Below are 72,089 nucleotides of genomic sequence, written 5' to 3' on the forward strand. Positions count from 1 at the left end.
TCGTTACCGGCAAGTCTCTTTACTCGTTCCGTAATACATCATCCCGCAACTAACTCATTAGTTACAATGCTTGCAAGGCTTATAGTGATGTGCATTACCGAGAGGGCCCAGAGATACCTCTCCGACAATCGGAGTGACAAATACTAATCTCGATCTATGCCAACTCAACAAGTACCATCGGAGACACCTGTAGAGCACCTTTATAATCTCCCAGTGTTCCTACGTTGTGACGTTTGGTAGCACACAAAGTGTTCCTTCGGTATTCAGGAGTTGCATAATCTCATAGTCATAGGAACATGTATAAGTCATGAAGAAAGCAATAGCAATATACTAAACGATCAAACGCTAAGCTAACTGAATGGGTCAAGTCAATCACATCATTCTCTAATGATGTGATCCCGTTAATCAAATGACAACTCATGTCTATGGCTAGGATACTTAACCATCTTTGATTCAACGAGCTAGTCAAGTAGAGGCATAATAGTGACACTCTCTTTGTCTATGTATTCACACATGTACTAAGTTTCCGGTTAATACAATTCTAGCATGAATAATAAACATTTATCATGAAATAAGGAAATAAATAATAACTTTATTATTGCCTCTAGGGCATATTTCCTTCACGAAGGTCTGTGGTAAACTACTCACAAATCATCGGAGAGGCTATGGTGTTGATGTAGAAGCCCTCCATGATCAAATCCCCCTCCGGCAGATCACCGGAAAAGGCCCCAAGATGGGATCTCACGGGTACAAAAGGTTGTGGCGGTGGAAAAGTGGTTTCGTGGCTCCCCTGGATGTTTTTGGGGTATAAGAGTATATATATATGCGAAAGAAGTAGGTCGGTGGAGCTACGAGGGGCCCACGAGGGTGGGGGCGCGCCTACCCCCCCCCCCGGCGCGCCCTCCTGCCTCATGGCCGCCTCGTTGCTTCCTTGACTTCCACTCCAAGTCTCCTGGATTGCATTTTTTCCAAGAAAGATCCTCGCGAAGGTTTCGTTCCGTTTGGATTCCGTTTGATATTCCTTTTTTGCGAAACACTAAAATAGGCAAAAAAACAGCAATTTGCACTGGGCCTTCGGTTAATAGGTTAGTCCCAAAAATAATATAAAAGAGCATATTATAGCCCATTAAACATCCAAAACAGATAATATAATAGCATGGAACAATCAAAAATTATAGATACGTTGGAGACGTATCACCGGCGGGTCTCTTCCTCCGGTGTGCGTGAGTCCCTGTGGCCTCGAACATCGATTAGGTAGTATGACCCGTTGTTCAGATTTTTACTGACCACAAAAGGCCCTTGCCATGGTGGGGATAGTTTATGCATATCAGTCTGATCCTGGATAAGCTGGAGCACCAAGTCGCCTTCTTGAAAGGTTCTGGTTTTAAGCCGGCGGCTGTGATAACGACGCAAATCTTGCTGGTAAATCGCCGAACGAGCCGCCGCAAGGTCACGCTCCTCATCCAACAGGTCAAGTGCATCCTGGCATGCTTTTTCATTATCAGCTTCAATATAAGCCGCCACACGGGGTGAATCGTGATGCATGTCAATAGGGAGAACCGCCTCAACTCCGTAAACCATGAAGAAGGGCGTGTAACCCCTAGATCTATTGGGGGTAGTGTTGATACTCCATAACACTAAGGGTAACTCCTCCACCCAACAACCCGGCGTCCTTTGCAAAGGGACCATAAGCCGGGGCTTGATGCCTCGCAAAATCTCGCTCAGCTTGACCATTGGACTGGGGTGAGCCACTGAGGATACATCAAGTCGAATATGCTCTCGTTGACAAAATTCTTTCATAGCACCCTTGGACAGATTAGTACCATTATCAGTTATAATGCTGTGGGGAAAGCCAAAACGGAAAATCACCTTTTTGATGAATTGAACCGCCGTCGCCGCGTCACACTTACTAACCGGCATTGGTACGATCTGATGAGTGCGGGATGGCTGAGACCCGGCGCACCCAATGGGTTGTTGACTCGCCCTCTTCTTGGACACAGGAGCCCAAATCCACAATTGACATAGGCTGCTTGCACGTGTCTTTAAAATTCTGGATAAATCGGGCTTTTAATTCGGCCCATGATCCAATGGACTTGGCTGGCAACCCTTTCAACCAAGTACGAGCCGTTCCATCCAACATCATAGTGAAATATTTAGCACATGCAGCATCGCCAACATCCAACAGCTCCATTGCCATCTCATAACCTTCAACCCAAGCTTCAGGGGGCTGATCTGCTGTGTAGTTAGGCACCTTATGAGGGCCCTTGAAATCCTTGGGAAAGCGTGCGTTACGTAGAGCCGACACTAAACATGGTACACCCAAGGTTCTGGAGGTCACGCCTGTCTCCACCGAAGTTGTCAGATAACCCGGAGAATGTTGATAAGCCACTTGCTGAGCCGCCAGCTCAGCCTCCCAACGTGCTCTGCGCTGATCCACCAAAGCCTGAGCATTAGCACCATTACGCGCCGGGTCATGTCCACGAGGCTGGTTACGGCGCCTGTCACTGCTTGAGATTGCTGGTGAATCGATGTGCCTGCTATAACTCCGACTCGGGCGAGGGGTTGAGTGAATCCTCTCATGACTGTAAGAATATGCCTCCTGTTGGACCAATGCTGTCTGAAGAAGTTCTCTAGCCCTCCGCGTTTCAATCGCAGCTGGAGACTCACCTTCAACTGGGAGAGCCGCCAATCGTGTCGCCGCAGCGATCATATTATCCAACGGGTTAGAATAATGACCCAGCGGCGTCGGCACATACTGCGGCAGGGTAGTATTCAAACGAGGTGGATCTGTCGTGCGCGGCTAAGCCAGTGCTCCAGCCCCAAGCGTTGCCACCACCCGGTTTACCTCCGGCAGGTTACTGGTCCCCGCTCCAGGCGTATTGAAGAGGTTTCTCGCATCATAAACCGGGGGCAAATGACTCTGGTGCCTCCTCCTCATGATCTCGTTTGAAGTGTTCTGATCCAATGTGAGCCGGAAGGAATCCGCTTGAATCCGCTGTGCCTGGGCGTCCAAAACAGCCCGCTCCGCAGTCATCCTAGCGTCCTCAGCTGCCAGCTCTTCCTTGGCTTGAGCTATCTCCTCTCACAGCTTAGCCACATCTACCTTAATTATGTTGTTCCGGGTTGTCCGTGGTTACCTCTATCCCCATCAAAGTCGCCAGAGCCTCCAACAGCTCTGTTAAAACTTGAGCCGGCGGGCGCGTTGAGCCGCCAGCACCAGCCGCTGCCGCAGTCGCTGAATCAGAGGTTATAGCCGCGGCAACCATTGAACCAAGCACCGACTGTGTACCGGCCATGAAGATTGCCACCCTATTCGGTGGCTCATAGGGGTCCAGAATACTGTCACCATCGGAACAGCCCCCGAGCCGGCCGTCTTGCAGCTGATACATTGAATTAGTCTCGCCTGTGGATGATTCACCATCGGAATAGATGGTCGTCTCACCGCCGGACACAGATCCGTCTTCAGGTTCCGCCCCATGGATGAAACCAACAAAGGCACGCTTCATGGCGGGTTGAATCCGGGCGGGTCGTGCACGCTGAGCCGTCTCGATGATGTCGGTGCAGATGTCTGGCTCAGGGCCCGGTTCACCGATCTTGCCGATGAAGACGTGGATTCCGCCAAAAGGGACCCGACACTCGTACTCGATTGAGCCGGCGTCGGGGGCCCAGCCTGCATCATCGATGTAGAGCTTGCCGCAGTGACTCTTGGTCATCCGGCCCACAGCGTATCCCTTGATCCCTTCAAAGCTGCCCTTTAAGAACTTGAAACCACTGTGCGCTGGCCCCACGGTGGGCGCCAATTGTCGTGGAATTGTCACGGTAGATGTCATAGCAGAAGCACTTAGTCGTGGAGCCATCGCAACTAGGTTAGCTTAGAGTGGTTAAACGGGACAAAGGACACAAGGAGTTTATACTGGTTCGGCCCCTTGCGGTGAAGGTAAAGGCCTAATCCAGTTTGAGGTGGTATTGCTTATGTTTCGATTACCAGGGAGCGAATACGCTTGACCTAGCTTTCGATCTGTTGTCTCTTGTCCTAAACCGCCGCCGGGTCGCCCCTTTATATACACAGGTTGATGCCCAGCGGCTCACGGAGTCCCGGCCGACTCATACACAACGTGTCCGGCTCGGTGACTAACTATACATGCCTTATAATATAAGTCATACATATATGACAGTTTACACCTGTTGGGCCTTAAGTCGCCTTTGGGTTTTGGGCCTTCAATAAGCCTGCTTCGTGAACCGCCATCTTCAACATCTTTATGGGCTTTGTCATAACAAACCACCAGCGGTATAACCCGGCCCCTCCTGGGCGGGTCATACCCAATAGTTATATCCCCAACACCTAGAAAATTCAATTAATGAATAAAAAAGGTCAAACGAGCCCTGAATAATTTCAAAGTTTAGCGTGAATCTCTCGTTGTTCCGTGTCATGTGTAGAAGAAAATACGAGGCTATAAGAGGGAGTGATTATCGTTTGGCCCACAAGGGGACACGTTTCCCTATCAAAACCATGAGGGTTCTTGTGACAGGCTCCGGTTTGTAAGAGGTTTGTAATAAAGCTTGGCCCAAATTGGCAATGTTTTTACCACGGCATATATGTGCCATGACGTGACACCATGCCACCTTTGATGACTTTCTGGTGAGTTTAGGATTTATGGGGACTTAAAAACTAAGATTCGAAATGTTTGAGGACGAGCCAGGACACCGGTACGGTTGTAATTCGTTCCCATTCCTGGCATGGGACCTAAACATGCACCCAAGGACACATGTATAATTTTCTAGCCATTTTGGTGAACTGGAGCATGTATTTGTAGTTCAGATTTGAATTATGGACATTAAATGCCTTGGAAACTCAATTAGTGTATAAAAAGGCCAAACGAACCCTGAATAAGTTTAAATTTCGGCACGGATATCATGTCGTTCCATGTTGCCCATGGAAGAAAATACAAGGTGAAAAGAGGCAGTGATTACATTTCGCCCACAAGGGGAACACGTTTCCCTATCGGAACCACGAGGCTTCTTTGAGAGAAGCTCTGCTTTTTGTAAGAGGTTTGTAATAAAGCTTGGCCCAAACTGGACAATGTTTTTACCACGACATATATGTGCCATGACGTGACACCATGCCACCTTTGATGACTTTCTGGTGAGTTTAGGATTTCGGGGATTTAAAAACCGAGATTCCAAATGTTTGAGGATGAGCCAGGATGCGGGTACGGTTGTAATTTGTTCCCATTCCTGGCATGGGACCTAAACATGCACCCAAGGACACATGTATAAATTTTCTAGCCATTTTAGTGAACTGGAGCATGTATTTGAGGTTCAGATTTGAATTATGGACATTAAATGCCTAGGAAACTCAATTAGTATATAAAAAGGCCAAACGAACCCTGAATAAGTTTAAATTTCAGCATGGATATCCTGTCGTTCCATGTTGTCCGTAGAAGAAAATACAAGGCGAAAAGAGGCAGTGATTATGTTTCGCCCACAAGGGGGACACGTTTCCCTATCGGAACCACGAGGCTTCTTTGAGAGAAGCTCCGGTTTGTAAGAGGCTTGTAATAAAACTTGCGCCACAATGGACAAAAAAAATCCTCGACATATAATTGCCATGTCGTGACACCAGGCCAGGTTTCACGATTTTCGGCTTAGTTTTGGATTTATGGGGATTTAAAAACCGAGATTCTTCTCACGAAATGTTTTCAAATAGCACATGGTTCACTCACGAAAGGCAATATTCAATGAAAACTTCGTGGAAACCATATTTTAAAGTTTCATAAAAATATGAAAAAAAAATGTGGGATGTTAAGAAGGTGATGTTTTATTGCGACACAAAATTTCAAGTTGAAAAACATTACGAGATGTGAGCTATGAAAAAGATAAATTCAGCCCTGAAGAGTGACATTACTATTCGGCACTATTCAATGCTGATTTTGTCTTTTTCATAGCTCACATCTCGTAATGTGTTTCAACTTGAAATTTTGTGTGGCAATAAAACATCATCCTCTTAACATCCCACATTTTTTTCAAAAAAAAATTAAACTTCAACACATTTTTTCTCGTGGTTTTCACCGGTTTCCACCGAATGTTGGTTTCCGTATGATATTCTTCCCCCCTGCTGTGTGCACGGTCTAAGTCGTGCGTTCTGATTGGCCAGAACCCAAACCCCACGGTTCATACGTGTGCACCGTTGGATGCTCCCATATCGAACGGCAACCCTGAGCCCTTTTGACAACACATGCAGTACATGGGTAAGCACTGTGTGCATGCGTCGTGCTAGCTCACGCTTCCTTCTCTACTAGGTTTTCAAAACAGGCTACCGTTTCTCGCCACTCCTCTCATCGGTTTCCCGCCTCTTCTCCCATCATTTTCCCGCTACCAGTGTCAGTGCTCATTGAAGGCTAGCGGCGACACACCGGCCATGTAAAATATCCCACACAGTTTCTAAAAGCACAAATGTGTGTGATAGGAGGGAGTAGGTCCCATAGGGTGACCAGTGTGAAACGCCTTAATGGCAAGGAGGCAATTCTTATCAGCAAGAGCCGACTTCCCATCCGCTAGCCTAGTCGAATAGAACGCAGAAGTTAAGCATGCTCGGGCTGGAGTAGTCCAAGGATGGGTGACCCGGTGGGAAGTTGCATATCTCAAGCTTCATTTAAATGCCATCACACGGTCATTATAGAGATATATTATATCTCTGTAGTGACCTATCATGGCAATTATATAAACCTTGGGATCCTTGTTTTGCTAATTTGTAGACTATGTTTTTATGGGTTATTTTTTGCTCTAAAAAATTAAAGAATGATTGACTGGAGTTGTCTATTTTAAGATTCATGGAATTGTGCATTGTAAAGGTAAAAACAAAAAGTGACAATTCATTTAGAAAAAAAAGTTTGGGCAATTAAGATATGGAAGATTCTAGAGAACAAAGGAGAAGTGCTTGTGTTTTGAGGTTTGTGCATTATGCTTAAGTTCAACCATGGAGTCTTCTAGATTGTACATGTGGCAGAATCTGGTGGAATGTAGATGATATCCAACGGCCAGTAGTGCTCGGATTTTCCATCTCTGTACCGTCGGATTGGCTTCATCCAACGACCAACTTTCAAAGTTATTCGCACACTATATAGCTGTATAGATGTGTGTGTGTGTGTGTGTATATATATATATGTTGGAGATATGCCCTAGAGGCAATCATGTATGATGATATTTCCTATGTGTTTATAAATAAAGATAGCCCTTGGACATTATCAATGATGTGTATCAGCAAGTACATGACTTGTTTGTGGGACTATGCATTGTATGATGACTGTCCTAAAAGGTCCCTAGTCGAAAGGGCTGTGTGGACGCGCAACCAACTAGACTAGCATATGACACGGTCGATGGCTTGGTCTCACTAGCCATGGAGCATTGGATGCTAACCGGATAATATGGACTTGGAAGGATCTGGTCGGTTTCGACGTAGTCGGATCCGAGTCGAGATAAGGTTCGAGTCGGACAGACCCAACTATGAGACACAGCGATATGTCATCTGTGAGTCTCTAGTACAACATACGTTCTATGTCCTAAGACCTGAGCTGGCACATGTACTCGGGATGGTGAGAGACTTGCTTTGGGCCGACCAAACGCTACTCCATGACTGGGTAGTTACAAAGGTAGGTTTCGGGCTTGTCCAGACCCATGCTGCGAGACATGGTCAAGCAAGATGGGATTTGCCCCTCCGATCAGGAGAGATGTACTCTGGGCCCCTCGTGTGATTCGACCAGGATAAGCATGGCCATGCGACAAGGATTATGAGATAATCCAGTTTATGGTCGGCATCACTAGAACGAGAAAGATGTCGGGCTAGCACAAGGATGACAGACTCGCCTTGAGCCCGACAACATATATCATGTGGCAAAAGGAATGGAAGTATGATGTACACGTTCACCTAACCAGCTTCATAGTTTGCTTGGTGTTTGGCATGTCTTGCTAGAGGCCGCTACCAACTGTGCAGTTCCACTACAAGACATATGTCAACTTGCGACCATCACTATTGGTCGCTGAATGGTCATTGTTTTTCATTTGCGACATATTTGCGACCAAAAACAGAAGGTCAAAAGCTGGCCGTCGTAAACTGAAATTAACGACCTTCTTTGTGATATGTAAAAGGTCGTTGGTTCCACGACCAAAATTTTGGTCACTGGTAGCCTCCCCAGGCCACGTAGGATCCAGCGTGGCAAGCTGACGTGGATAAGAATCAGCCCGGTCCAATTGGGTGTCTATATGGGCCGAGCCCATTAATTTAGCCATTTATTATTTGGCCGAGCCCAATAATACATCCCATTTATTATTTTGTTTTCCTGATAATTTAGGTCAACCACATGGGCCAAGCCCAACAATTGGGCCTTCAATTTGGCTTTGACGTTGCCTTTTGGGCTAGAGTTTCATATTTTACTTTTTTCAAGAGAAGGGTCCACTAGTCTGATGGGTCCCAATTGTCAGGTTCTAATAAGTGGTGATACGTCTCCAACGTATCTATAATTTTTGATTGCTCCATGCAATATTATCTTCTGTTTTGGACATTATTGGGCTTTATTATTCACTTTTATATTATTTTTGGGACTAACCTATTAACCGGAGGCCCAGCCCAGAATTGTTGTTTTTGCCTATTTCAGAGTTTTGCAGAAAAAGAATATCAAACGGAGTCCAAACGGAATGAAACCTTCGGGAACGTGATTTTCGGAATGAACATGATCCAGGAGACTTGGACTCTACGTCAAGGAAGCTTCCAGGAAGCCACGAGGTAGGGGCCGCGCCTACCCCCCCCCCCCCCAGGCGCGCCCTCCACCCTCGTGGGGCCCACGTTGCTCCACCGACGTACTCCTTCCTCCTATATATACCCACGTACCCCCAAACGATCAGAGACGGAGCCAAAAACCTAATTCCACCGCCGCAACCTTCTGTACCCACGAGATCCCATCTTGGGGCCTGTTCCGGAGCTCCGCCGGAAGGGGCATCAATCACGGAGGGCTTCTACATCAACACCATAGCCTCTCCGATGAAGTGTGAGTAGTTTACCTCAGACCTTCGGGTCCATAGTTATTAGCTAGATGGCTTCTTCTCTCATTTTGGATCTCAATACAATGTTCTCCCCCTCTCTCGTGGAGATCTATTCGATGTAATCTTCTTTTGCGGTGTGTTTGTTGAGACCGATGAATTGTGGGTTTATGATCAAGTTTATCTATGAACAATATTTGAATCTTCTGAATTCTTTTATGTATGATTGGTTATCTTTGCAAGTCTCTTCGAATTATCAGTTTGGTTTGGCCTACTAGATTGATCTTTCTTGCAATGGGAGAAGTGCTTAGCTTTGGGTTCAATCTTGCGGTGTCCTTTCCCAGTGACAGTAGGGGCAGCAAGGCACGTATTGTATTGTTGCTATCGAGGATAACAAGATGGGGTTTTTATCATATTGCATGAATTTATCCCTCTACATCATGTCATCTTTCTTAAGGCGTTACTCTGTTCTTATGAACTTAATACTCTAGATGCATGCTGGATAGCGGTCAATGTGTGGAGTAATAGTAGTAGATGCAGGCAGGAGTCGGTCTACTTGTCTCGGACGTGATGCCTATATACATGATCATACCTAGATATTCTCATAACTATGCTCAATTCTGTCAATTGCTCAACAGTAATTTGTTCACCCACCGTAAAATACTTATGCTCTTGAGAGAAGCCACTAGTGAAACCTATGGCCCCCGGGTCTATCTTCCATCATATTAATCTTCCAACACTTAGTTATTTCCGTTGCTTTTTATTTTGCTTTTATTTTACTTTGCATCTTTATCATAAAAATAACAAAAATATTATCTTATCATATCTATCAGATCTCACTCTCGTAAGTGATCGTGTAGGGATTGACAACCCCTTATCGCGTTGGTTGTGAGGATTTATTTGTTTGTGTAGGTGCGAGGGACTCGCGCATAGCCTCCTACTGGATTGATACCTTGGTTCTCCAAAACTGAGGGAAATACTTACGCTACTTTGCTGCATCACCCTTTCCTCTTCAAGGGAAAACCAACGCAGTGCTCAAGAGGTAGCAAGAAGGATTTCTGGCACCGTTGTCGGGGAGGTCTACGCAAAAGTCAACATACCAAGTACCCATCACAAACCCTTATCTCCCGCATTACATTATTTGCCATTTGCCTCTCGTTTTCCTCTCCCCCACTTCACCCTTGTCGTTTTATTCGCCCTCTCTTTTTTGTTCGCCTCTTTTCCGTTTGCTTGTCGTTATGGCTAGTCCTTTATCTTCTCCGTTGTCTCCCGAAAATGAGGTTCTCAATTTTAAACAAAGGGAGGGAGAAAATTTCAAAGACGCTTGGTATAGAATTTGCAATGCTCAAAATAGATCTACCAGGAAGCAATCTACTTCCGTTCTTCTCCACAATTTTTATGTAGGCGCTAATCCTTGGTATAGATATATTCTTGATACCATTACCGGAGGGAATTTCTTGGGTAGCCATACTTTTGATTCTTATAATGCTATGATAGATTTATTTGGCTCACCGCCTCTTTTGGTTAATGGAACTATGTTAACTTTGGAGCATGTAATGGAAAGACTTGAAATTATTGAAAAATAAAGTTGAGACTGTAGAGTTAATCGAAAATTTGGATACAAAGATCCACAACCAAATTACCCAATATGGATCCAAAGTAGGAGTCACTTTGAAAAATATTAAGGAGAAGGAACCCATAGTTAATGAAAGAATAAACCAGGATTCCACTAGAATCGATAAACTTGAGGGTATCATTACCAACTTGCGAACCGCTTTTTCTTCCGTAAAGAATACTCCAAGTCCTCCAGCTAAAATTTCCAAGATTATGTATGTTCCTAAAAATAAGGGTGAATCCTCTAGTAAGGAAACTGCGGATCTCAAATCTATAAGTATTCATCCCAATCTTTTCGCTATCATTAAGGAACCATTTGCTACAAATGAATTTTTCGATCTTGTGCCTAAAAGTTTGATAGTTAATAAAAAGAAAGAAATTCCAAAGGATGATAGATGTCTCATTGAAGAATTGCCTACCAAAGATGGCAATACCTAGATCTATCCTTGCTTTTATGCCTAGCTAGGGGCTTTAAACGATAGCGCTTGTTGGGAGGCAACCCAATTTTATTTTTATTTTTTGCCTTTTGCTTCTGTTTAGGAATAAATATTTGTTCTAGCCTCTGGTTAGATGTGTTTTTATGTTTTAATTAGTGTTTTTTCCAAGTTAAACCTATAGGATCTTCTTGGATGATAGTTATTTGATCTTGCTGTAATTTTCAGAAAATTCTGTTCATGAAAATAATTGTTAAAAATCACCAGAACTTGATAAAATATTGATTCCAATTGCTGCTGACCAATAAACAAATTTTCTAGGTCGTCCTATTTTTGCTTATGTTTTGGAGTTCCAGAAGTTTGCGTTAGTTACAGATTACTACAGACTGTTCTGTTTTTGACAGATTCTGTTTTTCGTGTGTTGTTTGCTTATTTTGATGAATCTATGGCTAATAAAATAGTTTATAAACCATAGAGAATTTGGAATACAGTAGGTTTAACACCAATATAAATAAAGAATGAGTTCATTATAGTACCTTGAAGTGGTCTTTTGTTTTCTTTCGCTAACGGAGCTCACGAGATTTTCTGCTGAGTTTTGTGTTGTGAAGTTTTCAAGTTTTGGGTGAAAGATTTGATGGATTATGGAACAAGGAGTGGCAAGAGCCTAAGCTTGGGGATGCCCATGGCACCCTCAAGATAATCTAAGGACACCAAAAAGCCAAAGCTTGGGGATGCCCCGGAAGGCATCCCCTCTTTCGTCTACTTCTATCGGTAACTTTATTTGGAGCTATATTTTTATTCACCACATGATATGTGTTTTGCTTGGAGCGTCTTGCATGATTTGAGTCTTTGCTTTTTAGTTTACCATAATCATCCTTGCTGTACACACCTTTTGAGAGAGACACACATGATTCAGAAATTATTAGAATACTCTATGTGCTTCACTTATATCTTTTGAGTTATATAGTTTTTGCTCTAGTACTTCACTTATATCTTTTAGAGCACGGTGGTGGATTTGTTTTATAGAAACTTTTGATCTCTCATGCTTCACTTAGATTATTTTGAGAGTCTTAAATAGCATGGTAATTTGCTTAAATAATCCTAATATGCTAGGTATTCAAGATTAGTAAAAACTTTCTTATGAGTGTTTTGAATACTAAGAGAAGTTTGATGCTTGATGATTGTTTTGAGACATGGAGGTAGTGATATTAAAGTTGTGCTAGTTGAGTAGTTGTGAATTTGAGAAATACTTGTGTTGAAGTTTGCAAGTCCCGTAGCATGCACGTATTGTAAACGTTATGTAACAAATTTGAAACATGAGGTGTTCTTTGATTGTCCTCCTTATGAGTGGCGGTCGGGGACGAGCAATGGTCTTCTCCTAGCAATCTATCCCCCTAGGAGCATGCGCGTAGTGCTTTGTTTTTGATGACTTGTAGATTTTTGTAATAAGTATGTGAGTTCTTTATGACTAATGTTGAGTCCATGGATTATACGCACTCTCACCTTTTCATCATTGCTAGCCTTTTTGAATACTAAGAGAAGTTTGATGCTTGATGATTGTTTTGAGACATGGAGGTAGTGATATTAAAGTTGTGCTAGTTGAGTAGTTGTGAATTTGAGAAATATTTGTGTTGAAGTTTGCAAGTCCCGTAGCATGCATTTATTGTAAATGTTATGTAACAAATTTGAAACATGAGGTGTTCTTTGATTGTCCTCCTTATGAGTGGCGGTCGGGGACGAGCGATGGTCTTTTCCTACCAATCTATCTGTAACACCCTGAGGATCATGCTACAGTAACTCTCTGTGATTAAGCTAATCATGTTGCTAAACAGGGCATGATCACATTTGGAATCACATTTCTTTTCAAACTCCTAATTCAAACTTCAATTAAAATTAAAGTGGAAAATAAAAGTTTTCAAAAATTTAAACAAAAATGTTCGGTGGGTGCCAAATAATACACTGGTAATTATGGTGGAGAAAACACATTTTTATAAAATACCTAAATACTTTTAAATGAAATAAAACAGAAAAGAAAATAAATAAATAAAAAGAAAATACAACAGAAAACAGAACAGGCAAAGAAAAAAGAAAAAAAGGAGAAGGCCCTCCCCCCCACTGGACCCCTGGCCCGACTGGGCCGACCCCCGGCCCAGCCCACCTCTCCCACTCGCCCCCTTCCCTGTTCCCCCGACCGGGGTCGGAACAGGGGCAGTCCCCGCCGCACCCCCTCGCCGGCGACGGGGAGGATAAGGGCGCCAGCACCCCCCCGCCTCCTCGGGCCTCTCTCCCACTCACCCCCGCTCACCTCTCGGCCCCTGCGCCTCTCTCTTCCCCCCCCCAGATCCGCGCCGCTCTCTCCTTCCCCACGCCCGACGCGGTCGCCGCCGTTCCCGTCGTTCACACGGCCACCGTGCCCACCTCGCCGCCCCACGTTGTCTCCAAGGACCGCCGTCGTCCGCTGCTTCGTCTGGTGCAGCCCGTTGGAGATCGGAGCCCCTACAACGAGCACACCGAGCTCGTCTTCAACTTCGGACGCCGGCGACCCCCTTCTTCCCCGGCGCCGACCTGCTGCTCCTAAGCCTCTCACCGGCCTCCGTGTGCCGCGCGGTGAGCCTCTCCCCCCTCCTCCCCTGTCCTTTCTCTCTCGCGCGCCCCCTAGCTTCTTCCCCACGCGCGCCCGAACGCCGCGCCGCGGAGCTCGCCGCCGGCGGGTCTCCGGTGACCATTTGGTCATGGGCGTAGGCCCGTTAGCTCGACCGCATCGTGCCGCACCCGCCTAGCTAGTTAGTTCGGCCGCTCGCGCGCTCTAACGCCGCACCCGCCCCAGCCCGAAGCACCTCGCCGCCGGCGAGCTCGTAGCGCTCGCCCCCGCCCGTTCCAGCCACTCCGGCCACCACCGTTGGACGCGCGGCGCCGAGCCGCGTCGAACGCGCCCAGCCACGACCCCGCAGACCCCCTGTGCGCGAAACCCGCGCCCCTCCCGAGCCGCGCCGCCGCGTTTGGCTCGTCGGAGTTGCTCCGGCGCCGGCCGCCGACGTGGCTGGCCTGGGGCCACCCCAGTGCCACTGCCAGTGGGCCCCGTGGGCCCCGTTGACTGGGTCAACCCAGTCAACGTGCTGACTGGGCAGGCCCAGCCACTGACATGCGGGCCCCGCCGCAAAATTAAAAAAAAGAGAAAAGAAAAATGTTTTTATAATTAAAACTAATTAATTAATCTAATCACTCACTGACAGGTGGGCCCAGTAGTTAATTAACTAAAAATTAATTAGTTTAATCTTCTGATTAGCCCACTGTCTATGACAGATGGGGCCCACTGGTCAGTTTGACCTGGTCAGCCGCTCTGTTGACCTGCTGACGTCAGCATTGCCTCATGCTGACGTCATAATTCATTTTTGCTTAATTCAAATAATTCCAGAAATTCAAATAAACTTTGAAAATTCATATCTTTTAAACCGTAACTCGGATGAAAATGTTTTCTATATGAAAGTTGCTCAGAACGACGAGACGAATCCGAATACGCAGTCCGTTCGTCCACCACACCTCCCTAACCTATCGAACTAGCAACTTTCCCCCTCCGGTCCGTTTGTCCGAAAACGCGAAACATCGGGAATACTTCCCGGATGTTCCCCCCCTTCGCCGGTACCACCTACTGTCGCGTTAGGACACACCTAGCACCGCTCATTTTCATGTCACGCATCGTCATGCTTATGTTTGCATTGTATTTACTGTTTCTTCCCCCCTCTTCTCTCCGGTAGACTACGAGACCGACACTGCTGCTGCCCAGTTCGACTACGGAGTCGACGACCCCTCCTACTTGCCAGAGCAACCAGGCAAGCCCCCCCTTGATCACCAGATATCGCCTACTCTTCTCTATTCTGCTTGCATTAGAGTAGTGTAGCATGTTACTGCTTTCGATATCCTATCCTGATGCATAGCCTATCCTTGCTACTACTGTTGTTACCTTTACCTGCAATCCTACATGCTTAGTATAGGATGCTAGATTTCCATCAGTGGCCCTACATTCTTGTCCGTCTGCTGTGCTATACTATCGGGCCGTGATCACCTGGGCGTGATCACGGGTTTATACTTATATACTATATACATGACACATGAGATGACTAAAGTCGGGTCGGCTCGTAGGAGTACCCGCGAGTGGATCTTTGTGGCGGAGCGACAGGGCAGGTTGAGACTGCCTAGGTGAGAGGTGGGCCTGGCCCTGGTCGGCGTTCGCGGTTACTTAACACGCTTAACGAGATCTTGGTATTTGATCTGAGTCTGGCCATTTGGTCTATACGCACTAACCATCTACGTGGGAGTAGTTATGGGTATCCCGACGTCGTGGTATCAGCCGAAGCTCTTTTGACGTCAGCAACTGAGTGGCGCGCGCCGCATTGGACCGTAAGCTCGCGCTTGTATTAAGGGGCTAGGTCTGCTTCCGGCCGCGTACGCAACGTGCAGGTGTGCATAGGGCGATGGGCCCAGACCCCTGCGCGCATAGGTTTAGACCGGCGTGCTGACCTCTCTGTTGAGCCTAGGTGGGGCTGCGACGTGTTGATCTTACGAGGCCGGGCATGACCCAGAAAAGTGTGTCCGGCCAAATGGGATCGAGCGTGTTGGGTTATGTGGTGCACCCCTGCAGGGAAGTTTATCTATTCGAATAGCCGTGTCCCTCGGTAAAAGGACGACCCGGAGTTGTACCTTGACCTTATGACAACTAGAACTGGATACTGAATAAAATACACCCTTCCAAGTGCCAGATACAACCCGGTGATCGCTCTCTAACAGGGCGACGAGGAGGGGATCGCCGGGTAGGATTATGCTATGCGATGCTACTTGGAGGACTTCAATCTACTCTCTTCTACCTGCTGCAAGATGGAGATGGCCAGAAGCGTAGTCTTCGACAGGACTAGCTATCCCCCTTTTATTCTGGCATTCTGCAGTTCAGTCCACTGATATGCCCCTTTACACATATACCCATGCATATGTAGTATAGCTCCTTGCTTGCGAGTACTTTGGATGAGTACTCACGGTTGCTTCTCTCCCTCTTTCCCCCTTTCCTATCTATCTGGTTGTCGCAACCAGATGTTGGAGTCCAGGAGCCAGACGCCACCGTCGACGACGACACCTACGACACTGGAGGTGCCTACTACTACGTGCAGGCCGCTGACGACGACCAGGAGTAGTTAGGAGGATCCCAGGCAGGAGGCCTGCGCCTCGTTCGATCTGTACCCCAGCTTGTGCTAGCCTTCTTAAGGCAAACTTGTTTAACTTATGTCTGTACTCAGATATTGTTGCTTCCGCTGACTCGTCTGTGATCGAGCACTTGTATTCGAGCCCTCGAGGCCCCTGGCTTGTATTATGATGCTTGTATGACTTATTTATGTTTTAGAGTTGTGTTGTGATATCTTCCCGTGAGTCCCTGATCTTGATCGTACACATTTGCGTGCATGATTAGTGTACGGTCAAATCGGGGGCGTCACAAGTTGGTATCAGAGCCGACTGCCTGTAGGAATCCCCCTTCCACACTCCTTGGCCGAAGTCGAGTCTAGACATTACAAAACTTTTACTAACATGGCTGTGTGTCTTACGGGCCCACGTCGCCATTGGGTGGTACTAGGATCTTTTACTCCTCGACCTTTACTCTGGGACTCTGAACTCTCTTCTACTTGGGTTAAACGAATTTACTAACTTTAACACTAGGATCCCGTGACCGCGTTCACCCCAAAGTTTGATAAGCCATAGATGTTTCTTAGAATAGTATTTTGAACAATTCACACACTGTCATTTGACTCCTTTGAAACGTCTTTGCTTTCAGATGGAACCCACGAGGCAGGTCGTGCGCCACACGACGGCCATTGGTGCCTCGGGATCACCTGCGGTGCTAGCTGAGATGATGACCTATCTGGGTTATCGCTGGCACCCTGAGTACACCGTCTACGAGGAGTACCAGGACTTTAACCAGGAGCAGTACCGTGCCATCGTCCACCTCTACTCTCGGGAGTACGACTCCACTACTGTGCTGCACACCGCACATGGTGTTGGTGTGACCATCGATATGGCTGTCCACGATGCTGCCTATGCTGCTCTGACACGTCTTCGTGGAGAGTATCAGGAGTTGGACACCTCCCCTTTCAGGCACATTGCTATCGCATCTGATGTTGGTGCGGAGGGATACTATACTGCTGCCTACTCCACTGTCACCCGAGAGCCCTTCTACCATCAGCACCTGGTTCTGCATGCTGATGGGCTGGATCGAGCTAACCGAGCTCTTCGCCACGAGATGTACACCACCCGTCAGCACCTTTACCGTGCTCTGACGCTGCTGCACCCCTTTGTCCGATCTGGACAGGTACCGCGTACTGCGATCTACCCAGCCAGGACCGTGATGCCCCACGGTGTCGGTTGGCCAGAGGTGGGAGGCTACTCTCCCGCACTTGGTCCTCTTCTGCCACCTGAGCGTCGGGCTCTACACCTGAGTATCCGCGGCCCCCAGTCTGCTGACGTCGAGGGCTATCCGTTGCCTCACTACCAGCTGTCGGGCTACGATTACCTCCACAGTACCTCTTGGGACTGATGTAGGCTTGCTTGTAGTATTAGTTGCAGTCGCCGCGAGCCTGTGTGCCGCCTATGATGTTTTAGTCTATGTACTGAACTCTATGCATGACCCCTTTTGTAAGTTATGCCGACTACTATGTAGTAGCTATCGTGCTCCTTTCGTTATGCATGTTTCATCATGAATGATTCTTGTCTTGCAAATATTCTCAATGCTGAACTACCCCTGTTATATATTAGCAGGATGGTTAGACCAGGTGGTCGTGGTCGTGGTGGCGATGCCCCACCACCACCTGAGTACATGGCTGGTATGATCCAACAGTTTGAACTGAACCGCCAGTTCATGGAAAATATGATGGCTCAGTTTCCTCGCCCCAATATGAACCAGCAGCCAGCCCAAGTGACTCTTCAAGATTTCATACGCCTCAACCCAACCATCTACCGCAGCTCAACTCAGCCTCTGGATGCTGATGACTGGCTCCGTGACATCACCTATGAGATGGAGTCTGCTGATGTAGCCCCTGCCAGCTATGTCACCTTTGCTTCCTTCTTCTTGAAGGGACCCGCAGCTCAATGGTGGGACAGCCACAGGCGTACTCTGCCAGCTGGAACAATCATCACATGGCCAGACTTCCAAGCTGCTTTCCGTGCCCGCTTCATTCCTCAAGGAGTCATGGACCGGAAGAAGCGTGAGTTCCGCAACCTCACCCAAGGCAACAAAACTGTCGAAGCTTATCAGCGGGAGTTTCTGGACTTGTCCCGCTATGCTGAAGAAGACATTGCAACTGATGCACGCAGACAGGAGAAGTTCCGTGATGGCCTTCAAGCTGACATCAAGCTCGCACTTCTAGTGCATGACTTTGCTGATTTCGCCACCTTGGTGAACAAGGCCATCAATGTCGAAACTGGTCTGCAGGAATACCAGAGCTCTCACAGACGCAACCGTGACACGGGCTCATCTTCGGGCTCGCCCGCACAGAAGCGTAAGATATGGATCCCGAACAGCATGTACCGTCCAAATGCATCTGCCCCAAGGCAGACCTATGCTGCACCTCGTCTGCCTCCACCACCCTCTAGGCAGTCAAGACTTCCAGCTCCACCATCCCAAGCTCCTGTTCCCACTCCCAATAATGGTCTGTGCTACAAGTGTGGACAACCAGGTCACCGTGCCAGGGACTGCCATCAGAATCAGAATCAACTTGCCCTCCCAGCAACTGGCCGTGGTAACAATCAGCCCCGCAACAACAATGCTAAGTCTTATGGTCGTGCTCATGCCAACCACGTTGATCTCAACGAAGCTCAAGACCAGCCTGCTACTGTGATGGGTACACTCCTCGTAAATTCAGTACCAGCATCCGTTTTATTTGATACAGGTGCATCGCATTCATTCATGTCAGAAGATTTTGCATACAAGCACGACGTTAAATGTGAGGAGATGAACACCTCTGTATTGGTCAAAACCCCCGTGGGACAGTGTCAAACCTCCTTGGTTGGCATCGATGTCCCCGTGGAAATCGAAGGGCTGGAATTCTATGCCTCTCCCATTATCCTGAAGTCGTCTAACATCGACCTCATTTTGGGTATGGATTGGTTGAAAGCGCATACTGCTTCTATAGTTTGCGCCACTAAGACCGTCCATCTGCTACACCCTTCAGATGAAATAGTTGCTTACCAAGCTCATCTGGTGCAAAATGCCGAGGCAAGGCTCTATGCATTGAATGCATTGAACGCTGCACCACTCGAGGGCATTGAAAACATTCCCGTCGTGCGTGAATTCCTCGACGTCTTCCCTGAAGAACTTCCAGGGATTCCCCCTGCTAGAGCTGTCGAATTCATCATCGACTTGAAACCAGGCACCACTCCTATAGCCAAGCGACCCTACAAAATGCCGCCGCATGAACTCCTTGAGCTTAAGGAGGAAATCGACAAATCTCTTCGCAAAGGATTCATTCGCCCAAGTTGCTCTCCTTGGGGAGCACCTTCTCTCTTTGTCAAGAAGAAGGATGGGACTAACCGATTGGTTCAAGACTACCGTCCTATAAACCAAGCTACCATTCAGAATAAATACCCTCTTCCTCGGATCAATGATCTGTATGATCAACTGGCGGGTTCGTCAGTGTTCTCTAAGCTCGACTTGAGGTTGGGCTACCACCAGATCCGTGTTCGCGAAGAGGATATCCCAAAGACCGCCTTCGTGACTCGCTATGGTTCATACGAGTACACCGTCATGTCTTTCGGTTTAACCAATGCTCCAGCCACCTTCTCTCGTCTGATGAACTATATATTCATGGATTACCTCGACAAGTTCGTCGTGGTTTATCTGGATGATATCCTGGTATTTTCCAAGAACGAAGAAGAACATGCTGAACATCTTCGACTTGTGCTGGAAAAGCTACGAGAACATCAACTATATGCCAAGTTCTCCAAATGTGAATTCTGGCTACCGGAAGTAACCTATCTTGGGCATGTCATCTCTAAGGATGGTATTGCCGTCAACCCCGAGCGAGTTCAGGCTATTCTTGATTGGACTCCTCCCAAGAACGTTAAGCAAGTCAGAAGTTTTCTCGGTCTCGCCAGCTATTGCCGTCGATTCGTCGAGAACTTCTCCAAGATCGCCAGGCCTCTGACTAACCTGTTGCATAAGGGTGTCAAGTTCCAATGGACAGACAAATGTCAGGAAAGTTTCCAGGCACTCAAAGACAAGTTGACTTCTGCTCCAGTTCTAGCTCCACCTGATACTAAGAAGGACTTTGTCATTTACTGCGACGCTTCCCGTCAAGGATTAGGCTGTGTCCTAATGCAAGACCGCAAAGTGATTGCTTATGCCTCTCGGCAATTGCGCCCTCACGAAGAGAACTACCCAGTTCACGACCTCGAACTTGCTGCTGTCATTCATGCGCTGAAGCAGTGGCGACATTACCTTCTCGGTAATCGTTGCGAGATCTTCACTGACCACCAAAGTCTGAAGTATCTGTTTACTCAGCCAGATCTGAACCTCCGTCAGCAGAGATGGATGGAGCTTGTTGCAGACTTTGACTTGGGTATTTCCTATACGCCAGGCAAGGCTAATGTAATGGCTGATGCCTTGAGCCGCAAGTCTTACTGCAACCACCTCCAGGTTCACAAAGTTCAGCCCTCGCTTGTTGAAGAATTCAGGAAGCTGAACCTCCATATTGTTCCTCCGGGTGCACTCGCTCCCCCTCCTAAGGAGTTTGGCAAGGTGAACCTCCACGTTGTTACCCAGGGTTCCCTCAATACCCTAGTTGCTAAACCAGATCTCGTGGATAGCATCAAAAGGCTACAGAAGTATGACTCTGAAGCCCACAAGATTAAGCGCTACCTCGCAGAAGGAAAGCCCTCATTCTTCACCATTGCTGAAGATGGCACCTTATACTTCAAGGGCCGCCTAGTGGTGCCATGTGCAGAGAAAAACCTGGATATGACACAGGAAGTTATGAAAGAAGCTCATGATACGCCTCTATGTATCCACCCTGGTAGTACAAAGATGTACCAAGACATCCGTCAGAGATTCTGGTGGTCTAATATGAAGCAAGCCATTGCTCGTTATGTTGCTGAGTGTGACGTTTGCCGTCGTATCAAAGCAGAACATCAAAGGCCTGCTGGAACTCTGCAACCTATCTCTATTCCTGAATGGAAATGGGACCATGTTGAGATGGACTTCGTCACTGGATTTCCCAAATCACAGAAAGGTAATGATGCTATTCTTGTCGTCATTGACCGACTTTCCAAAGTTGCACATTTCTGGCAGTCAAAGAAACGATCACTGCTAGCCAGTTGGCAACGCTCTATATGTCCAGGATTGTTTCACTCCACGGTATTCCATTGGTTATCAGCTCAGACCGTGGCAGCTTATTCACTTCAAGATTCTGGGCAAGTTTCCAAGAAGCTATGGGAACTCATCTGTCATTCAGTACTGCGTTTCATCCTCAATCGCAAGGACAAGTTGAACGCGTCAACCAAGTTCTCGAAGACATGCTTCGAGCTTGCGTTATTTCCTTCGGCAAGAAATGGGAGGAATCTCTCCCGTATGCTGAGTTCTCTTATAATAATAGCTATCAAGCTAGTCTGAAGATGGCCCCCTTCGAAGTGTTATATGGACGAAAGTGCCGAACCCCTCTGAACTGGTCAGAAACTGGGGAACGTCCACTCTTCGGTCCGGATATTATCCAAGATGCCGAAGAACAAGTCCGCATTATTCGTGAGAATCTCAAGACTGCTCAGTCACGTCAGAAGAGTCAGTATGACCGTCATCATAAAGACATGGTCTATCAACCTGGCGAAAAGGCTTATCTTCGAGTCACACCTATGAAGGGTGCTCACCGCTTCGGGATCAAGGGCAAACTAGCTCCTCGCTATATTGGCCCATTCACTATTCTCGAAAGGCGTGGAAAAGTGGCATACCAACTGGAGCTACCGCCGAACCTTTCTCAGGTTCACGATGTGTTCCATGTGTTACAGCTCCGCCGTTGCTTCAAGGATCCAATCCGAGCTGTGGATCATGAAATGCTCGAATTGCAGCAAGACCTCTCCTATAAGGAGCATCCGGTCCGCATTCTCGACCAAGCTGAACGCCGCACACGTCAGAAGGCGATCAAGTTTCTCAAAGTCCAGTGGTCGCACCATTCTGAAGATGAGGCCACTTGGGAACGAGAGGATCGTCTGCGCGAAGAATACCCCGCACTGTTTCCTTCTACCTCCTAAATCTCGGGACGAGATTTCTTGTAGTGGAGGAGATTTGTAACACCCTGAGGATCATGCTACAGTAACTCCCTGTGATTAAGCTAATCATGTTGCTAAACAGGGCATGATCACATTTGGAATCACATTTCTTTTCAAACTCCTAATTCAAACTTCAATTAAAATTAAAGTGGAAAATAAAAGTTTTCAAAAATTTAAACAAAAATGTTCGGTGGGTGCCAAATAATACACTGGTAATTATGGTGGAGAAAACACATTTTTATAAAATACCTAAATACTTTTAAATGAAATAAAACAGAAAAGAAAATAAATAAATAAAAAGAAAATACAACAGAAAACAGAACAGGCAAAGAAAAAAGAAAAAAAAGGAGAAGGCCCTCCCCCCCACTGGACCCCTGGCCCGACTGGGCCGACCCCCGGCCCAGCCCACCTCTCCCACTCGCCCCCTTCCCTGTTCCCCCGACCGGGGTCGGAACAGGGGCAGTCCCCGCCGCACCCCCTCGCCGGCGACGGGGAGGATAAGGGCGCCAGCACCCCCCGCCTCCTCGGGCCTCTCTCCCACTCACCCCCGCTCACCTCTCGGCCCCTGCGCCTCTCTCTTCCCCCCCCAGATCCGCGCCGCTCTCTCCTTCCCCACGCCCGACGCGGTCGCCGCCGTTCCCATCGTTCACACGGCCACCGTGCCCACCTCGCCGCCCCACGTTGTCTCCAAGGACCGCCGTCGTCCGCTGCTTCGTCTGGTGCAGCCCGTTGGAGATCGGAGCCCCTACAACGAGCACACCGAGCTCGTCTTCAACTTCGGACGCCGGCGACCCCCTTCTTCCCCGGCGCCGACCTGCTGCTCCTAAGCCTCTCACCGGCCTCCGTGTGCCGCGCGGTGAGCCTCTCCCCCCTCCTCCCCTGTCCTTTCTCTCTCGCGCGCCCCCTAGCTTCTTCCCCACGCGCGCCCGAACGCCGCGCCGCGGAGCTCGCCGCCGGCGGGTCTCCGGTGACCATTTGGTCATGGGCGTAGGCCCGTTAGCTCGACCGCATCGTGCCGCACCCGCCTAGCTAGTTAGTTCGGCCGCTCGCGCGCTCTAACGCCGCACCCGCCCCAGCCCGAAGCACCTCGCCGCCGGCGAGCTCGTAGCGCTCGCCCCCGCCCGTTCCAGCCACTCCGGCCACCACCGTTGGACGCGCGGCGCCGAGCCGCGTCGAACGCGCCCAGCCACGACCCCGCAGACCCCCTGTGCGCGAAACCCGCGCCCCTCCCGAGCCGCGCCGCCGCGTTTGGCTCGTCGGAGTTGCTCCGGCGCCGGCCGCCGACGTGGCTGGCCTGGGGCCACCCCAGTGCCACTGCCAGTGGGCCCCGTGGGCCCCGTTGACTGGGTCAACCCAGTCAACGTGCTGACTGGGCAGGCCCAGCCACTGACATGCGGGCCCCGCCGCAAAATTAAAAAAAAGAGAAAAGAAAAATGTTTTTATAATTAAAACTAATTAATTAATCTAATCACTCACTGACAGGTGGGCCCAGTAGTTAATTAACTAAAAATTAATTAGTTTAATCTTCTGATTAGCCCACTGTCTATGACAGATGGGGCCCACTGGTCAGTTTGACCTGGTCAGCCGCTCTGTTGACCTGCTGACGTCAGCATTGCCTCATGCTGACGTCATAATTCATTTTTGCTTAATTCAAATAATTCCAGAAATTCAAATAAACTTTGAAAATTCATATCTTTTAAACCGTAACTCGGATGAAAATGTTTTCTATATGAAAGTTGCTCAGAACGACGAGACGAATCCGAATACGCAGTCCGTTCGTCCACCACAACCCCCTAACCTATCGAACTAGCAACTTTCCCCCTCCGGTCCGTCTGTCCGAAAACGCGAAACATCGGGAATACCTCCCGGATGTTCCCCCCTTCGCCGGTACCACCTACTGTCGCGTTAGGACACACCTAGCACCGCTCATTTTCATGTCACGCATCGTCATGCTTATGTTTGCATTGTATTTACTGTTTCTTCCCCCTCTTCTCTCCGGTAGACTACGAGACCGACACTGCTGCTGCCCAGTTCGACTACGGAGTTGACGACCCCTCCTACTTGCCAGAGCAACCAGGCAAGCCCCCCCCTTGATCACCAGATATCGCCTACTCTTCTCTATTCTGCTTGCATTAGAGTAGTGTAGCATGTTACTGCTTTCGATATCCTATCCTGATGCATAGCCTATCCTTGCTACTACTGTTGTTACCTTTACCTGCAATCCTACATGCTTAGTATAGGATGCTAGATTTCCATCAGTGGCCCTACATTCTTGTCCGTCTGCTGTGCTATACTATCGGGCCGTGATCACCTGGGCGTGATCACGGGTATATACTTATATACTATATACATGACACATGAGATGACTAAAGTCGGGTCGGCTCGTAGGAGTACCCGCGAGTGGATCTTTGTGGCGGAGCGACAGGGCAGGTTGAGACTGCCTAGGTGAGAGGTGGGCCTGGCCCTGGTCGGCGTTCGCGGTTACTTAACACGCTTAACGAGATCTTGGTATTTGATCTGAGTCTGGCCATTTGGTCTATACGCACTAACCATCTACGTGGGAGTAGTTATGGGTATCCCGACGTCGTGGTATCAGCCGAAGCTCTTTTGACGTCAGCAACTGAGTGGCGCGCGCCGCATTGGACCGTAAGCTCGCGCTTGTATTAAGGGGGCTAGGTCTGCTTCCGGCCGCGTACGCAACGTGCAGGTGTGCATAGGGCGATGGGCCCAGACCCCTGCGCGCATAGGTTTAGACCGGCGTGCTGACCTCTCTGTTGAGCCTAGGTGGGGCTGCGACGTGTTGATCTTACGAGGCCGGGCATGACCCAGAAAAGTGTGTCCGGCCAACTGGGATCGAGCGTGTTGGGTTATGTGGTGCACCCCTGCAGGGAAGTTTATCTATTCGAATAGCCGTGTCCCTCGGTAAAAGGACGACCCGGAGTTGTACCTTGACCTTATGACAACTAGAACTGGATACTGAATAAAATACACCCTTCCAAGTGCCAGATACAACCCGGTGATCGCTCTCTAACAGGGCGACGAGGAGGGGATCGCCGGGTAGGATTATGCTATGCGATGCTACTTGGAGGACTTCAATCTACTCTCTTCTACCTGCTGCAAGATGGAGATGGCCAGAAGCGTAGTCTTCGACAGGACTAGCTATCCCCCTTTTATTCTGGCATTCTGCAGTTCAGTCCACTGATATGCCCCTTTACACATATACCCATGCATATGTAGTATAGCTCCTTGCTTGCGAGTACTTTGGATGAGTACTCACGGTTGCTTCTCTCCCTCTTTCCCCCTTTCCTATCTATCTGGTTGTCGCAACCAGATGTTGGAGTCCAGGAGCCAGACGCCACCGTCGACGACGACACCTACGACACTGGAGGTGCCTACTACTACGTGCAGGCCGCTGACGACGATCAGGAGTAGTTAGGAGGATCCCAGGCAGGAGGCCTGCGCCTCGTTCGATCTGTACCCCAGTTTGTGCTAGCCTTCTTAAGGCAAACTTGTTTAACTTATGTCTGTACTCAGATATTGTTGCTTCCGCCGACTCGTCTGTGATCGAGCACTTGTATTCGAGCCCTCGAGGCCCCTGGCTTGTATTATGATGCTTGTATGACTTTTTTATGTTTTAGAGTTGTGTTGTGATATCTTCCCGTGAGTCACTGATCTTGGTCGTACACATTTGCGTGCATGATTAGTGTACGGTCAAATCGGGGGCGTCACACTATCCCCCTAGGAGCATGCGCGTAGTGCTTGGTTCTTGATGACTTGTAGATTTTTGCAATAAGTATGTGAGTTCTTTATGACTAATGTTGAGTCCATGGATTATACGCACTCTCACCTTTTCATCATTGCTAGCCTTTTTGAATACTAAGAGAAGTTTGATGCTTGATGATTGTTTTGAGACATGGAGGTAGTGATATTAAAGTTGTGCTAGTTGAGTAGTTGTGAATTTGAGAAATACTTGTGTTGAAGTTTGCAAGTCCCGTAGCATGCATGTATTGTAAATGTTATGTAACAAATTTGAAACATGAGGTGTTCTTTGATTGTCCTCCTTATGAGTGGCGGTCGGGGAAGAGCGATGGTCTTTTCCTATCAATCTATCCCCCTAGGAGCATGCGCGTAGTGCTTTGTTTTTGATGACTTGTAGATTTTTGCAATAAGTATGTGAGTTCTTTATGACTAATGTTGAGTCCATGGATTATACACACTCTCACCTTTTCATCATTGCTAGCCTCTTCGGTACCGTGCATTGCCCTTTCTCACATTGAGAGTTGGTGCAAACTTCGCCGGTGCATCCAAACCCCGTGATATGATACGCTCTTTCACACATAAACCTCATTATATATTCCTCAAAACAGCCACCATACCTACCTATTATGGCATTTCCATAGCCATTCCGAGATATATTGCCATGCAACTTTCCACCATTCCGTTTATCATGACACGTTCATCATTGTCATATTGCTTAGCATGATCATGTAGTTGACATAGTATTTGTGGCAAAACCACCGCTCATAATTCTTTCATACATGTCACTCTTGGTTCATTGCATATCCCGGTACACCGCCGGAGGCATTCATATAGAGTCATACCTTGTTCTAGTATCGAGTTGTAATCTTTGAGTTGTAAATAAATAGAAGTGTGATGATCATCATTTAATAGATAATTGTCCAAAAAAAGAAAGGCCAAATAAAAAAAGCCCAAAAAAGAGAAATAAAAGGGACAATGCTATTATCCTTTTACCACACTTGTGCTTCAAAGTAGCACCATAATCTTCATAATAGAGAGTCTCTCGTTTTGTCACTTTCATATACTAGTGGGAATTTTTCATTATAGAACTTGGCTTGTATATTCCAACAATGGGCCTCCTCAAGTGCCCTAGGTCTTCGTGAGCAAGTAAGTTGGATGCACACCCACTTAATTTCTTTTGTTGAGCTTTCATATATTTATAGCTCTAGTGCATCCGTTGCATGGCAATCCCTATTCCTTGCATTAACATCAATCGATGGGCATCTCCATAGCTCATTGATTAGCCTCGTTGATGTGAGACTTTCTTCTTTTTTGTCTTCTCCACATAACCCCCATCATTATACTCTATTCCACTCATAGTGCTATATCCATGGCTCACGCTCATGTATTATGCGAAGGTTTATAAAGTTTGAAATTACTAAAGTATGAAACAATTGCTTGGCTTGTCATCGGGGTTGTGCATGATGAGAGCATTCTTGTGTGACGAAAATGGAGCATGACCAAACTATATGATTTTGTAGGGATGAACTTTCTTTGGCCATATTTGAGGACATAATTGCTTAGTTAGTATGCTTGAAGTATTATTATTTTTATGTCAATATTGAACTTTTATCTTGAATCTTTCGGATCTGAATATTCATACCACAATTAAGAAGAATTACATTGAAATTATGCCAAGTAGCATTCCACATCAAAAATTCTGTTTTTATCATTTACCTACTCGAGGACGAGCAGGAATTAAGTTTGGGGATGCTTGATACGTCTCCAACGTATCTATAATTTTTTATTGCTCCATGCTATATTATCTTCTGTTTTGGACATTATTGGGCTTTATTATACACTTTTATATTATTTTTGGGACTAACCTATTAACCGGAGGCCCAGCCCAGAATTGTTGTTTTTTGCCTATTTCAGAGTTTCGCAGAAAAAGAATATCAAACGGAGTCCAAACGGAATGAAACCTTCGGGAACGTGATTTTTGGAACGAACATGATCCAGGGGACTTGGACCCTACGTCAAGGAAGCTTCCAGGAAGCCACGAGGTAGGGGCATGCCTACCCCCCAGGCGCGCCCTCCACCCTCGTGGGCCCCATGTTGTTCCACTGACGTACTCCTTCCTCCTATATATACCTACGTACCCCCAAACGATCAGAGACGGAGCCAAAAACCTAATTCCACCGCCGCAACCTTCTGTACCCACGAGATCCCATCTTGGGGCCTGTTCCGGAGCTCCGTCGGAAGGGGCATCGATCACGGAGGGCTTCTACATCAACACCATAGCCTCTCCGATAAAGTGTGAGTAGTTTCCCTCAGACCTTCGGGTCCATAGTTATTAGCTAGATGGCTTCTTCTCTCATTTTGGATCTCAATACAATGTTCTCCCCCTCTCTTGTGGAGATCTATTCGATGTAATCTTCTATTGCGGTGTGTTTGTTGAGACCGATGAATTGTGGGTTTATGATCAAGTTTATCTATGAACAATATTTGAATCTTCTGAATTCTTTTATGTATGATTGGTTATCTTTGCAAGTCTCTTCAAATTATCAGTTTGGTTTGGCCTACTAGATTGATCTTTCTTGCAATGGGAGAAGTGCTTAGCTTTGGGTTTAATCTTGCGGTGTCTTTTCCCAGTGACAGTAGGGGCAGCAAGGCACGTATTGTATTGTTGGCATCGAGGATAACAAGATGGGGTTTTTATCATATTGCATGAATTTATCCCTCTACATCATGTCATCTTGCTTAAGGCGTTACTCTGTTCTTATCAACTTAATACTCTAGATGCATGCTGAATAGCGGTCAATGTCTGGAGTAATAGTAGTAGATGCAGGCAGGAGTCGGTCTACTTGTCTCGAACGTGATGCCTATATACATGATCATATCTAGATATTCTATAACTATGCTTAATTCTGTCAATTGCTCAACAGTAATTTGTTCACCCACCGTAAAATACTTATGCTCTTAAGAGAAGCCACTAGTGAAACCTATGGCCCCCGGGTCTATCTTCCATCATATTAATCTTCCAACACTTAGTTATTTCCGTTGCTTTTTATTTTACTTTTATTTTACTTTGCATCTTTATCATAAAATACCAAAAATATTATCTTATCATATCTATCAGATCTCACTCTCGTAAGTGACCGTGTAGGGATTGACAACCCCTTATCACGTTGGTTGCAAGGATTTATTTGTTTGTGTAGGTGCAAGAGACTCGCACGTAGCCCCCTACTGGATTGATACCTTGGTTCTCAAAAACCAAGGAAAATATTTACGCTACTTTGCTACATCACCCTTTCCTCTTCAAGGGAAAACCAAGGCAATGCTCAAGAGGTAGCAAATGGTTCCTCAGATTTCAATGATCCAATAAATAAATAACCAATATTTATACAATGCTTCAAACAAAGCATAACTAAATATCATGAAAACATGGTTCAAATCATGAATACAATCAAAAAGAGCCAAACCTGGCACATTGCGATCAAACATGGTTCACATCAGGTTTACAATCAGAAATAGTTCGCATCAGGTAACACAAATATAGAATAAAAAAATAACAAGCTATCGACGTATAACTAGCTCCAATAAGCTAGAAGTCTATGATCCAATGAGCTAGAAGTCTATGATTCTCCCGACTTCTTCGTCTTGGAGCCCACGATGAAACATGAATGAAGTACAACATCTGCAAGTTATCAAACAATATGGTTAGGAGCAAAATAAAGGCAAATCTAAAAGCACATTAACTTGTAGGCAGTCTGTGTGCATAAATAAAGTAAAACAAGCAAAATGAGGCATAGAAATCAGTGGATACAAGTAGTAAATATCAGCAACAAGTAAATACTACTCCAATCACATCAGGTTTACAATCCTATAAATGCGACATTTTTATCATTTAAGCATATAAGGACAAAGTAAACAGCATTTCGATGTTTGAAACAAAGAACCAGAATTTAAATGTTTGAACAGCAAAAAAAATCATTCCAGTAGATAATATCCGGTTTAAATTAACCCCTTTGACACTAATATTATGCAAGCAACATCAAAGAAGTATACATACTGATCAGGTTTAATTAGCACATAGAAGCCAAATACTAGTAAATGATGCTTAGTACACAAAGACATGATTCAGATAAGTAGACAAGAAAATGGCTATCAGTGCATAAATAGCACATGATTTGTATGCATAACTCCTGTGTTCAAGAACTTGATTAGCAAGCAGTACCCTAAAGAAGGTAGCAAGCAAACATTTTACTTCTGAAGATAGGAAACCCATATCAGCACCTTCATCGTGACCGCAAGCTTGACTTGGGTATGCATACTGCAAAGACAAAGGGCATTTGATTAGGCGAAGGAAAACAGCAGTTTAAATCAGCTAATTATATTCTGTAGCACATAATTCAAGATCATGCAAATGCACTATAGACACTGAAAACAGAAAAGATACCCACATTGTCATATATAGTTGTGCTAGGGAATTTTAAAAACATAATCAAATGCAAGTAGGAAGAACACCAAGATTGGTTTCTGTACGAAGATAAACTACAACCAAAGGAAGGGTAATAGATGAAGAAAAAATCCTGACATACAAAGGTAAGCTCAGGACACAGAATAAAATGAGTGGAACTTCAGTACAGCCTATAAATTGTCATGTTCACAATATTAAAAGTAAGCTCAGCAATAAGCATAAAAGTTTTGTTTGGCACCACCACATCAGAAGACACCTTTATTCTTCACTATTATCAGAACACGCCTAAATAATGATGTACTTATTTCCTACAGAGCACGAAGCTGAGCTTGTAGCTAGTAAAACGTGGGGCATAAAACAGAAACTAGACACCATGATTGTTCTAGGCATAAAACTGGTTGTAATAAAATTTGAAGTGATAGGCCTATAGAAGTATCAACATCTCTCTCCACAGACATCCCCAAATAATCAGCAGGCAATATGGAGGAGGGGGGTTTCCCCTGCTTCAATCCTGAATTAGCCATGAATAATCCTGAATTTAAAGTGATCCAGGTATCACAATGCATATGCATCATTTCGTGTCTGGTATTCTCACATTGAAAAGACAAGAAGTAGAAAATGTGGCTCAAGATACAAATCAAAAGGTTGTCAAAAATGACAAGAAAGACCTGGCATCCAACAAACCAGCTAAACCTATAGCTCATGATGAGCTAACTTAAATAAAGACACATAAATCAAAAGAAAAGATCAGCATTACGATTCAGGAAAAGGATGGAAGGCAACAATCAATATAATTTTGCCTTTTCATTTTATTGAAGTTTCATCTTCTGAAATTGTATCCACCCACATTAGTACAGTGTATATAAGCTAGGATTTTGACATTTTGTCGTCCATGATTGAGATGCACCATAAGCCAGGTGAACATGTAGATCTAGACATACCAGCTGAACCATACGTGCAGAAATCGATGGCGAGAAAAGATACTCATTATGATTCAGGACAAAGATGTGAAGCTGCAGTTCCATGTATACATCATGTGAATATCCACTGATTCCAACCAACACGCTAGTGGATCTGAGGGGAGGAGGGAACGAGCATTCGGACGTAACCTGGAGGGCAGTGGAGTCATGGACAAGCTTGGAGCCTTTGTAGATGAAGTAGCCGCCGACGACGGCCGGGGATGCCGCCCTAGTAGACCCGACTCTGCTTTCCCGAGCGTATTCTTACAGCCACTGCACCACCCGAGCCCTGAACCATCAGTAAGACACACAAAATGTCAGATCTGAGCCGTCTCTACTGTGGACAAACACGAGAAGAAGATGGAGGAGTGGAGCAATTTCAACAGAGCAAACGACTGGGAGCTCACCCTAGCCCTCTCCCTCAGCTTGGCAAAGGGCAAGAAAGTTGAGACCAGGCGGTGCAGCGGGCGTTCCGTCGAGCATCTGGGGCGCGCTCTGGTTGACGCTGGACACCTGAACCGGCACTGCGCTCGTCCCGGACCGGCGGCTGCAGGTTGCGGAGCCGTTGTACTCGAAGATCTGCGCGGGGGCGAGGGGAGCGGGCCGTCAGGCGGGCTGGGAAATCAATATCTTCCCCACCATGTTTGCATCAGTGGTTGTGGAGAGGAAGAACACCAGAGGTAGGTAGAAGAAGAAGAAGGTGAGGGGTCTGACCTGCTGCTGCACATCTTGTAGGCTCACCATGGCCATGGCCATGGGAGGAAGAGATGGGCCGCCTAGGGTTCAGGGCGCCGTCGAGGAGGTTGGACGCGGCGGACCTCCACGGTGACCGGAGAGGAGAAGAGGCGGGGCTCCAGCCGACGGCTACCTCGACCGCGGTGGCTCCTCCGCACTCACCGGAGAGGAGACGAGCAGCGGCATCTGGGGCGAGGAAGAAGGCCGGCGCGGGAGCAGCCATCTCTGTCGCCGGATTGGGGATCGCCGGAAGTGTAGGTGGTGGACCTGTCGATCTGGATCGAGGAGAGGGAGGCCGCGTGCTGGATCTTGCCGGGGGGGAGGGAGGAGTGCGAGGGGAGGGGTGGGTGGCGGCGAGGGGAGGGGAGGTGGGAGGGATCGGGGAGCGCTAGGGTTCGCTAGGGTGTGCGAGGGACGAGGGAGGAGTGCGGGCTGTGGCCTGCCTGTGGGTTGTTGGGCTAGGTGGGGTGAGAAGGTGAGGGGGAGCGCTGCCGTTGGATCCGGGTGGATCAGACGGTGCTCGATCCATGATCCGCGTGACATGCTTGTGAACCAATCGAAACAGAGTACATGTGTGCGACGTCCATGACCATATAAGTAGGCCGTAATCGGCTAAAAATAAAGTGCGGATCTCTTTGTCTAAGAGAACCAACTCTTTTGGCGTCGTCTTTCGGCAGTTCCCCTCCGCTGGTGACTTCTTGGTCGTCGGTGATGAGGAGGGTCATCGGATCCCGTCTGTGTGCATCATTTTAGCTTTAGGTTTTAGGGTCCTAGTAGCTTAGGTTTTTGGATCATTCGATGTCCCGACTTCGGGGGCGGGGGCGGCGATACTGAATAAAGAAGCTCTGGATTTTTATCCGGTAAGGCCACCAGCAAGGACCTCGGCACATAGAAGAGCAGGGCATCAAGGAGGTGGTCGTCATCGTCACCTTCCCGGTGACCGAAGACCCGTAGTCATACCCGCCGTTTTGACAACATTTTGAAAGAAATTCAAAAAAAATAAAAAATTGGAAAACCTTCGCATTGTGTCATTATATGTGACCAAGTTACCAGGAAAAATAATAAACTTGTAATATGGCAATTATTTTAAAAAAGTGTTCTCGGAAATGAGCTATCATGCGTGAAGATTCATGGCTTTCAAGCCAGATGATCAATCTTATGGTCACATTCATGGCATAGTTTGTTCAAATGATCTCATATTGTGCACAATGGTGCATCTTGGAATTCCAAACAATGTTGCCTAAGGGAGTTTTCATTTTCTTTGCACGGAAATTTCATTTTCCATTTTTTGAGTGCCTGAATTAGTTTTTTATTCTGAAGGACCTACCATATATTTGTTGCAAAATTGGACCAAATCAATTTTCTAAAATATTAGGCCATATTTAATGCACAATTGACCAAATTGTTGGGTGTCAAAAGCCTTGATCCACCTCTGGTAAAAAGACAAATTTCCATTGATTCAATAGGAAGCGGGTCAAATTTGAACTACAGCTGCCTCATAGTTTGCTCTTTATTTTTTCCAAAAATCATTTATAGGTACATAAGTATCTATTTAATCAGAGAAACATCAAAAGTTTTCCAAGATTCAACCACTAGCTAGGAACGGTGAAGCCCGCCGTTTTGAGCGCATTTTGAAACGGGCATAAAAAATTCAAAAGAAAATAAAAAATTGGAAAACCTTCGCATTGTGTCATTATATGCGACCAAGTTGCCAAGAAAAATAATAAACTTGTAATACGGCAATTATTTTAAAAAAGTGTTCTCAGAAATGAGCTATCATGCGTGAAGATTCATGGCTTTCAAGCCAAATGATCAATCTTATGGCCACATTCATGGCATAGTTTGTTCAAACTATCTCATATTGTTCACAAGGGTGCATCTTGGAATTCCAAAAATGTTGCATAAGGGAGTTTTCATTTTTTTGCACGGAAATTTCATTTTCCATTTTTTGAGTGCCTGAAATGAGTTTTTTTATGAAGGACCTACCATACATTTGTGGCAAAATTTGACCAAATCAATTTTCTAAAATACTAGGACATATTTAATGCACAATTGACCAAATGGTTGGGTGTCAAAAGGCTTGATCCACCTCTTGTGAAAAAGACAAATTTCCGCCGATTTAGTAGGAAGCGGGTCAAATTTGAACTACAGTTGCCTCATAGTTTGCTCTTTATTTTCCAAAAATCATTTATAGGTGCATAAGTATCTATTTAATCAAAAAAACATCAAAAGTTTTCCAAGATTCAGCCACTAGCTAGGAATAGTCAAGCCCGCCGTTTTGACCGCATTTTGAAACGGGCATAAAAAATTCAAAAGAAAATAAAAAATTGGATAACCTTCGCATTGTGTCATTATATGTGACCGAGTTGCCAGGAAAAATAATAAACTTGTAATACGACAATTATTTTAAAAAAGTGTTCTCAGAAACGAGCTATCATGCGTGAAGATCAGAGGGCCACATTCATGGCATAGTTTGTTCAAATGATCTCATATTGTGCACAAGGGTGCATCTTGGAATTCCAAACAATGTTGCCTAAGGGAGTTTTTATTTTCTTTGCACGGAAATTTCATTTTCCATTTTTGAGTGCATGAAATGAGTTTTTTTGTGAATGACCTACCATATATTTGTTGCAAAATTGGACCAAATCAATTTTCTAAAATACTAGACCATATTTAATGCACAATTGACCAAATGGTTGGGTGTCAAAAGCCTTGATCCACCTCTGGTAAAAAGACAAATTTTCAACGATTCAGTAGGAAGCGGGTCAAATTTGAACTAAGCTGCCTCATAGTTTGCTCTTTATTTTTTCCAAAAATCATTTATAGGTACATAAATATCTATTTGATCAGAGAAATAACAAAAGTTTTCCAAGATTCAACCACTAGCTAGGAACGGTCAAGCCGCCGTTTTGACCGCATTTTGAAGCGGGCATAAAAAATTAAAAAAATTAAAAATTGGAAAACCTTCGCATTGTGTCATTATATGTGACCAAGTTGCGAGGAAAAATAAATAACTTGTAATACGGCAATTACTTTAAAAAAGTGTTCTCAGAAATGAGCTATCATGCGTGATGATTCATGGCTTTCAAGCCAAATGATCAATCTTATGGCCACATTCATGGCATAGTTTGTTCAAATGATCTCATATTGTGCACAAGGGTGCATCTTGGAACCCAAACAATGTGTCCTAGGGAAGTTTTCATTTTCTTTGCACGGAAATTTCATTTTCCATTTTTTGAGTGTGTGAAATGAGTTTTTCTTTATGAAGGACCTACCATATATTTGTTGCAAAATTGGACCGAACCAATTTTCTAAAATACTAGGCCATAATTAATGCACAATTGACCAAATTGTTGGGTGTCAAAAGCCTTGATCCACCTCTGGTGAAAAAGGCAAATTTTCGCCGATTCAATAGGAAGCGAGTCAAATTTGAACTACAGTTGCCTCATAGTTTGCTCTTTATTTTTTCCAAAAATCATTTATAGGTACATAAGAATCTATTTAATTAGAGAAACAACAAAAGTTTTCCAAGATTCAACCACTAGCTAGGAACGGTCAAGCCCGCCATTTTGACCGCATTTTGAAACGGGCATAAAAAATTCAAAAGAAAATAAAAATTGGAAACCTTCGCATTGTGTAATTATATGTGACCAAGTTGCCAGGAAAAATAATAAACTTGTAATACGGCAATTATTTCAAAAAAGTGTTCTCAGAAATGAGCTATCATGCGTGAAGATTCATGGCTTTCAAGCCAAATGATCAATCTTATGGCCACATTCATGGCATAGTTTGTTCAAATGATCTCATATTGTGCACAAGGGTGCATCTTGGAATTCCAAACAATGTTGCCTAAGGGAGTTTTCATTTTCTTTGCACAGAAATTTCATTTTTCATTTTCTGAGTGCCTGAAATGAGTTTTTTTTTGTGAAGGACCTACCATATATTTGTTGCAAAATTGGACCAAATCAATTTTATAAAATACTATGCCATATTTAATGCACAATTGACCAAATGGTTGGGTGTCAAAATCCTTGATCCACCTCTGGTAAAAAGACAAATTCCCGCCGATTTAGTAGGAAGCGGGTCAAATTTGAACTGCAGCTGCCTCATAGTTTGCTCTTTATTTTCTCCAAAAATCATTTATAGGTACATAAGTATCTATTTAATCAGAGAAACATCAAAAGTTTTCCAAGTTTCAACCACTAGCTAGGAACGGTCAAGCCCGCCGTTTTGACCGCATTTTGAAACGGGCATAAAAATTCATGGCATAGTTTGTTAAAATGATCTCATATAGAGCACAAGGGTGCATCTTGCAATGGCTAACAATGTTTCCTAAGGGAGTTTTTATTTTCTTTGGACAAAAAATCAATTTTCCATTTTTTAGTGCCCAAAATGAGGTTTTTTTTGTGAAGAACCTACCATATATTTGTTGCAAAATTGGACCAAATCAAATTTCTAAAATACTAGGCCATATTTAATGTACAATTAACAAATTGGTTGGGTGTAAAAAGTTTTTTATCCACCTCTCGTGAAAAACACAAATTTCCGCATATTCATTTTCCATTTTTCGAGTTTCCACAATGAGTTTTTTTTGTGAAAACCTAACAAATACTTTTTATAAAAAAACCTTCTCCATTTTCAAGAATATTAGACCACATTTTATGAACAAATTTGTGTACACTAGAAAAAAATTATAGATATTAAACGGTTTTTAGTTACATCATTAACATTTTTAATAAATATTTTGATGTCTAATATTTTGAACACATGTCTAAATGTTTTAAGACACATTGTACATATTGTTTATATATGTTTAACTTTTTTCAAATACATGATTAACATATTTTCATATATGCGCAACAAAAAACATCTTTTCATACATACGTTTTAATGTCTATATTTGTTTTTACACATTTTACATTTTTGTATACATATAAAACATTGTTTATAGGGATAATTAGATTTATGCCCCTAGTTGTGTCCCACTCGTCTGTTTTACCCCTAATTCACAAAATTCACCGGTTCTGTCCAAGTCACTTTGCTCCTCTTATGCTTTTGCCCTTTGACCGTTTGACCGTCAGTTTGAAAACTTCATAACTAATTCATACTAAATCAGAAAAATGCAAATAAGATATCAAAATGTTCAGAAAAACATCACCTATATGTCAGTGTCATTTGCATTCATGAAAAAAGTGTTGGAAAGTGCACATCTGAGTTTCAGCTCTTTTGATACCACCATGAATAGTAAAATCTAAAAAAATTAAAAAAAAATATGGTGGCAAAGAACGACAAATGTTCTAAGTGCTTGCATAGTTTCATCAGGGAACGACATTCATGGAAGTCGTGGCAAAAAATATCTATTTTGGAGTGCTGATTGTTTTTTTGCCGTGGCACCCACAAATGTTATTCCGTGATGAAACTTGGCAGGCACTTAAAACACTTGTCATTCTTTGCCACCAATTTTTTTTGAATTTTTTGAACTTTTTTAGATTTTACTATTCATGGTGGTAGCATAAGAGCTAAAACTGGGATGGGCACTTTCCAACACTTTTTCATGAATGCAAATGACACTCACATATAGGTGATGTTTTTCCGAACATTTTGGTATCTTATTTGCATTTTTATGATTTAGTATGAATTAGTTATGAAGTTTTCAAATTGACGGTCAAACGGTCAAAGGGCAAAAGCATAAAAGGAGCAAAGTGACTTGGACAGAACCGGTGACTTTTGGGAATTAGGGGCAAAACAGACGAGTGGGACACAACTAGGGGCATAAATCTAATTATCCCTTGTTTATATTGGTTAGAAAAATTTTAATACATGATTTTTTTTATTTTTCCCATTTTAGTTGGGCTGAATATATGTTTTTTTGAGTAATATGAGGGCATCCCACATTTCTTCTTGGATGGGCCGAGGCCTACATGGCACACAATTTTTTTTAAAAAAAGAAGGTGGCCTCGTTCCACCGAGGCCCAAGCCCACCTTGAGCGACACCTTAAGTACCAATGCATCCACGTTCACAACCTCATGACCATTTATATTGGTCATAATCAGGTAGAAATAAGATCGTCGACCACTCTTGTCTGCTTTATGACCATTTGGTGTAAGGCAACTTCAGGGTTTGAGCCCTTCCAAGCGAAATGGTCGTGGATTTACGACTAATTCAGCCGGGGTCACTGAGAGAAGGTCACAAGTTGACATATTTCTTGTAGTGTTCGGAGGTGATCCGAACTGCGACCAAGCCGGCTTGAACCTAAGGGGTCGCGCGCTTAAGGGAAGGAACCTACGAGGCCGGATCCGAGGACACTGGTCGGATGTGATCCGAGCTGTATTTGGATTGTGGCCGAGTAGACTTATGGGCTTTAGGGTCCGTGCGAGGCCCAAGTGTTGAGCCCGCGACATACGCCTATATAAAGTGGAGGTGCCGCACACTCATGGGTGTTGATTGCTTCAGCGCTGTCACTAGGGTTTGCATGTGTTGCAAATAGACACCTCCACTCGCCGCCTGTTGTGTGATCGGACCTAGCAGTCCGCCGCACGACGTTCCTCCTGCACGCGCTGATACCGTTAGAGGCGGTGCACTTGCGCCGCTCCGGCGAGCCTGTACAAGGGATCCGACGACCGGCTGTTCGAGGGAGATCAGACGAGGAGGAGACGAACCACGCGGACGCGCTGCCCCAATTCTTCTCCCACTGCACAGCACTGTGTGTCTAGTGGTAACGAACTGTGATCCATCTCCCATAGCATGTTCCTGGTTGTTCTGCGCATAGGAAAATTTTAATTTGCAGTCGACGCACCCTACGGTAGAACCCAACAATATATATGTGTCCCATGCTAGACCAAATAAAGTTTGACCGCATGCGTGGGACGACCCCCCACCACCGCCGCCGCCTCGAAGTTGGGAAACTGACATCGTACGTATTGAACCAGGCTTGGAGTCGGGTACGGTGTTCGGTTTGTAATGTAGTTGGTGGCCCATCGAAGTTGTGCATTTGGGATTTAAACACATCACACACCACCGTACCCATACATATTTTTGGGTCGCATGAAGTGTATACGAGGTCTTCTGATCGACCACGTCTCCCTTGTGCGGTTTTTGTGACGACACGCATATCTGTGGGCTCCCTGAGTGTATATATACCATCCCTTTGACCGATAATGAGGGGTATGTGTTGGCCATGAATGGATTCCTCCTAGTTCGTGTTAGGACCGGTCGCCGTCACATGTCGCTCAACCAAAGCTCGAGCTCATGCGTTGTCAGGATTCCCTCCCACATACTTGGATTGCCGGGTTCGACCTACATCAATCCCTGTGTATCTCGTCCTTAACTACCTTGCCTTCATGGTTGTTGTCTGTATCGAGAGGTAGGCACCACATCTAAATTGTACATTATTCTATATTGAAAACACACATCACCCCTTCCCAACGTACATCATTTTGGGCCGCATGCAAGAGGTGCTGGTTTTGTGGTCCCTCTCGTGCGATTTTTATGATGGTTCAATCTATTGGCCCAAGCGGTTTATCGACAACAACAACTGACGTTTGACCAAATAATAGATTCATTGGGCCGTCTTATGGTAGGCCATGGTGACATGCATGTATGACCAAAGTATCGATCATTACGTGCATCCGCCCCGCTGACACGAAGTGGGAGGTGGTGGGCCAAGCATCCTAGCTAGGTATGTCATTATATATATATCCAAGGGTGCTTTCGGGTTTGGGAGGCAGGTGCCACCAAAGTTATGCATTGTGTATTTAATGTTTTAAACATCCCCAATATTCCTACATATATTTGGCCACTTCTAGGTGGTTCTTGACTTCTGGCCCCACTCATCGATCTTCGACGACGCGCCCAACCGTGGGCCCGCGCGGTCAAAGTTGTGCATTGGAATTTTGAACATCACAGACCACCCTTTTCACTCATATATATTTGGGCCACATGCTGGTGTGGCTGTCTTCTGACCCTCTCTAACGTTATTTTTTGCTGCAAAGACTCTGATGACGCTCAATGGACACGGGTATAATATCTTAACCGTGTGCGATACAAGTGCACTGTGAATCACCACGCCTGCGCAAGCACGAGCAAATTAAGGTGGAGGTACTGGCTCAACCGTGTGCGATGCAAGTGCGCTGAAATCACCACGACCGCGCAAGCGCAAGCAAATTAAGGTGGAGGTACTGGCTCAACCGTGTGCGGTGCAAGTGCGCTGAAATCACCACGACCGCGCAAGCGCGAGCAAAGGGGTGGAGGTACTGGCTCAACCATGTGTGATGCAAGTGCACTGAAATCACCACGACCGCGCAAGCGCGAGCAAAGGGGTGGAGGTACTGGCTCAACCGTGTGATGCAAGTGCGCTGAAATCACCACGACCGCACAAGCGCGAGCAAATGGTGGAGGTACTGGCTCAACCGTGTGCGATGCAAGTGCACTGAAATCACCACGACCGCGCAAGCGCGAGCAAAGGGGGAGGTACTGGCTTAACCATGTGCGATGCAAGTGCGCTGTAAAACCACCACCTGTGCAAGCTAAAGGCGGGTAAGTTTATTTGGAAATTAGGACGAACCTTGTGCGATAGACCAGCTAGCTAGAAATATAAAAACAAACTAACCGCCTTGAGCGTTGCAAAAATTGGCGGTTCCGCGCCACTTTTCCTTATTATCATACACGCATATTGTTATTGGCCCGTGCGCGATCTTGGGCACTCCCGCCCCGCATCAATTCCTTTACCCAAATTTTAGTAGCTGCTGTACTTCAACCATCGCCCACACTCCTCCAGCACCGACCTTATAGTAAAATTGTAGTAGCCGAGGCATTTGAACGGTCGCCCTCCCTCGTCCACCACCATCTCCACCCACCATTACTAAAATTTTCAGTAGCCACGGCGTATCCTCAAACACCAACCCCCTCCCCCCTCGAACCCTAGCTCGCGGCCGCCGCCGCCGCCAACCCCTGCCGGTCTGCCCGTTCCTCCTAGCTTAGATAATAAAGTTCAGGTTACCCAGCAATTCCCATACCATCGCCCCACTCCCCTGAGTTTTTAGATGAGGCCTGCGGTGTCCCTCCCCCCCAGATCAAAATCCCCTGCTCCTAGAATGTCGTAGCCTAAGCTCGACCAGGTATCCCGGGGAGCCCGACGAGCATTCGGCCAAGAAGAGGTTTATCATGGCCTCTCCGGTGGACGTTGGCGAGGTGGCCGCCGTTTGTCCCGACCTGTTGATCCCGGAGCAATACGTTGCTACCTCTTGAGCACTGCGTTGGTTTTCCCTTGAATAGGAAAGGGTGATGCAGCAAAGTAGCGTAAGTATTTCCCTCAGTTTTTGAGAACCAAGGTATCAATCCAGTAGGAGGCCACGCACAAGTCCCTCGCACCTACACAAACAAATAAATCCTCGCAACCAACGCGATAAGGGGTTGTCAATCCCTACACGGTCACTTACGAGAGTGAGATCTGATAGATATGATAAGATAATATTTTTGGTACTTCTATGATAGAGATGCAAAGTAACGAAAGTAAAATAAAAACGGCGCCAGAAATAGCTTGTTGTCGGGAGATAAGGGTTTTTGATGGGTACTTGGTATGTTGACTTTTGCGTAGACTCCCCGGCAATGGCGCCAGAAATCCTTCTTGCTACCTCTTGAGCACTGCGTTGGTTTTCCCTTGAGGAAAGGGTGATGCAGCAAAGTAGCGTAAGTATTCCCCTCAGTTTTTGAGAACCAAGGTATCAATCCAGTAGGAGGCCACGCACAAGTCCCTCGCACCTACACAAACAAATAAATCCTCACAACCAATGCGATAAGGGGTTGTCAATCCTTACACGGTCACTTACGAGAGTGAGATCTGATAGATATGATAAGATAATATTTTTGATATTTTTATGATAGAGATGCAAAGTAAAGAAAGTAAAATAAAAACGGCGCCAGAAATAGCTTGTTGTCTGGAGATTAATATGGTGGAAAATAGACCCGGGGGCCATAGGTTTCACTAGTGGCTTCTCTCAAGAGCATAAGTATTACGGTGGGTGAACAAATTACTGTTGAGCAATTGACAGAATTGAGCATAGTTATGAGAATATCTAGGTATGATCATGTATATAGGCATCACGTCCGAGACAAGTAGACCAACTCCTTCCTGCATCTACTACTATTACTCCACACATCGACCGCTATTCAGCATGCATCTAGAGTATTAAGTTCATAAGAACAGAGTAACGCTTTAAGCAAGATGACATGATGTAGAGGGATAAACTCATGCAATATGATATAAACCCCATCTTGTTATCCTCGAGGGCAACAATACAATACGTGCCTTGCTGCCCCTACTGTCACTGGGAAAGGACACCGCAAGATTGAACCCAAAGGTAAGCACTTCTCCCATTGCAAGAAAGATCAATCTAGTAGGCCAAACCAAACTGATAATTCGAAGAGACTTTCAAAGATAACCAATCATACATAAAAGAATTCAGAGAAGATTCAAATATTGTTCATAGATAAACTTGATCATAAACCCACAATTCATCGGTCTCAACAAACACATCGCAAAAGAAGATTACATCGAATAGATCTCCACAAGAGAGGGGGAGAACATTTTATTGAGATCCAAAAAGAGAGAAGAAGCCATCTAGCTAATAACTATGGACCCGAAGGTCTGAGGTAAACTACTCACACATCATCGGAGAGGCTATGGTGTTGATGTAGAAGCCCTCCGTGATCGATGCCCCCTCCAGCGGAGCTCCGAAACAGGCCCCAAGATGGGATCTCATAGGTACAGAAGGTTGCGGCGGTGGAATTAGGTTTTTTGCTCCGTATCTGGTAGTTTGGGGGTACGTAGTGTTGGGGAACGTAGCAATAATTCAAAATTTTCCTACGTGTCACCAAGATCAATCTATGAGATGCTAGCAACGAGAGAGAGGGGGTGCATCTTCATACTCTTGAAGATCGCTAAGCGGAAGCGTTACAAGAACGCGGTTGATGGAGTCGTACTCGCGGCGATTCAAATCGCGGAAGATCCGATCTAGCGCCGAACGGACGGCGCCTCCGCGTTCAACACACGTACAGCCCGGGGACGTCTCCTCCTTCTTGATCCAGCAAGGAGAGAGGAGAAGTTGAGGGAGAACTCCAGCAGCACGATGGTGTGGTGGTGGTGGAGCTCGTGGTTCTCCAGCAGGGCTTCGCCAAGCACTATGTAGGAGGAGGAGGAGGTGTAGGAGGAGGGAGGGCTGCGCCAGGGAAGAGGTGTGGCTGCCCTCCCACCCCTCCACTATATATAGGGGCAAGGGGAGAGGGGGAGGCACCCTAGGGTTTCCCCTAGGGGGCGGCGGCCAAGCAGATTGGATCTCTAGGGAAAATCCTAGGGAGACTTGCCCCCCAAGCCAAGCAGGTGGAGGCTTGCCTCCCAAGCCAGGTGGGGGCGCTCCACCTCCCCAAGTAAAGTGGGAAAGGGTGTGGGGGGCGCACCACCCCTTAGTGGGCTGGTTTGCCCCTTCCCCTTTGGCCCATGAGGCCCTCCAACACTTGCCGGGGCTCCCGAAACACCTTTCGGTCATGCTGGCCATAGCCTGGTACCCCCGGAACACTTCCGGACTCCAATACCCTTCGTCCAATATATCGATCTTCACCTCCGGACCATTCCGGAGCTCCTCGTCATGTCTGGGATCTCATCCGGGACTCCGAACAACCTTCGGTAACCACATACTATTTCCCATAACAACTCTAGCGTCACCGAACCTTAAGTGTGTAGACCCTACGGGTTCGGGAACCATGCAGACATGACCGAGACACCTCTCCGGCCAATAACCAATAGCGGGATCTGGATACCCATATTGGCTCCCACATGTTCCACGATGATCTCATCGGATGAACCACGATGTCGGGGATTCAATCAATCCCGTATTCAATTCCCTTTGTCTATTGGTATGTTACTTGCCCGAGATTCGATCGTCGGTATCCCCATACCTCGTTCAATCTCGTTACCGGCAAGTCTCTTTACTCGTTCCGTAACGCATGATCCTGTGGCTAACTCATTAGTCACATTGAGCTCATTATGATGATGCATTACCGAGTGGGCCCAGAGATACCTCTCCGTCATACGGAGTGACAAATCCCAGTCTCGATTCGTGCCAACCCAACAGACACTTTCGGAGATACCTGTAGTGCACCTTTATAGCCACCCAGTTACGTTGTGACGTTTGGTACACCCAAAGCATTCCTACGGTATCCGGGAGTTGCACAATCTCATGGTCTAAGGAAACGATACTTGACATTAGAAAAGCTCTTAGAACACGAACTACACGATCTTGTGCTATGCTTAGGATTGGGTCTTGTCCATCACATCATTCTCCTAATGATGTGATCCCGTTAGCAATGACATCAATGTCCATGGTCAGGAAACCATAACCATCTATTGATCAACGAGCTAGTCAACTAGAGGCTTACTAGGGACATGTTGTGGTCTATGTATTCACACATGTATTACGGTTTCCAGTTAATACAATTATAGCATGAACAATAGACAATTATCATGAACAACGAAATACAATAATAACCATTTTATTATTGCCTCTAGGGCATATTTCCAACAGTCTCCCACTTGCACTAGAGTCAATAATCTAGTTCACATCACTATGTGATTGTAATGAATCCAACACCCATGGGGTTTGTTCATATCTCGCTTGTGAGAGAGGTTATTAGTCTACGGGTCTGAACCTTTCAGATCCGTGTGTGCTTTACAAATCTCTATGTCATCTTGTAGATGCAGCTACCACGCGCTACTTGGAGCTATTCCAAATAACTGCTCTACTATACGAATCTGGTTTACTACTCAGAGTCATCCGGATTAGTGTCAAAGTTTGGATCGACGTAACCCCTTACAACGAACTCTTTTACCACCTCCATAATCGAGAAAATTCCTTAGTCCACTAGATACTAAGGATAAGTTCGACCGCTGTCATGTGATCCATTCCTGGATCACTCTTGTACCCCTTGACTAACTCATGGCAAGGCACACTTCAGGTGCGGTACACAGCATAGCATACTACAGAGCCTACGTCTAAAGCATAGGGGACGACCTTCGTCCTTTCTCTCTCTTCTGCCGTGGTCAGGTCTTGAGTCTTACTCAATACTCACACCTTATAACACAGCCAAAAACTCCTTCTTTGCCGATCTATTTTGAACTCCTTCAAAATCTTGTCACGGTATGTGTTCATTTGAAAGTACTATTAAGCGTTTTTGATCTGTCCTTATAGATCTTGATGCTCAATGTTCAAGTAGCTTAATCCAGGTTTTCCATCGAAAAACACTTTTCAAACAACCTTATATGCTTTCCAGAAATTCTACATCATTTCTGATCAACAATATGTTAACAACATATACTCATCAAAAATTCTATAGTGCTCCCACTCACTTCTTTGGAAATACAAGTTTCTCATAAACTTTGTATAAACCCAAAATCTTTGATCATCTCATCAAAGCGTACATTCCAACTCCGAGATGCTTACTTCAGTCCTTAGAAGGATTGCTGGAGCTTTGCATACTTGTTAGCATCTTTCAGGATTGACAAAACCTTCTGGTTGTATCACATACAACCTTTCCTCAAGTAAATCGTCGAGGAAACAATGTTTTGACATCCTATCTGCAAGATTTCATAAATAATGCAGCAACTGCTAATATAATTCCAACAAACTCTCAGCATCACTACGAGTGAGAAAATCTCATCGTAGTCAACTCCTTGAACTTGTCGGAAAACATCTTAACGACAAGTCGAGCTTTCTTAATGGTGATACTTACCATCATTATCTGTCTTCCCTTTTAAAATCCATCTGTACCCAACAGCCTTACGACCATCAAGTAGTTCTTTCAAAGTCTATACTTTGTTTTCATACATGGATCCTCTCGGATTTTATGGCCTCGAGCCATTCGTCGGAATCCGGGCCCACCATCGCTTCTCCACAGCTCATAGGTTCATCGTTGTCCAACAACATGACTTCCAAGACAGGATTACGTACCACTCTGAAGTAGTACGCATCCTTGTCGTCCTATGAGGTTTGGTAGTGACTTGATCCGAAGTTTCATGATCACTATTATAAGCTTCCACTTCAATTGGTATAGGTGCCACAGGAACAACTTCCTGTGCCCTGCTACACACTAGTTGAAGTGACGGTTCAATAACCTCATCAAGTCTCCACCATCCTGCCACTCAATTCTTTCGAGAGAAACTTTTCCTCGAGAAAGGACCTGTTTCTAGAAACAATCACCTTGCTTCCGGATCTGAAATAGGAGGTATACCCAACTGTTTTGGGTATTCTATGAAGATGCATTTATCCGCTTTGGGTTCGAGCTTATCAGCCTGAAACATTTTCACATAAGCGTCGCAGCCCCAAACTTTTAAGAAACGACAGCTTAGGTTTCTCTAAACCATAGTTCATATGGTGTCGTCTCAACGGAATTACGTGGTGCCCTATTTAAAGCGAATGCGGTTGTCTCTAATGCCTAACCCATAAACGATAGTGTAATTCGAAAAGAGACATCATGGTATGCACCATATCCAATAGGGTGCAGTTATGATGTTCGGACAGTTGTGAAACAATTTCCACAATGTCTTAATTGTGTGCCAAACTCGTAACTCAGATATTCATCTCTATGATCATATCATAGACATTTTATCCTCTTGTCACGGCGATCTTCAACTTCACTCTGAAATTACTTGAACCTTTCAATAATTCAGACTTGTGTTTCATCAAGTAAACATACTTAGCATCTACTCAAATCATCTGTGAAGTAAGAGCATAATGATATTCACTGCGTGCCTTAGCACTCATTGGATTGCACACATCAAAATGTATTACTTCCAACAAGTTGCTCTCTTGTTCCATCTCACTGAAAACGAGGCCTTTTAGTCATCTTGCCCATGTGGTATGATTTGCATGTCTCAAGTGATTCAAAATCAAGTGAGTCCAAATGATCCATCTGTATGGAGTTTCTTCATGCATATATACCAATAGACATGGTTCGCATGTCTCAATCTTTTCAAAAACGAGTGAGTCCAAAGATCCATCAACATGGAGCTTCTTCATGCGTTTTATCCCAATATGACTCAAATAGCAGTACCACAAGTATGTGGTACTATCATTACTATCTTATATATATCTTTTGGCATGCACATGTGTATCACTACGATCGAGATTCAATAAACCATTTATTTTAGGTGCAAGACCATTGAAGGTATTATTCAAATAAAAAGAGTAATCATTATTCTTCTTAAATGAACAACATAATCCAATCATGTCTGTGCTCAACGTAAACACCAAATAACAATTATTTAGGTTTAACACCAATCTCGATGGTAGAGGGAGCATGCGATGCTTGATCACATCAACCTTGGAAACACTTCCAACACATATCGTCATCTCACTTTTAGCTAGTCTCCGTTTATTCCGCAGCTTTTATTTCGAGTTACTAACACTTAGCAACCGAACCGGTATCTAATACCCTGGTGCTACTAGGAGTACTAGTAAAGTATACATTAATATAATGTATATCCAATATACTTCTGTCGACCTTACCAGCCTTCTCATCTACGAAGTATCTAGGGTAGTTCTTCTTCAGTGACCGTTCCCCTCATTTCAGAAGCACTTAGTCTCGGGTTTGGGTTCAACCTTGGCTTTCTTCACTAGAGCTGCAACTGATTTGCCGTTTCATGAAGTATCCCTTGTTGCCCGTGCCCTTCTTGAAACTAGTGGTTTTACTAACCATCAACAATTGATGCTCCTACTTGATTTCTACTTTCGTGGTGTCAAACATCGCGAGTTGCTCAAGGATCATCATGTCTATCCCTGATATGTTATAGTTCATCACGAAGCTCTAATAGCTTGGTGGCAGTGACTATGGAGAACCATCACTATCTCATCTGGAAGATTAACTCCCACTCGATTCAAGCGATTGTAGTACTTAGACAATCTGAGCACATGCTCAACGGTTGAGCTTTTCTCCCTTAGTTTGCAGGCTTAAGAAACTTGTCAGAGGTCTCATACCTCTTGACATGGGCACTAGTCTGAAATCCCAATTTCAGTCTTTGGAACATCTCATATGTTCTGCGACGTTTCAAAAACGTCTTCGGTGCCTCAATTCTATACCGTTTTAACATTACACACTGAACTATCACGTAGTCATCAAAACGTGTATGTCAGATGTTCGCAACATCCACAAACGACGCTCGAGGTTCAGCACACCGAGCGGTGCATTAAGGACATCAGCCTTCTGTGCAGCAATGAGGACAATCCTCAGTTTACGGACCCAGTCCGCATAATTGCTACTATCAACTTTCAACTAAATTTTCTCTAGGAACATATCTTAGTAGAACTAAAGCGTAAGCTACGACATAATTTGCAAAGACCTTTTGACTATGTTCATGATAATTAAGTTCATCTAATCAATTTTTTTTAATGAACTCCCACTCAGATAGACGTCCCTCTACTCATCTAAGTGATACATGATCCGAGTCAACTAGGCCGTGTCCGATCATCACGTGAGACGGACTAGTCATCATCGGTGAACATCTTCATGTTGATCGTATCTGCTATACGACTCATGTTCGACCTTTCGGTCTTCCGTGTTCCGAGGCCATGTCTGTACATGCTAGGCTCGTCAAGTCAACCTAAGTGTTTCGCATGTGTAAATCTGGCTTACACCCGTTGTATGTGAACGTTAGAATCTATCACACCCGATCACCACGTGGTGCTTCGAAACAACGAACCTTCGCAACGGTGCACAGTTAGGGGGAACACATCTCTTGAAATTTTAGTGAGGGATCATCTTATTTATGCTACCGTCGTTCTAAGCAAATAAGATGTAAACCTGACAAACATCACATGCAAATCATAAAGTGACATGATATGGCCAATATCATCTTGCGCCTTTGATCTCCATCTTTGAGGCGCGGCATGATCACCTTCGTCACCGGCATGACACCATGATCTCCATCATCGTGTCTTCGTGAAGTTGTCTCGCCAACTATTACTTCTACTACTATGGCTAACGGTTAGCAATAAAGTAAAGTAATTACATGGCATTTTTCATTGACACGCAGGTCATACAATAAATTAAGACAACTCCTATGGCTCCTGCCGGTTGTCATACTCATCGACATGCAAGTCGTGATTCCTATTACAAGAACATGATCAATTTCATACATCACATATATCATTCATCACATCCTTTTGGCCATATCACATCACATAGCATACCCTGCAAAAACAAGTTAGACGTCCTCTAATTGTTGTTGCATGTTTTACGTGGCTGCTATGGGTTTCTAGCAAGAACGTTTCTTACCTACGCAAAAGCCACAACGGTGATATGCCAATTTATATTTACCCTTCATAAGGACCCTCTTCATCGAATCCGATCCGACTAAAGTGGGAGAGACAGACACCCGCTAGCCACCTTATGCATCAAGTGCATGTCAGTCGGTCGAACCTATCTCACGTAAGTGTACGTGTAAGGTCGGTCCGGGCCGCTTCATCCCACAATGCCGCCGAATCAAGATAAGACTAGTAACGGCAAGAAAATTGAACAAATCATCACCCACAACTACTTTGTGTTCTACTCGTGCATAGAATCTACGCATAGACCTAGCTCTGATACCACTGTTGGGGAACGTAGCAATAATTCAAAATTTTCCTACATGTCACCAAGATCAATCTAGGAGATGCTAGCAACGAGAGAGAGGGAGTGCATCTTCATACCCTTGAAGATCGCTAAGCGGAAGCATTACAAGAATGTGGTTGATGGAGTCGTACTCGCGGCGATTCAAATCGCGGAAGATCCGATCTAGCGCCGAACGGACGGCGCCTCCGCGTTCAACACACGTACAGCCCGGGGACGTCTCCTCCTTCTTGATCCAGCAAGGGGAGAGGAGAATTTGAGGGAGAACTCCAGCAGCACGATGGTGTGGTGGTGGTGGAGCTCGTGGTTCTCCAGCAGGGCTTCGCCAAGCACTATGGAGGAGGAGGAGGAGGTGTAGGAGGAGGGAGGGCTGCGCCAGGGAAGAGGTGCGGCTGCCCTCCCACCCCTCCACTATATATAGGGGCAAGGGGAGAGGGGGAGGCGCCCTAGGGTTTCCCCTAGGGGGCGGCGGCCAAGCAGATTGGATCTCCCTAGGGAAAATTCTAGGGAGACTTGCCCCCCAAGCCAAGCAGGTGGAGGCTTGCCTCCCAAGCCAGGTGGAGGCGCCCCACCTCCCCAAGTAACGTGGGAAAGGGTGTGGGGGGCGCACCATCCCTTAGTGGGCTGGTTTGCCCATTCCCCTTTGGCCCATGAGGCCCTTCAACACTTGTCGGGGCTCCCGAAACACCTTTCGGTCATGCTGGCCATAGCCTGGTACCCCCGGAACACTTCCGGACTCCAATACCCTTCGTCCAATATATCGATCTTCACCTCCGGACCATTCCGGAGCTCCTCGTCATGTCCGGGATCTCATCCGGGACTCCGAACAACCTTCGGTAACCACATACTATTTCCCATAACAACTCTAGCGTCACCGAACCTTAAGTGTGTAGACCCTACGGGTTCGGGAACCATGCAGACATTACCGAGACACCTCTCCGGACAATAACCAATAGCGGGATCTGGATACCCATATTGGCTCCCACATGTTCCATGATGATCTCATCGGATGAACCACGATGTCGGGGATTCAATCAATCCCGTATTCAATTCCCTTTGTCTATCGGTATGTTACTTGCCCGAGATTCGATCGTCGGTATCCCCATACCTCGTTCAATCTCGTTACCGGCAAGTCTCTTTACTCGTTCCGTAACGCATGATCCTGTGGCTAACTCATTAGTCACATTGAGCTCATTATGATGATGCATTACCGAGTGGGCCCAGAGATACCTCTCCGTCATACGGAGTGACAAATCCCAGTCTCGATTCGTGCCAACCCAACAGACACTTTCGGAGATACCTGTAGTGCACCTTTATAGCCACCCAGTTACGTTGTGACGTTTGGTACACCCAAAGCATTCCTACGGTATCCGGGAGTTGCACAGTCTCATGGTCTAAGGAAACGATACTTGACATTAGAAAAGCTCTTAGCAAACGAACTACACGATCTTGTGCTATGCTTAGGATTAGGTCTTGTCCATCACATCATTCTCCTAATGATGTGATCCCGTTATCAATGACATCCAATGTCCATGGTCAGGAAACCATAACCATCTATTGATCAACGAGCTAGTCAACTAGAGGCTTACTAGGGACATGTTGTGGTCTATGTATTCACACATGTATTACGGTTTCCAGTTAATACAATTATAGCATGAACAATAGACAATTATCATGAACAAGGAAATACAATAATAACCATTTTATTATTGCCTCTAGGGCATATTTCCAACACGTAGGTATATATAGGAGGAAGGAGTACGTCGGTGGAGCAACAGGGGGCCCACGAGGGTGGAGGGCGCGCCCAAGGGGGGTAGGCGCTCCCCCTACCTCGTGCCATCCTGGTTGATGTCTTGACGTAGGGTCCAAGTCCTTTGGATCACGTTCGTTCCGAAAATCACGTTCCCGAAGGTTTCATTCCGTTTGGACTCCGTTTGATATTCTTTTTCTGCGAAACTCTGAAATAGGCAAGAAACAACAATTCTGGGCTGGGCCTTCGGTTAATAGGTTAGTCCGAAAATAATATAAAAGTGTATAATAAAGCCCAATAATGTCCAAAACAGAATATAATATAGCATGGAGCAATCAAAAATTATAGATACATTGGAGACGTATCACACGTCGCCGCGGAAGCCGGCGAAGACGTTGACTACGTTGCCATGCTAAAGGCTTCATGTCAGCGGGCTAGCGTATTACTGTATCTCGGGAAAGCTGGCTACAACATCAAGCTCGTCCACAGCGACGGCTTTACGCAGGCGCCATGTCACAGGTTAAGTGGTCCATCCCCAACCCCTCTGGTTCAATCGCCGTCGATCTCTTCGACGACCCTGCCGCTGATCTCCTCTGCCAAGCGGTCAAGGATTTGCAAGCTTTATACGCCATCGAGCCCATTTTGTCATTTCTGAAGGACACGTTCTATGGCGGCAGCTTGGGATCCTCAATTGCCAAGTCAGATCTCATCGACCACGACCACGAGGAGGGCACCCACTAAGGTTCTTCCAAGGTGAAACAGCCCATCTATGACATCAGAGGGCGCACCATGGGTCTGTGCTCTTCCAACCGGAAGGATCCCGTCCATGAAATGTGAGGCAACATTCTATCAGCAAATCTTACCTTTTTCTAGCTTGCCAAGCCGTACCCTTTGTTGTAGTAGCATTTGCCGTGTGGTGCTTTAACTGTGCCGTGTTTAATTATTTCAGTTATGCAAAAATGTATTGTTCAATAGGGCTATGTGATATTTAAGTATGAATTGTCCACTTTAGTTTCATGAATGGCTATATTTGGTTGTTTATAGTGAGTAGATGCCTTGTTTATCTGTATTTGGTTGTTAGGTTGGTTGGAGTGAGCATTTTCCAGTTATTGAGCAGATGCCTTGTTTATATCTATTTGGTTCTTAGTTTGGTTGTAGTGAGCATTTGTCGAGTTATCAAGCAGATGCCTTGTTTATCTGTATTTGGTTGTTAGGTTGGTTGCAGTGAGCATTTGTCTAGTTTTCAAGCATATGCCCTATTTATCTGTATTTGCTTGTTAGGTTGGTTGCAGTGAGACTCTGTCCAGTTTTCAATGGCTATATTTGGTTGTTATACTGGTCATTTATGCCTTGTTTATTTCAGTCATTCACAATGTGTTGTTCATTATGTGCAAGTCAGAACTGTGTCGCTCGACTACATCAATACCAGTTTGAACGGCTATATTTGGTTCCAGTCATTCCTGGTGTAGTTAACACATGCCCTTTATTTCAGTTTTACACATTTATCCAGTGTGATGTTTAAGCATTACCTACGTTCTATTCACACTGGTGCGCGTCGGTGCTATACAAACGGTTTTTAACCCTTTTCCGTGACGGCATTTGGAATCGTCGCCAAGTGAGTGTGGGCGATAGGGGGGTCCTTCCCACACGACCCAAAAACCGTCGGGGATAGGGAGCCTTGATGCATACAGTTGTCCCTATATAACCGCTTCCGATATCTCGAATATCCCAAACGCTTCATCCTTGCTACTCGTTTGTGCTCGCATTGCCATCGTAGTCGGATTTTTGTGGTTTTACCTAAAACCAGGCAGATTCCAGGCACGGGAGTATTACGATGCCTCGCACATCAAAAACAGTTCAGGATTATAAACCGTGTACGATAGGTAGACAATCACACACATTTAGTTTTCCCGCACCGTATGTGATAGTGTCTGACATCACACACGCTTTGCAAACGGTAACTGTGTGCATGCTTGCACACTTTTCCTCTCTGTGAACCGTCTCGGATTATGGTGTATATCGCAAACGTTTATGTTTTACCAACCGTGTGTGCCGTAATGACCCGCACAACGTAATTTCGCCCTAATTTAATTGCTACTATTTAAAATGGTACCTAATTTAAACTTGAAAGTAGGCTATAGATTTATTCATATCCATCAGGTTCAAACAACCAATGCATTATTCGATTCACAGGTACATATGATTAAGAATTACATAAGCACCAAATAAAGAATGATGAACCGGGGTTCTATACTTGTACTATTGATACGTCTCCAACGTATCTATAATTTATGAAGTATTCATGCTATTATATTATCCATCTCGGATGTTTAATGGGCTTTACTATGCACTTTTATATTATTTTTGGGACTAACCTATTGACCCAGAGCCCAGTGCCAGTTTCTGCTTTTCCCCTTCTTTCAGTGTTCCGTAGAAAAGGAATATCAAACGGAGTCCAAACGGAATGAAACCTTCGGAAAAGTTATTTTTGGAAAGAAAGCAATACGGGAGATTTGGAGTGCACGTCAGGGGATCAACGAGGAGAGCACGAGGCAGGGGGAGCGCCCACCCCCTGGGCGCGCCCTCCACCCTCGTGGGCCCCTCGTGGCTCCCCTTACCGACTTCTTTCTCCTATATATTCCCATATACCCTAAAACCTTCGGGGAACGGAATAGATTGGGAGTTCCGCCACCGCAAGCCTCTGTAGCCACCAAAAACCAATCGGGACCCTGTTCCGGCACCCTGCCGGAGGGGGGAACCTTCACCGGTGGCCATCTTCATCATCCCGGCGCTCTCCATGACGAGGAGGGAGTAGTTCACCCTCGGGGCTGAGGGTATGTACCAGTAGCTATGTGTTTCACCTCTCTCTCTTGTGTTCTTGATTCGGCATGATCTTGATGTATCGCGAGCTTTGCTATTATAGTTGGATCTTATGATGTTTCTCCCCCTCTACTCTCTTGTAATGGATTGAGTTTTCCCTTTGAAGTTATCTTATCGGATTGAGTCTTTAAGGATTTGAGAACACTTGATGTATGTCTTGCATGGGATAACCGTGGTGACAATGGGTTATTCTATTGATTCACTTGATGTATGTTTTGGTGATCAACTTGCGGGTTCGGTGACCTTGGGAATCTATGCATAGGGGTTGGCACACGTTTTCGTCTTGACTCTCCGGTAGAAACTTTGGGGCACTCTTTGAAGTACTTTGTGTTGGTTGAATAGATGAATCTGAGATTGTGTGATGCATATCCTATAATCATACCCACGGATACTTGAGGTGACATTGGAGTATCTAGGTGACATTAGGGTTTTGGTTGATGTGTGTCTTAAGGTGTTATTTTACTACGAACTCTAGGGCTGTTTGTGACACTTATAGGAATAGCCCAATGGATTGATTGGAAAGAATAACTTTGAGGTGGTTTCGTACCCTACCATAGTCTCTTCATTTGTTCTCCGCTATTAGTGACTTTGGAGTGACTCTTTGTTGCATGTTGAGGGATAGTTATATGATCCAATTATGTTATTATTGTTAAGAGAACTTGCACTAGTGAAAGTATGAACCCTAGGCCTTGTTTCTACACATTGCAATACCGTTTACGCTCACTTTTATCATTAGTTACTTTGCTGTTTTTATATTTCCAGATTACAAAAACCTATATCTACCATCCATATTGCACTTGTATCACCATCTCTTCGCCGAACTAATGCACCTATACAATTTACCATTGTATTGGGTGTGTTGGGGACACAAGAGACTCTTTGTTATTTGGTTGCAGGGTTGCTTGAGAGAGACCATCTTCATCCTACGCCTCCCACAGATTGATAAACCTTAGGTCATCCACTTGAGGGAAATTTGCTACTGTCCTACAAACCTCTGCACTTGGAGGCCCAACAACGTCTACAAGAAGAAGGCTGTGTAGTAGACATCAAGCTCTTGATTTTATTCAAAAAAATATTAAAATCAAATACTTGATTTTATTCGGAGTTTATTGCTATTTTATTTGCATTAGAAAAATTGCACGTTTTTCAAAATTGCGTTTTAGGGCCAAGAAAATGTTCATCTTGTTCTAAATATTTTATTTAGACGGTGAAAATTTATTTTGGTAATTTTAGATTTTTATTTATTTTTCTAGGATTTATTTAAGTTTCGGCGAAATTATTTAAAAAAAAATCTTCCCTTCGCCGACTGGGCCGAAGCCCAGCCAGTCGGCCCAGCCCAGCCGCGCCGTCCGCCTCGTCCCCGACGCGGAGACCGCCGCAGACGTGCGCCGAGTCCGACCGGGACTCCTCTCCCGCGCCGCCTTGCCACCTCCCCCAAGCTAGCCCCCTCCTTTATATATACTCCCCCCGGACCCCCTCACCACCACCCGAACCCCGCCGCCAGCGCCGCCGCCTCGCCCGCGCCGCTGCTGCCGTCGCCGCCCCGCCGCCTAGCCCGTGCCGCCGCTGCCGTCGCCGCGCCGCCGCCTAGCGCCGCGCCGCCGCCTGCCGTTGCCGCCCGCCGCCGCCGGCGCACCCCGCCGCCGCAGCCGCACCTCGCCAAAGCCGCCCCGCCTCGCCGGACCTCGCCGGAGGTATAAGCCGCCGTTGCCGCCGTTCGGTTTTATTTTAAAACCATTTCGTTTTTTTAGAAAACCCTAGGTTCGTTTTTTAGATCGGTTCGCCGATTTTCTCGGTTTAGTTTATTTAGCGGACGTTCATCCGTATGTTCGTTTTAACGAACGGTGTTCACTCGTTAGCCGCAGACAGCGAACATTCGTTCGTTAGCCTGTTCGTCAGTTTTTCTTTTTCTCAGATTTTTCATGATTATTTTCGATCGCGATTTCTGATCCGATTTTCGTTTCAGTTTATCTTTTCGCTCGTTTATCGGAATCAGGCGATTCAAGCGCCTAGATCTTCATCTCGAAACCCTCTTTCTGTTTAATCAACTTGAACAAGATTTTGGTACTGTAAAATTTGACTTTAGTTCAGATTAGTAAATGGATCTTGTTTCTTTCGTAGTTTGAGTTTCGTTGCTCCGTTTGATTTGATTCTTTTGGCAAACCGGAGTTCTTAAGTTGAACTTTCTGGTCAATTATTTTTATTTGAGTTTTGCCTGTGCATCTTTGCATGAATGCTTATGTATGCTATTGTTTGTTTGCGATAGAATTCCCGGAGTGCGAAGCGTGCTACTACGAGTCCCTAGGTTTTGCGGATCGTCAGCAAGGCAAGTAACACATTGATCATACTCCTTTCATACCGAGCTTTTATGCATTAGTTCCAATCCTTAAACATTGCATGACTAGGATGTGATTAACTTGTGGGTATTGGGAAGTAGTTGATGAGGTAGAACCTATTGCCCTATTATATTCAAACCCTTGGGAGTTACTTCTACGTATTGCTTATATTGCTATGCTATGCTCGTAGACGTGGTTTGGGTGAGTGAATCCATGACAGATGTGAGATGATTTAATTAATGGTTCAACTTAAGGTGGCAACTTTAATACACATCTGGGTGGATTGCTTGTCGGGCACCTGGAGAATCCAGTGTTGTCCTAGGATATCCCGGAGTACCCGTGTGATAATCCTAAGGTCCGCCACCCAGGCTCAAAGGGAACTGAGATATTTTCATGCTAGAAACTTCCGTGTGCAGCCACAAGCTAATATGGGCTCTAGCATAGTTGAGTAGGTTGCATGAGCTCTTGAAGAGGTGGATCAGCAGGTAGAGGGATGTAGGTTGGTATGGTCTGCCCGGAGTAAAGAGTTAATGTTTCTGAAAGACTGTGTCTCGGTCATCCGTTTCTCAAACACCATGTAGTGCGAGAAATCCAACGGAGGAGATCGAGTCTTGTGGGGAAAAGTGCGCAAACCTCTGCAGAGTGTACAATCTAATCATGGTTAGCCATGTCCCCGATTATGGACATCTTGAGTATCTAGTACTTGAATTATCCTAAGTATCTCATCACTCTAAATTAATATTTTTGGGTTGATAATTACTTTTAATTGGGATTGAGTTGGAGGAACCTTCTCAATGATGTTTCAACGACCATGATAGTTAAAATAAAACTTATTCCTTTGTTGTAGGAAAAAAATTTGCTTTTCGCAAAACTATAACCATAGAGCTTTCCACCAGCCAAATATGCATGTAGTGATAGCATTATTCTGTTCTTGCTCTACTGTGTTATATTCACTACAAAAAAAGACACATCCGTGACATTTTGGGCCGAACGAATTTTTTCTGTCATACATATGACACTTCTATGACGATAATTGTAACAAAACCCGGTATCATCATAGATGTGGTGGGCTCCTACTTCTATGACAGAAAATCATGACAGGAAATGGGCTTTTCGTCCTGGGCGGGCCGGAGACGCAGCTGCATGACATTCTTTGGGCTGTCCATGACGGAAAAAACCGTGGTAGAAGCGAGGGCGAGGAAAATTTCGGGGAGTTCCCGGTTACGGTGGGAGGTCGGGGGCCGAGCGATGCACGTTTCTCTTGTACACGTGCGCGCATGTGTGCGAGGCGTTGGCTCTAACTGAACCCGAGCGAGACGTTGGGCTCTAACTGAACCCGAGCGATTGCACTGTAGGCTACGCGTTACTGAACCCGAGCGATCGATCCATGGCTGTTAACTGAACCCGATCGAGCGATTCCTTCGCTACTGCTGCTAACTGAAGCCGATCGATGCTGCCTCTGGGATGAACAGTGAGTGTTGCGGGAGGGGGGGTTGGATGAACAGTGAGCGGTGGCGTTGCCTCTGGATGAACAGGACCCCGTGGTGTGGTGGAGGGCTGGATGAACAGTAGACGGTGGAGGGGTGCCCGTGGAGGGGTGGTTGAACAGGACCCCATGGTGTGGAGGGCTGGATGAACAGTAGACGATGGAGGGGTGCCCGTGGAGGGGTGGTTGAACAATAGCCGGTGGAGTAGCGCACGGTGGAGGCTGGATGAACAGGAGCCCGTGGAGGCTGGAGGAGGTCGACGGTAGCCCGTGGAGGCTGGAGGAGGTCGACGGTGGAGATGAACAGTATCCCGTGGAGTCCCGTTTTGCGGTACGCCACACCACTCCCGATGAACAGGACCCCCGTTGCGACCATAGGAGGTCCGTTTCGTCCGTTTTGCGGTACGCCACACCCCTCCCGATCAACAGGACCCCCGTTTCGACCGTAGGAGGTCCGTTTCGTCCGTTTTGCGGTACGCCACACCCCTCCCGATCAACAGGACCCCTGTTTCGACTGTAGGAGGTCCGTTTCCTCCGTTTTGCGGTACGCCACACCCCTCCTGATCAACAGGATCCCCGTTTCGACTGTAGGAGGTCCGTTTCCTCCGTTTTGCGGTACGCCACACTCCTCCTGATCAACAGGACCCCCGTTTCGACCGTAGGAGGTCCGTTTCCTCCGTTTTGCGGTACGCCACACCCCTCCCCATGGACACGACGCATTCCGTTGCCTCCCCATGAACACGACGCATTCCGTTGCCTCCCCACGAACACGACGACGACGCTGTTTCTCGGTTCCGACCCAGCCATGTACACGAGCCCTGGCCGTACGTATGCGCGAGTAGGCGTTCGAGACCCCACCCGTATGTACACATACGTGGCCGTATTTTCTTTCTTGCACCCTGGCCACTGTACGTACGTGTACATGCTACGTGCGCGCCTCTACTACGACACGTACGCGCCTCTACTACGACACGTGCGGGCCTCTACATCCACCAGTATATATGTACGTACACGTTCGCGACCAGAATGACAACGCTACGTACGCTTCGACCAGGTGGGTCCCGACTGTCAGGCACTTCCTTGCCTGCGAAGATGTAGCTGGTGGGTCCCAGCAGTCAGTGGGGCGAATCGTTTTTTTGCCCGGACGCACTTCCTTGCGTGCGAAGATGTAGCTGGTGGCCCGTCTGGTGAGTCCCCGCTGTCAGGAGGAGGAATAATTATTTTGCACGTAATAAGGAGGCACTTGCTGCGGCCGTGGACCCAGCTGTCAGCCTCTACACGTACAGTCCACGTTCGATGGAAGCCGTTCCTTGACCACGTTGACCACGCCGCGCTGAGAGCACCAGGGCGGTGGACGACGGTGAGGCCTAGGAAGGGGACGACGCAGAGCCGGGGAAGATACGGCAGTGGATGCCCACGCGTAGAGGAGTGCGAGGGTTCACTGGTTCGCTGTGGTGTGAGGGTGCCGTCGCTGCAGAATAACAGGGGGTGTGGGTGAGTAGAGGGATGGCCTGGCCAGCGGTGGGAGTAGTAGGGGGTGGTGAGGCCTCCGCCGCATCGCAGCCGACCACGGGAGGCAGGAGCACGAGGCACGACCGGCGCTGGTTTGGGCGGCTGGAGCAAGAAGACCAGAGGTTGAAGAAGCACTACGGCCGTTGGATGGACATTGTACGGTCACTGGAGCTAGAATCGTGCATATTGAATAAGTTGATAAAGCCCTCCGTCCCCGTCAACTTAGTAGGCCCACAAGTCAGCCTGCCACTATACTGGGTCCCAGCTAACAGGGGGAGTATTCATTTTTTTGTGCGTAATAAGGAGGCACTTCCTTGCGTGCGAAGATATAGCTGGTGGGTCTGAGCTGTCAGCGGCGGTAACTTTTTTTGCGAAATACAGAGGCCCTTTCGGTGGGTCCCTGATGTCATATGGAGGAATCATTATTTTGCGCGTAATAAGGAGGCATTTCCTTGCGTGCGGCCGTGGACCCAGCTGTCGGCCTCTCCACGTACAGTCCACTTCAGATGCATGTCGGTCGTTGACCAGGCCGCGCCGAGAGCACCAGGGCGGTGAACGACACGGAGGCAGGGAAGACTCGGCAGTTGTTTCCCATGCGGAGGGGAGTACGACTGTACGAGGGTTTACTGGTTCGTCTGCCGTCGCCGGAGAATAACAGCAGGTGTGGGTGAGTAGAGGGATGGCTAGGCCAGCGATGGGAGTACGGTGGGGCGGTGAGGCCTGCGCGGCAGCAGAGCCGGCCGCGGGGAGGAGGGAGCAGGCAGTCCCGCCGGCGCTTGTTTGAGCGGCTGGAGCAGGAAGAGCAGAGATTGAAGAAGCACTACGGCCGTTGGATGGCCATCCAACAGTCACTGCTTGTGCGTCAACCTTTTTTAGGAAAGCCTCAAATCTATGGAAAACAACATACAGCCCATCTGCCCTTATTTCTAATAATTTACAGCCCATTTGCTAATTATTAAGGTTTTTTGGAGCCCATATTCTTTTTGTTAGCATTACAGCCCATATTGTGGCCACGGTTAAAAAATTATACGAAATTTTGCATATTTCGGTGCGGTCCGAACTGTTTTTAATCCTGAAATTTCGACTCACATTCAAACTAATTTTAAAAATAAATGTATATCAATATAAAATCCAACAAATTCTCCACGCATAAAAATTAATGTAATTTAAAATCTCGAAAAGAAAAAAAAGATATTTGAAACTAATTGCCGGTTTGATGTGTTTTAAAAATGTACAACCCATTTCTCATTACTGATGGGCCATTTTCTCGGCCAGCCGAATGAAAACTCTCCTCGTCTTGAAAGATTTGCAGCCCAACAGGCCTGACAAAGCGACTTACTTGGCAAATCACAAAAAAACTGGGCTTTGGCCATGGACCCAGCTGTCAGCCTCTCCACGTACAGTAGTCTTCTGATGGAAGTCGTTCCTTGACCATGTTGACCACGCCGCGCGGAGAGCACCACGGGTGGACGACGGCGAGGCCTAGGAAGGGGACGACGCGGAGCCGGGGAAGACGCGGCAGTGGAAGCCCGCGCGGAGAGGAGTACGAGGGTTCACTGGTTCGGCTGCGGTGTGAGGCTGCCGTCGCCGCAGGGCCTGGCTAGCGGTGGGAATAGTAGGGGGTGGTGAGGTCTCCGCGGCAGCACAGCCGGCCACGGGAGGCAGGTGCGGCACGACCGGCGCTGCTTTGGGCGGCTGGAGCAAGAAGACCAGAGGTTCAAGAAGCACTACGGCCGTTGGATGGACATCGTACGGTCACTGGAGCTAGAATCATTCATATTGACTAAGTTGACAAAGCCCTTCGTCCCCGTCAACTTAGTAGGCCCACAAGTCAGCCTCCCACCAAGGTGGGTCCCAGCTAGCTGGGGGAGTATTCATTTTTTATGCGTAATAAGGAGGCACTTCCGGTGGGTCCGAGCTGACAGTGGGGGGAACGTTTTTTCACGAAATACGATGGCCCGTTAGGTGGGTCCCAGCAGTCAGGGGGCAAACGTTTTTTCGCAAAATACGGTGGCCCGTCCAGTGGGTCCCTGCTGTCAGTTGGAGGAATCATTATTTTCCGCGTAATAAGGAGGCACTTACTTGCTGCGGCCGTGGACCCGGCTGAGACTCTCCACGTACAGTATACTTCCGATGGAAGTCGTTCCTTGACCACTTTGACCTCGCCACGTTCCGTTGCATGCATGCGTCCATGGGCGTGGTGTGTCCCCACTGTCAGCCTCTCACGTACAGTCATCTTCTGATGACTCTCGGTTGTTGACCACGTTGACCACACCGTGCCGAGCGCACCCAGACTGGAACGACCCGGAGATGGGGAAGACAGGGCAGTGGAGTCGCAGATGGAGAGGAGTGGGAAACTTCACTGGTTCGGGTGCGCGGCAGCACAACCGCGGTGCCGCCCACGGGAGACAGGAGCAAGAACAGAGGTTGAAGAAGGAGCATGACTGTTGGATTAACATCCAACGGTCCAGCTGCTAGAATCATTTGTTGATTAAGTTGACAAAGCCGTGCGTACACGTCCGCTTAGTAGGCCCACAAGTCAGTCACCAAATCTGACGGGTCCCAGCTATCAACGGGATGAATAATTTTTTTTGCAAAACAAGGAGGCACTTCCTTCCGTGCGAAGATACAGCCGGTGGGTCCCAGCTGTCAGGTGGAGAAATAATTTGTTTCGCAAAACAAGGAGGTCCCTCCTGTAGCTGGTTCGAATCCAAACCTAGACTATGACTATATATGGTGCTATGCTACTCTGCAAGTAATGAAACTGACATATCCAACGTTCGCTTCTCCTCTTCTCTACTTACTCTGCCTAGCATCAGAAGCTCTGGCCGCAGCAACCATGTCCGCTATCTGCTCGTCCACCTGCTCTTCAGTAGGCAACAACCAGATATGCGCCAAGTCGCCACCCGTACCATCGCCTGTGGGTCTCATCACACCCCCGCCGGCACGCGCACCGCAGCCGATTGCTCATCGCAACCTGCTGCCGTTGGTGTGGTGCCACTGCTGCAAATCACGCAGAGTCATCCGTCGCGTCTCAACCACAATCCGCAACCCTGGCCGAGTCTTCTACAAATGCCCGAATCATGGGGTAATAATATGTTTAAGTGTTGTTCTGCTGCTTTCAGTTGCTGATTTTTTTAATAGTTTGGTTGATGATCTTCCAATTTGATTCGTGCAGAAAAGGGAAGATTCGTGTGATTTGTATTTCTGGGAAGTTGCTGATGTGGGGGAATGCAACTACGCTGATTATTTGGTTAGCCGAGGAATCCCAATACCAGCAGGTTGGGGTGTTGGACAAGTAACTGAAGGAACGACAGAAGAGGAAGATGCAGAGCAGAAGGTTAAAGATGCAGTTCCTCTGATCATGGCCAAGCAACAGCTGCTGAACGGCCTTGATAGCAATGAGGAGATGAAAGAGCTTGTGAAGATAATGGGCAAAATCAATGTGCTCTGTAGGATGATTGTCTCTTTATTTGCAGTGTATGTAGCACTCGTGATGTATTTAGTGGCTACGACATGAGCACTTTGCTGAAACTAGTAATGAATGAAACCTGTGTAGCAGGCTGGGCGTAGTGTTGTGAACATCTAATGATTTCTATTAACGGAAATCAGGGGGTATCCCCTTTTGCTCATATAAATAAATAAATAGCAGAGGCCCTGTCGGGTCAGCTTTGTTCTCATTCGAAGACGTCGAGCAAATTGCAGTCCAACAACAAACTATGTCATCAAATTCAAGTTTCACAGCCAAATATGAGTACAACTAAACAACAATGTCACCATGTTTTAGTTGTCATACAATCACCAAACACAAATCAACATACATAACAAGTGATGTTCTCACAGCAAAATACTAAACAACATGTTCATCAGGTTTCAGTTGTCATAGCAAACACAATTTCACATAGTAGATAAAAAACATCTTTTGACAGGCAAATACGACAAAAGCAATGTAATCATCATCCGCAGCAGCAGCGTCAACATCTTCGCCATGTGTATCAGTCTGAATCGTAATTCCCCACTGTGTCATCTTCTTCTTCGTCCTCAACGTCCTCGAACGTTGGCTTCTTCTTGATCAACTCTTGTATGTCCACAGCATGACAGGCAATCTTTTCGCCGGCGTCATTGACGTGATGGTTCTCAAAGATATTAGGAACATCTGTGTTATCTTGTACATCAGGAGCAGTGTAAGCATCATCTTGTTGTGCAACTTCATTAAAAGAATTCCTCTGCTCAAACCTTTGCAATACTCTCCAGTCATCGCTACGTGCAAATGTGTCTTCCAAGAAAAATATCTGTGTTGCTTGATTTGCCAAAATAAAAGGCTCATTGGTCTGGTACGCCGCCTTGACATTGATGGATTTGAAATAATCATCAGCTCTGGGTTTTGCGATCCTGGAAAACAGGTTATACCAACGACAGCACAATAGAACCACACACCGATGATCCTCGAAACTGGAGATATACTGCAACTGAACAATGTCTGTTATGTTAGCATACATTTCAGTTGTCTCTTTGTCATACGTATCCGTGCTCATGATGGCACTGTTTTGTGTCTTCCTGCCTTCGTCTCGTGCAAGGGTGTTGTAGCGCACATCTCCAACAACGCAAGATTCATAATGTCGTACCCGAGTATCAGGACCCATTGCTAGTGAGTAAAGGGCATCATCAACTGCCTGCCCATCCTCCTGCATCTTCTTAACCTATGGTTAGAAAATAGACAAGCTGATCATCTTATGTACTCAATATATTAAAAAAAACTGACAGTGCACTTCAAAAGCTTACATGGTTCTTGAACCATTTCGCAAATTCTGCCATAACCATTTTGTCAATGTTTCTTGGATTTTGCGGCAGTAACTCCTCTTTGTAGATGCTGCACAACATAGTGATCGCGTCAAACATCTAAATATATAAGAATGTGCTGCAAGTTTAGTAGATTACGATGTATAAGCTGCAGTACTGCACTTACTTGATATAAGGTAGTATCTCAGGACAGTTATTCAACACATACCAAACCATTTTGTCCAAATCTTTAGGTTTGTCCTCTTGTCGACTCTTCCCTATAACTCGAACAGAATAATCGAAAACATTGAGCCCGGGATTGTCTTCACCCACCTCTTTGCTAAGCTGATCAACTGTTTCAATGTATTTTGAGCAGAATGTCAACGCTTCTGTAGGAATGTAGGCCTCTGCAATGGAACCCTCAGGTCTAGTTCTGTTCCTAACATAGCCCTTGAAAGTGCCTAGCCGCCTTTCAATAGGGTACATCCGGCCATACTGTACTGGACCTCTAAGTAGTGCCTCATTAGGTAGATGAACAGCCAAATGCACCATCACATCAAAGAAGGCTGGAGGATATATCTTCTCAAGGTCGCATAGGATAGTTGGTATCTTGTCTCTAAGACGCTCCAAAGCATCTATCCTGATATTCCTACTGTCCCAACTCTGCAACTGCTCTGTATAAGTCAGGGCGGCCCAATCCTCTAAGGATAACAGGTAAAACCCTTTGAAGTAGGACGTGGCAGTCATGAGTTTTCAACCCTTGTACCTTGTTTCCATCTGCACTGACTCTCCTTTCAGGGTTGGAAGCAAATCCATGTGGGAATCTCACACGTGACAGGACCTCGCAGAATTCTTTTCTTTTTACCTTGTCCAAGACGTACACAGCTGGTGCCATATCCCGTGGTTTACCTTCATCTTGCACCTGCAAATCCTTTCTGATACCCAGGTGTGTCAAATCAATCCTAGATTTTAAGGTATCTTTCGTCTTGCCTTCAATATTAAGAAGTGTGCCGATAATGCTGTCACATATATTTTTCTCGATGTGCATCACATCAAGATTATGCCGCAGATCCAAATCTTTCCAATACTCCAAGTCCCACAAAGTGGACCTGCGGGTAAACAATAATCTCTCTTCTACCCTGCCACGCTTCCTTTTCTCGCTACCATTACCAGGATGGTTTCCTGGTGTAATATGCCTGACCTTCTCTAATTCCACTTGCAACTCATTGGCGGTGAGCCTCTTTGGCGCATCACGGTTTTCATGCTTTGCATTGAACACATGTCTTCGGTATTTTCTAGGATGCGACTTGTCCTTGGCAAGGAAACGGCGGTGTCCAATGTAACAGATCTTGCTAAGTATTGCGTATGACAGCGGATTCCTGTCACAGCGAACACATGCATTGTAACCATGTGTCGTTCGCCCTGACATAGTGCCCAAAGCCGGATAATCATGGATGCACCAAATTATAACAGCATGCAGAAAGAAATCAGCTGGTGGGCTGCTATATAGGTCTCGAGTGAGAACACCCTTCCATAGCTTTTGAAGTTCCTCCACAAGAGGCTCCATGAACAAATCAAAATCCTTTCCAGGACTTTTTGGACCTGGGATGAGCAAGGCCATCATGTAGTTTGATTCTTTGGTGCAGACATTTGGAGGCATGTTGTAAGGGATAACAAGCACTGGCCACATGCTATATGTGGCGCTCTGGTGGCCAAATGGGTTAAATCCATCTGAAGCTAAGCCAAGTCTAATGTGTCTCGGGTCAGCAGCAAACTCTTTGTGTTTATCATTGAAGATTTTCCATTCACTACCATGAGATGGATGGCTCATTACATTCTGATCTCTGTACTCCTGGTTCCTAGAATGCCACAGTACATCCTCTCTTGTTTCAGCATCATGAAACAACCTCTGCAATCTTGGTATGATTGGAAAATGTCTCAGAACATTATGAGGAATCCTCTTCACAGCATCGCCATCTTTCCATCTTGATGATTTGCATTTCGGGCATTCACTTAAGTTGGCATAATCCTTCCGGAACAGAACACAATTATTCTTACAAACATGGATCATATCATATCCAATTCCAACTGCATGAAGGAAATTCTTCATTTTACTGTAGGTGTGTGGCAGCTCAGACGCATCTGGGAAAGATTCGCGGAAAGCAGCCAACATCGCATCGAATGATTTGTTGGTCATCTGCTCAGATGTCTTCACCTGAAGAAAGGTGACCATAGCTGAGAATACTGACAGCTTATTTCCTGGGGTGACAGCAACGTTGCATTGTTCCAACATGCGGGCCCACCGTTTTTCTTCTACAGGTGAAAGTTCACGGAATGCACGAGCATTTCGTAGCATTGTTTCAATGTTGGTCAAACTCACTGGCTCCGCCACCACCTCCTCCTCCTCTTCCATCTGAGCATCAGGCAGATCAAGATGGTGATCTGCTGCTTCCACGTAGTCAATAACATTGACGTTCACAGCTTCACCATGATGAACCCACCTAGTATATGTGACCGACATCCCATACAAGTGTAGATGATTTTGCATAGTTGACTGGGGTCTTGTAACTGAATTCATACAACTGCTACACGGGCAGAGCACATCTGATTTCGGACCACCGTACTCAGCTCTGATAAAGTTCATGACGTTTTCAACCCCCTCGACATATGCAGCGGAGAATCTTCGAGCAGAAGTTATCCAAGTCATGTCCATCTGTTAGACATACAAATTAGTTCTTCTACTAGATATTACAGGAAAAACATATATGCTTTTTTATGAAGTCCAGAAAAAAATACCTAGGTCGATGTCTAAAGCTATGGCAAGATATTTGGACGAGCAGATCTAAGTAACAAAATATATGTAAAGCTAATTCAGCAAACAGATTTGAGTGCCAAATTATGGCAGGCTGTTTCAGCAGTCAATGAGGCTGAGTACACAGCCATCGAACTATCGAAGGCCATCGCAACAACAAAGATCGAGTATAAAACGGGGTAGAGCTATTTCACCTAACAGATTGGCTACTGGACCATGGCAATCTACGTCACAATAAATATATGGCAGGATATTTTAGCAACTAATCGGCCTTGGCATGCCATCTCAGCTAAGCAGATTGAGTGCAGAATAGGGCAAGGAAGCTTCTTAAGCAGAGCATATTGACAGTAAACTACTTCGGCAAACAGTGAGATTAACAGCGTCTATCAGCTAACATTCAGCGCTACACCGACATGAACGGGGCCTTAGTCTAGAATGCGCGTACCGTGGGAGAAGCTGACCGCCGTGCGTCTCCACACGAACGTCGCTAGCGGTGGCGGCGCTGACTGCCGTGCGCCTCCACAAGAACGTAGCCAGAGGTGGCGGCGCGGCTAGAGGACGGCAGTCTACGAGAGCGTACTGTGGGAGCGAGAGGATCGCCGAACCGCGGCGCCGACGTATCGGCGCGGCGGGGAGGGCGGCTTTGGCGGAGCGAATGGAGTGGAGGGGGACAGGGGGGAGGGGGGGTTTGGGGAATATTATTGGCTAGTTGGCCGAAGGGCGGTTGAATCGGATTTGGGGGGAATTCTTGGGTGTGAGGGGGGGGGGGAGGATTTTCGCGCGGTGGGCGGGGGGAGTTTGGCGCACGGTCGGTTTCTCCAAGTGCAGTCCCACGTGTCAGTAAAGAGGCAAGCCGAAGCGCATTCCGTTTGCGTGAGCCGTGTGCAGGAGCGAACGTGTGTGGGGTGCAATGCGACCGCGACAGGAGTGCTGTGAGTGTACCGTCTTTTTTCCTTTTAAACTAGGTGCTTCGCCCCCTCAAATTTTTTTTTGTTGCTTCGCGCGATCCATCGATACTACTACTAGTAATCCGGTAATCCCGACTAAAACGGCGCGGCCGGGTCTTTTCCTGCGCGATATGCTGGGAGGTTGGCTTAGTTGGGTTTTTTACGACGAGTAATGCTACACCTATGTAATCCCAGTTACGTAATTAACGTAATGTGAAACATGTGAGCTGTTGATTGTAGATTGGGGGGGGGGGGAGGGGCCCACCACCATGAAAATCAGGGGAGGAGAGAGAGAGGCAATTTATGTTAACCCTTTCGTAGGTTCCCGTAGATGTAGGAAGATGTGAAATGCGTGAATGTGTAGTGGACGTACTATTGGAGTGCCTAAGATAATTTGTGTATGTATAGACCCTATGTGTTTATTTTACTTCGCATGTTAGATTTGTCTCGGTTCAATAAAAAGCAGAGTTGGTGATGATGGTGTGCCTTTCATCCTGCAATATAGGCCGTCCGATCTGTATCTAATGGATAGGAAGGAAACTATGACAATTTACCCGCACTCCTCTCCACATTTGCAGATAAGGCTTTCCCTCGTTCATCCTTTTCTCCCACAAGATCTTGATCTTCCGTGCAACGCACAGGCATCTTGCTAGTACTCCTACAATATGTATATTATTGTGAAAGTTCATATACACCGGCCGAGATTAATGCAAACAAGACAGATTTTCATTACATTTCGAACTTTTATAGGACAGAAAAATAAAATAAACCCGACCCTAAACCTATTCTACGGCGGCGACCGATGTCCTCCATCTGCGATCTCTATGTACGGGGGCGGGGTTCAAGACCCGTGAAGTGAAGGTGCGGTCTCCGGCGAGGAAGATTAGAACACGGGATACAGACCGGCCAGTTGGCACACCATGCCCTGCCGCCTCCCATGCCCTACTCATCCTCGAAGGAGTCCCCGACCTCGGCGGTGCCGGACGTTGGACGGCGGCAAGTAGGACGCGTGGCTGACGGTGCTCCCGTCGTCGGCCGCCAGCGTGGCCACCGCTTGTGCGGCCGCGTCCGCGTCCGGCTATGCTGCTATTGCGTCGCGAGAGGCGACTTGAGCGAGGGCGGCGACCTCGAGCTTCATCCCCGAAGACAAGCTCTCCCGCAGAGCGTTCGCACTTGCGGTCATGGCGGATGTGGTGCCAGGTAGGACGTGTTGGAAATATGCCCTAGAGGCAATAATAAATGGTTATTATTATATTTCTTTGTTCATGATAATTGTCTATTGTTCATGCTATAATTGTGTTATCCGGAAATCGTAATGCATGTGTGAATACATAGACCACAACGTGTCCCTAGTATGCCTCTAGTTGACTAGCTCGTTGATCAACAGATAGTCATGGTTTCCTGACTATGGACATTGGATGTCATTGATAACGGGATCACATCATTAGGAGAATGATGTGATGGACAAGACCCAATCCTAAGCATAGCTCAAAGATCGTGTAGTTCGTTTGCTAAAGCTTTTCCAATGTCAAGTATCTTCTCCTTAGACCATGAGATCGTGCAACTCCCGGATACCGTAGGAGTACTTTGGGTGTGCCAAATGTCACAACGTAACTGGGTGACTATAAAGGTACACTACGGGTATCTCCGAAAGTGTCTGTTGGGTTGGCACGGATCGAGACTGGGATTTGTCACTCCGTATGACGGAGAGGTATCTCTGGGCCCACTCGGTAATGCATCATCATAATGAGCTCAATGTGACTAAGGCGTTAGTCACGGGATCATGCATTACAGTACGAGTAAAGAGACTTGCCGGTAACGAGATTGAACAAGGTATTGGGATACCGACGATCGAATCTCGGGCAAGTAACATACCAATTGACAAAGGGAATTGTATACGGGGTTGATTGAATCCTCGACATCGTGGTTCATCCGATGAGATCATCGTGGAACATGTGGGAGCCAACATGGGTATCCAGATCCCGCTGTTGGTTATTGACCGGAGAGGCGTCTCGGTCATGTCTGCATGTCTCCCGAACCCGTAGGGTCTACACACTTAAGGTTCGGTGACGCTAGGGTTGTAGAGATATGAGTATGCGGAAACCCGAAAGTTGTTCGGAGTCCCGGATGAGACCCCGGACGTCACGAGGAGTTCCGGAATGGTCCGGAGGTGAAGAATTATATATAGGAAGTCAAGTTTCGGCCACCGGGAAAGTTTCGGGGGTCACCGGTATTGTACCGGGACCACCGGAATGGTCCCGGGGGTCCACCGGAAGGGTCCCGGGGGTCCACCGGCTGGGGCCACCTATCCCGGAGGGCCCCATGGGCTGAAGTGGGAAGGGAACCAGCCCTTAGTGGGCTGGGGCGCCCCCCCTTGGGCCTCCCCCTGCGCCTAGGGTTGGAAACCCTAGGGGTGGGGGGCGCCCCACTTGGCTTGGGGGGGAAGCCACCCCCCTTCCCCCTTGGCCGCCGCCCCCCATGTAGATGGGTTCCAGGGCTGGCGCCCCCCCCCTCCAGGGGTCCTATAAATAGTGGGGGGGGGGGGAGGGAGGGCAGCAGCACCACAGCCCCTGGCGCCTCCCTCTCCCCCTGCAACACCTCTCCCTCTCACAGAAGCTTGGCGAAGCCCTGCCGAGATCCCGCTACTTCCACCACCACGCCGTCGTGCTGCTGGATCTCCATCAACCTCTCCTTCCCCCTTGCTGGATCAAGAAGGAGGAGACGTCGCTGCTCCGTACGTGTGTTGAACGCGGAGGTGTCGTCCGTTCGGCACTCGGTCATCGGTGATTTGGATCACGGCGAGTACGACTCCATCAACCCCGTTCATTGGAACGCTTCCGCTCGCGATCTACAAGGGTATGTAGATGCACTCCTTTCCCCTCGTTGCTAGTATACTCCATAGATGGATCTTGGTGATGCGTAGGAAAATTTTTAAATTCTGCTACGATCCCCAACAGTGGCATCATGAGCCAGGCCTATGCGTAGTTACTATGCACGAGTAGAACACAAAGCAGTTGTGGGCGTAGATGTTGCCAATTCTTCTTGCCGCTACTAGTCTTATCTTGTTTCGATGGTATTGTGGGATGAAGCGGCCCGGACCGACCTTACACGTACGCTTACGTGAGACAGGTTCCACCGACTGACATGCACTAGTTGCATAAGGTGGCTAGCGGGTGTCTGTCTCTCCCACTTTAGTCGGAACGGATTCGATGAAAAGGGTCCTTATGAAGGGTAAATAGAAATTGGCATATCACGTTGTGGTTTTACGTAGGTAAGAAACGTTCTTGCTAGAACCTATACAAGCCACGTAAAAACTTGCAACAACAATTAGAGGACGTCTAACTTGTTTTTGCAGCATGTGATATGTGATGTGATATGGCCAGAAGATGTGATGAATGATATATGTGATGTATGAGATTGATCATATTCTTGTAATAGGAATCACGACTTGCATGTCGATGAGTATGACAACCGGCAGGAGCCATAGGAGTTGTCTTTATTTTTTGTATGACGTGCGTGTCATTGAATTACGCCATGTAAATTACTTTACTTTGTTGCTAAACGCGTTAGCCATAGAAGTAGAAGTAATCGTTGGCGTGACAACTTCATGAAGACACAATGATGGAGATCATGATGATGGAGATCA

General features: G+C 46.4%; 1 long non-coding RNA gene across 3 annotated transcripts; it reads right to left on the reverse strand.

Annotated features, from left to right (window-relative positions):
- Positions 1-29,460: 29,460 nt before the first annotated feature.
- Positions 29,461-32,671, reverse strand: LOC123119503 (uncharacterized). Of its 3 annotated transcripts, XR_006458715.1 has the most exons (5): positions 32,265-32,669; positions 31,958-32,129; positions 31,701-31,839; positions 30,349-30,444; positions 29,461-29,808 (listed from the first exon to the last, which is right to left on the reverse strand). It is a non-coding gene; the product is annotated as an uncharacterized lncRNA (long non-coding RNA). The 3 variants fall into 3 exon arrangements; XR_006458717.1 differs by having other exon boundaries at positions 30,349-31,839; positions 31,958-32,180; positions 32,265-32,671; XR_006458716.1 differs by having other exon boundaries at positions 30,349-31,839; positions 32,265-32,670.
- Between the last annotated feature and the right edge of the window lie 39,418 nt (positions 32,672-72,089).

The sequence above is a fragment of the Triticum aestivum genome, chromosome 5D (genome assembly GCF_018294505.1).
Source record: "Triticum aestivum cultivar Chinese Spring chromosome 5D, IWGSC CS RefSeq v2.1, whole genome shotgun sequence".
Taxonomy (NCBI): Eukaryota; Viridiplantae; Streptophyta; class Magnoliopsida; order Poales; family Poaceae; genus Triticum; species Triticum aestivum.